Source organism: Ranitomeya variabilis, chromosome 7, assembly GCF_051348905.1.
Source record: "Ranitomeya variabilis isolate aRanVar5 chromosome 7, aRanVar5.hap1, whole genome shotgun sequence".
Lineage (NCBI taxonomy): Eukaryota > Metazoa > Chordata > Amphibia > Anura > Dendrobatidae > Ranitomeya > Ranitomeya variabilis.
In genome coordinates this window covers 200888601-200960689 of record NC_135238.1, presented here as the reverse complement: position 1 = coordinate 200960689, position 72089 = coordinate 200888601, and positions in this window count along the sequence as shown.

Sequence of the window (72089 nt, the reverse complement as noted above, 5' to 3'; positions counted from 1 at the left end):
CATCCAGCCTGTAGTATAATACTGTACCTCACAGTGTCACTTCCAGCCTGTAGTGTCATACTGTACTTCACAGTGTCACATCCAGCCTGTAGTGTTATACTCTACCTCACACTGTCACATCCAGCCTGTAGTATTATACTGTACCTCACAGTGTCACATCCAGCCTGTAGTGTTATACTGTACCTCACAGTGTCACATCCAGCCTGTAGTGTTATACTGTACCTCACAGTGTCACATCCAGCCTGTAGTGTTATACTGCACCTCACAGTGTCACATCCATCCTGCAGTGTCATACTGTACCTCACAGTGTCACATCCAGCCTGTAGTGTCATACTGCACCTCATAGTGTCACATCCAGCCTGTAGTGTCATACTGTACCTCACAGTGTCACATCCAGCCTGTAGTGTAATACTGTACCTCACAGTGTCACATCCAGCCTGTAGTGTTATCCTGTACCTCACAGTGTCACATCCAGCCTGTAGTGTAATACTGTACCTCACAGTGTCACATCCAGCCTGTAGTGTTATCCTGTACCTCACAGTGTCACATCCAGTCTGTAGTGTAATACTGTACCTCACAGTGTCACATCCAGCCTGTAGTGTTATACTGCACCTCACAGTGTCACATGCAGCCTGTAGTGTCATACTGTACCTCACAGTGTCACATCCAGCCTGTAGTGTTATCCTGTACCTCACTGTGTCACATCCAGCCTGTAGTGTTATCCTGTACCTCACAGTGTCACTTCCAGCCTGTAGTGTCATACTGTACCTCACAGTGTCACATCCAGCCTGTAGTGTTATACTGCACCTCACAGTGTCACATCCAGCCTGTAGTGTTATACTGTTCCTCACAGTGTCACATCCAGCCTGTAGTGTTATACTGTACCTCACAGTGTCACATCCAGCCTGTAGTGTAATACTGTACCTCACAGTGTCACATCCAGCCTGTAGTGTCATACTGTACCTCACAGTGTCACATCCAGCCTGTAGTGTTATACTGCACCTCACAGTGTCACATCCATCCTGCAGTGTAATACTGTACCTCACAGTGTCACATCCAGCCTGTAGTGTCATACTGTACCTCACAGTGTCACATCCAGCCTGTAGTGTTATCCTGCACCTCACAGTGTCACATCCAGCCTGTAGTGTCATACTGTACCTCACAGTGTCACATCCAGCCTGTAGTGTTATACTGTACCTCACAGTGTCACATCCAGCCTGTAGTGTTATCCTGCACCTCACAGTGTCACATCCAGCCTGTAGTGTCATACTGTACCTCACAGTGTCACATCCAGCCTGTAGTGTTATCCTGCACCTCACAGTGTCACATCCAGCCTGTAGTGTCATACTGTACCTCACAGTGTCACATCCAGCCTGTAGTGTTATACTGTACCTCACAGTGTCACATCCAGCCTGTAGTGTTATCCTGCACCTCACAGTGTCACATCCAGCCTGTAGTGTTATACTGCACCTCACAGTGTCACATCCAGCCTGTAGTGTTATACTGTACCTCACAGTGTCACATCCAGCCTGTAGTGTCATACTGTACCTCACAGTGTCACATCCAGCCTGTAGTGTTATACTGTACCTCACAGTGTCACATCCAGCCTGTAGTGTTATACTGCACCTCACAGTGTCACATCCAGCCTGTAGTGTTATACTGTACCTCACAGTGTCACATCCAGCCTGTAGTGTTATCCTGCACCTCACAGTGTCACATCCAGCCTGTAGTGTCATACTGCACCTCACAGTGTCACATCCAGCCTGTAGTGTTATCCTGCACCTCACAGTGTCACATCCAGCCTGTAGTGTAATACTGTACCTCACAGTGTCACATCCAGCCTGTAGTGTTATACTGTACCTCACAGTGTCACATCCAGCCTGTAGTGTTATACTGCACCTCACAGTGTCACATGCAGCCTGTAGTGTCATACTGTACCTCAGTGTCACATCCAGCCTGTAGTGTTATCCTGTACCTCACTGTGTCACATCCAGCCTGTAGTGTTATACTGTACCTCACAGTGTCACATCCAGCCTGTAGTGTCATACTGCACCTCACAGTGTCACATCCAGCCTGTAGTGTTATACTGCACCTCACAGTGTCACATCCAGCCTGTAGTGTCATACTGTACCTCACAGTGTCACATCCAGCCTGTAGTGTTATCCTGTACCTCACTGTGTCACATCCAGCCTGTAGTGTTATCCTGTACCTCACAGTGTCACTTCCAGCCTGTAGTGTCATACTGTACCTCACAGTGTCACATCCAGCCTGTAGTGTTATACTGTACCTCACAGTGTCACATCCAGCCTGTAGTGTTATACTGTACCTCACAGTGTCACATCCATCCTGTAGTGTTATCCTGTACCTCACAGTGTCACTTCCAGCCTGTAGTGTCATACTGTACCTCACAGTGTCACATCCAGCCTGTAGTGTTATACTGTACCTCACAGTGTCACATCCAGCCTGTAGTGTTATACTGTACCTCACAGTGTCACATCCAGCCTGTAGTGTTATACTGCACCTCACAGTGTCACATCCAGCGTGTACTGTTATACTGCACCTCACAGTGTCACATCCATCCTGCAGTGTCATACTGTACCTCACAGTGTCACATCCATCCTGCAGTGTCATACTGTACCTCACAGTGTCACATCCAGCCTGTAGTGTAATACTGTACCTCATAGTGTCACATCCAGCCTGTAGTGTTATACTGTACCTCACAGTGTCACATCCAGCCTGTAGTGTAATACTGTACCTCACAGTGTCACATCCAGCCTGTAGTGTGATACTGTACCTCACAGTGTTACATCCATCCTGCAGTGTCATACTGTACCTCACAGTGTCACATCCATCCTGCAGTGTCATACTGTACCTCACAGTGTCACATTCAGCCTGTAGTGTTATACTGTACCTCACAGTGTCACATCCAGCCTGTAGTGTAATACCGTACCGCACAGTGTCACATCCAGCCTGTAGTGTAATACTGTACCTCACAGTGTCACATCCAGCCTGTAGTGTAATACTGTACCTCACAGTGTCACATCCAGCCTGTAGTGTAATACTGTACCTCAGTGTCACATCCAGCCTGTAGTGTCATACTGTACCTCACAGTGTCACATCCAGCCTGTAGTGTCATACTGTACCTCACAGTGTCACATCCAGCCTGTAGTGTTATACTGTACCTCACAGTGTCACATCCAGCCTGTAGTGTTATACTGTACCTCACAGTGTCACATTCAGCCTGTAGTGTTATACTGTACCTCACAGTGTCACATCCAGCCTGTAGTGTTATACTGCACCTCACAGTGTCACATCCAGCGTGTACTGTTATACTGCACCTCACAGTGTCACATCCAGCGTGTACTGTTATACTGCACCTCACAGTGTCACATCCATCCTGCAGTGTCATACTGTACCTCACAGTGTCACATCCAGCCTGTAGTGTTATACTGCACCTCACAGTGTCACATCCAGCCTGTAGTGTTATACTGTTCCTCACAGTGTCACATCCACCCTGTAGTGTTATACTGTACCTCACAGTGTCACATCCAGCCTGTAGTGTAATACTGTACCTCACAGTGTCACATCCAGCCTGTAGTGTCATACTGTACCTCACAGTGTCACATCCAGCCTGTAGTGTTATACTGTACCTCACAGTGTCACATCCATCCTGCAGTGTAATACTGTACCTCACAGTGTCACATCCAGCCTGTAGTGTCATACTGTACCTCACAGTGTCACATCCAGCCTGTAGTGTTATACTGTACCTCACAGTGTCACATCCAGCCTGTAGTGTTATACTGCACCTCACAGTGTCACATCCAGCCTGTAGTATTATACTGCACCTCACAGTGTCACATCCAGCCTGTAGTGTCATACTGTACCTCACAGTGTCACATCCAGTCTGTAGTGTTATACTGTACCTCACAGTGTCACATCTAGCCTGTAGTGTCATACTGCACCTCACAGTGTCACATCCAGCCTGTAGTGTCATACTGTACCTCACAGTGTCACATCCAGCCTGTAGTGTTATACTGCACCTCACAGTGTCACATCCAGCCTGTAGTGTTATACTGTACCTCAGTGTCACATCCAGCCTGTCGTGTCATACTGTACCTCACAGTGTCACATCCAGCCTGTAGTGTTATCCTGCACCTCAGTGTCACATCCAGCCTGTAGTGTTATCCTGCACCTCACAGTGTCACATCCAGCCTGTAGTGTCATACTGTACCTCACAGTGTCACATCCAGCCTGTAGTGTTATACTGTACCTCACAGTGTCACATCCAGCCTGTAGTGTTATACTGCACCTCACAGTGTCACATCCAGCCTGTAGTGTTATACTGTATCTCACAGTGTCACATCCAGCCTGTAGTGTTATCCTGCACCTCACAGTGTCACATCCAGCCTGTAGTGTTATACTGCACCTCACAGTGTCACATCCAGCCTGTAGTGTTATACTGTACCTCACAGTGTCACATCCAGCCTGTAGTGTCATACTGTACCTCACAGTGTCACATCCAGCCTGTAGTGTTATACTGTACCTCACAGTGTCACATCCAGCCTGTAGTGTTATACTGCACCTCACAGTGTCACATCCAGCCTGTAGTGTTATACTGTACCTCACAGTGTCACATCCAGCCTGTAGTGTTATCCTGCACCTCACAGTGTCACATCCAGCCTGTAGTGTCATACTGCACCTCACAGTGTCACATCCAGCCTGTAGTGTTATCCTGCACCTCACAGTGTCACATCCAGCCTGTAGTGTAATACTGTACCTCACAGTGTCACATCCAGCCTGTAGTGTTATACTGTACCTCACAGTGTCACATCCAGCCTGTAGTGTTATACTGCACCTCACAGTGTCACATCCAGCCTGTAGTGTTATACTGTACCTCACAGTGTCACATCCAGCCTGTAGTGTTATACTGCACCTCACAGTGTCACATCCAGCCTGTAGTGTTATCCTACACCTCACAGTGTCACATCCAGCCTGTAGTGTCATACTGTACCTCACAGTGTCACATCCAGCCTGTAGTGTTATACTGCACCTCACAGTGTCACATCCAGCCTGTAGTGTAATACTGTACCTCACAGTGTCACATCCAGTCTGTAGTGTAATACTGTACCTCACAGTGTCACATCCAGCCTGTAGTGTTATCCTGCACCTCACAGTGTCACATCCAGCCTGTAGTGTCATACTGTACCTCACAGTGTCACATCCAGCCTGTAGTGTTATACTGCACCTCACAGTGTCACATCCAGCCTGTAGTGTAATACTGCACCTCACAGTGTCACATCCAGCCTGTAGTATTATACTGCACCTCACAGTGTCACATCCAGCCTGTAGTGTAATACTGTACCTCACAGTGTCACATCCAGCCTGTAGTATTATACTGTACCTCACAGTGTCACATCCAGCCTGTAGTGTTATACTGCACCTCACAGTTTCACATCCAGCCTGTAGTGTCATACTGTACCTCACAGTGTCACATCCAGCCTGTAGTGTTATCCTGCACCTCACAGTGTCACTTCCAGCCTGTAGTGTAATACTGTACCTCACAGTGTCACATCCAGCCTGTAGTATAATACTGTACCTCACAGTGTCACTTCCAGCCTGTAGTGTCATACTGTACTTCACAGTGTCACATCCAGCCTGTAGTGTTATACTCTACCTCACACTGTCACATCCAGCCTGTAGTATTATACTGTACCTCACAGTGTCACATCCAGCCTGTAGTGTTATACTGTACCTCACAGTGTCACATCCAGCCTGTAGTGTTATACTGTACCTCACAGTGTCACATCCAGCCTGTAGTGTTATACTGCACCTCACAGTGTCACATCCATCCTGCAGTGTCATACTGTACCTCACAGTGTCACATCCAGCCTGTAGTGTCATACTGCACCTCATAGTGTCACATCCAGCCTGTAGTGTCATACTGTACCTCACAGTGTCACATCCAGCCTGTAGTGTAATACTGTACCTCACAGTGTCACATCCAGCCTGTAGTGTTATCCTGTACCTCACAGTGTCACATCCAGCCTGTAGTGTAATACTGTACCTCACAGTGTCACATCCAGCCTGTAGTGTTATCCTGTACCTCACAGTGTCAAATCCAGTCTGTAGTGTAATACTGTACCTCACAGTGTCACATCCAGCCTGTAGTGTTATACTGCACCTCACAGTGTCACATGCAGCCTGTAGTGTCATACTGTACCTCACAGTGTCACATCCAGCCTGTAGTGTTATCCTGTACCTCACTGTGTCACATCCAGCCTGTAGTGTTATCCTGTACCTCACAGTGTCACTTCCAGCCTGTAGTGTCATACTGTACCTCACAGTGTCACATCCAGCCTGTAGTGTTATACTGCACCTCACAGTGTCACATCCAGCCTGTAGTGTTATACTGTTCCTCACAGTGTCACATCCAGCCTGTAGTGTTATACTGTACCTCACAGTGTCACATCCAGCCTGTAGTGTAATACTGTACCTCACAGTGTCACATCCAGCCTGTAGTGTCATACTGTACCTCACAGTGTCACATCCAGCCTGTAGTGTTATACTGCACCTCACAGTGTCACATCCATCCTGCAGTGTAATACTGTACCTCACAGTGTCACATCCAGCCTGTAGTGTCATACTGTACCTCACAGTGTCACATCCAGCCTGTAGTGTTATCCTGCACCTCACAGTGTCACATCCAGCCTGTAGTGTCATACTGTACCTCACAGTGTCACATCCAGCCTGTAGTGTTATACTGTACCTCACAGTGTCACATCCAGCCTGTAGTGTTATCCTGCACCTCACAGTGTCACATCCAGCCTGTAGTGTCATACTGTACCTCACAGTGTCACATCCAGCCTGTAGTGTTATCCTGCACCTCACAGTGTCACATCCAGCCTGTAGTGTCATACTGTACCTCACAGTGTCACATCCAGCCTGTAGTGTTATACTGTACCTCACAGTGTCACATCCAGCCTGTAGTGTTATCCTGCACCTCACAGTGTCACATCCAGCCTGTAGTGTTATACTGCACCTCACAGTGTCACATCCAGCCTGTAGTGTTATACTGTACCTCACAGTGTCACATCCAGCCTGTAGTGTCATACTGTACCTCACAGTGTCACATCCAGCCTGTAGTGTTATACTGTACCTCACAGTGTCACATCCAGCCTGTAGTGTTATACTGCACCTCACAGTGTCACATCCAGCCTGTAGTGTTATACTGCACCTCACAGTTTCACATCCAGCCTGTAGTGTCATACTGTACCTCACAGTGTCACATCCAGCCTGTAGTGTTATCCTGCACCTCACAGTGTCACTTCCAGCCTGTAGTGTAATACTGTACCTCACAGTGTCACATCCAGCCTGTAGTATAATACTGTACCTCACAGTGTCACTTCCAGCCTGTAGTGTCATACTGTACTTCACAGTGTCACATCCAGCCTGTAGTGTTATACTCTACCTCACACTGTCACATCCAGCCTGTAGTATTATACTGTACCTCACAGTGTCACATCCAGCCTGTAGTGTTATACTGTACCTCACAGTGTCACATCCAGCCTGTAGTGTTATACTGTACCTCACAGTGTCACATCCATCCTGCAGTGTCATACTGTACCTCACAGTGTCACATCCAGCCTGTAGTGTCATACTGCACCTCATAGTGTCACATCCAGCCTGTAGTGTCATACTGTACCTCACAGTGTCACATCCAGCCTGTAGTGTAATACTGTACCTCACAGTGTCACATCCAGCCTGTAGTGTTATCCTGTACCTCACAGTGTCACATCCAGCCTGTAGTGTAATACTGTACCTCACAGTGTCACATCCAGCCTGTAGTGTTATCCTGTACCTCACAGTGTCACATCCAGTCTGTAGTGTAATACTGTACCTCACAGTGTCACATCCAGCCTGTAGTGTTATACTGCACCTCACAGTGTCACATGCAGCCTGTAGTGTCATACTGTACCTCACAGTGTCACATCCAGCCTGTAGTGTTATCCTGTACCTCACTGTGTCACATCCAGCCTGTAGTGTTATCCTGTACCTCACAGTGTCACTTCCAGCCTGTAGTGTCATACTGTACCTCACAGTGTCACATCCAGCCTGTAGTGTTATACTGCACCTCACAGTGTCACATCCAGCCTGTAGTGTTATACTGTTCCTCACAGTGTCACATCCAGCCTGTAGTGTTATACTGTACCTCACAGTGTCACATCCAGCCTGTAGTGTAATACTGTACCTCACAGTGTCACATCCAGCCTGTAGTGTCATACTGTACCTCACAGTGTCACATCCAGCCTGTAGTGTTATACTGCACCTCACAGTGTCACATCCATCCTGCAGTGTAATACTGTACCTCACAGTGTCACATCCAGCCTGTAGTGTCATACTGTACCTCACAGTGTCACATCCAGCCTGTAGTGTTATCCTGCACCTCACAGTGTCACATCCAGCCTGTAGTGTCATACTGTACCTCACAGTGTCACATCCAGCCTGTAGTGTTATACTGTACCTCACAGTGTCACATCCAGCCTGTAGTGTTATCCTGCACCTCACAGTGTCACATCCAGCCTGTAGTGTCATACTGTACCTCACAGTGTCACATCCAGCCTGTAGTGTTATCCTGCACCTCACAGTGTCACATCCAGCCTGTAGTGTCATACTGTACCTCACAGTGTCACATCCAGCCTGTAGTGTTATACTGTACCTCACAGTGTCACATCCAGCCTGTAGTGTTATCCTGCACCTCACAGTGTCACATCCAGCCTGTAGTGTTATACTGCACCTCACAGTGTCACATCCAGCCTGTAGTGTTATACTGTACCTCACAGTGTCACATCCAGCCTGTAGTGTCATACTGTACCTCACAGTGTCACATCCAGCCTGTAGTGTTATACTGTACCTCACAGTGTCACATCCAGCCTGTAGTGTTATACTGCACCTCACAGTGTCACATCCAGCCTGTAGTGTTATACTGTACCTCACAGTGTCACATCCAGCCTGTAGTGTTATCCTGCACCTCACAGTGTCACATCCAGCCTGTAGTGTCATACTGCACCTCACAGTGTCACATCCAGCCTGTAGTGTTATCCTGCACCTCACAGTGTCACATCCAGCCTGTAGTGTAATACTGTACCTCACAGTGTCACATCCAGCCTGTAGTGTTATACTGTACCTCACAGTGTCACATCCAGCCTGTAGTGTTATACTGCACCTCACAGTGTCACATGCAGCCTGTAGTGTCATACTGTACCTCAGTGTCACATCCAGCCTGTAGTGTTATCCTGTACCTCACTGTGTCACATCCAGCCTGTAGTGTTATACTGTACCTCACAGTGTCACATCCAGCCTGTAGTGTCATACTGCACCTCACAGTGTCACCTCCAGCCTGTAGTGTTATACTGCACCTCACAGTGTCACATCCTGCCTGTAGTGTTATACTGTACCTCACAGTGTCACATCCAGCCTGTAGTGTCATATTGTACCTCAGTGTCACATCCAGCCTGTATTGTTATATTGTACCGTAGTACCTCACAGTGTCACATCCAGCCTGTAGTGTAATACTGTACCTCACAGTGTCACATCCAGCCTGTAGTGTTATACTGTACCTCACAGTGTCACATCCAGCCTGTAGTGTTATACTGTACCTCACAGTGTCACATCCAGCCTGTAGTGTTATACTGTACCTCACAGTGTCACATCCAGCCTGTAGTGTTATACTGCACCTCACAGTGTCACATCCAGCCTGTAGTGTTATTCTGCACTTCACAGTGTCACATCCAGCCTGTAGTGTTATACTGTACCTCACAGTGTCACATCCAGCCTGTAGTGTTATACTGTTCCTCACAGTGTCACATCCAGCCTGTAGTGTTATACTGTACCTCACAGTGTCACATCCAGCCTGTAGTGTCATATTGTACCTCAGTGTCACATCCAGCCTGTATTGTTATATTGTACCGTAGTACCTCACAGTGTCACATCCAGCCTGTAGTGTAATACTGTACCTCACAGTGTCACATCCAGCCTGTAGTGTTATACTGTACCTCACAGTGTCACATCCAGCCTGTAGTGTTATACTGTACCTCACAGTGTCACATCCAGCCTGTAGTGTTATACTGCACCTCACAGTGTCACATCCATCCTGCAGTGTCATACTGTACCTCACAGTGTCACATCCAGCCTGTAGTGTTATACTGTACCTCACAGTGTCACATCCAGCCTGTAGTGTCATACTGCACTTCATAGTGTCACATCCAGCCTGTAGTGTCATACTGTACCTCACAGTGTCACATCCAGCCTGTAGTGTTTTACTGTACCTCACAGTGTCGCATCCAGCCTGTAGTGTTATACTGTACCTCACAGTGTCACATCCAGCCTGTAGTGTTATACTGTACCTCACAGTGTCACATCCAGCCTGTAGTGTTATACTGTACCTCACAGTGTCACATCCAGCCTGTAGTGTTATACTGCACCTCACAGTGTCACATCCAGCCTGTAGTGTCATACTGTACCTCACAGTGTCACATCCAGCCTGTAGTGTTATCCTGCACCTCACAGTGTCACTTCCAGCCTGTAGTGTTATACTGTACCTCACAGTGTCACATCTAGCCTGTAGTGTAATACTGTACCTCACAGTGTCACATCCAGCCTGTAGTATTATACTGTACCTCACAGTGTCACTTCCAGCCTGTAGTGTCATACTGTACTTCACAGTGTCACATCCATCCTGCAGTGTCATACTGTACCTCACAGTGTCACATCCAGCCTGTAGTGTTATACTGTACCTCACAGTGTCACATCCAGCCTGTAGTGTTATACTGCACCTCACAGTGTCACATCCATCCTGCAGTGTCATACTGTACCTCACAGTGTCACATCCAGCCTGTAGTGTTATACTGTACCTCACAGTGTCACATCCAGCCTGTAGTGTCATACTGCACTTCATAGTGTCACATCCAGCCTGTAGTGTCATACTGTACCTCACAGTGTCACATCCAGCCTGTAGTGTTATACTGTACCTCACAGTGTCACATCCAGCCTGTAGTGTTATACTGTACCTCACAGTGTCACATCCAGCCTGTAGTGTTATACTGTACCTCACAGTGTCACATCCAGCCTGTAGTGTTATACTGTACCTCACAGTGTCACATCCAGCCTGTAGTGTTATCCTGTACCTCACAGTGTCACATCCAGCCTGTAGTGTAATACTGTACCTCACAGTGTCACATCCAGCCTGTAGTATTATACTGTACCTCACAGTGTCACATCCAGCCTGTAGTGTTATACTGCACCTCACAGTGTCACATCCAGCCTGTAGTATTATACTGTACCTCACAGTATCACATCCATCCTGTAGTGTTATCCTGTACCTCACAGTGTCACTTCCAGCCTGTAGTGTCATACTGTACCTCACAGTGTCACATCCAGCCTGTAGTGTTATACTGTACCTCACAGTGTCACATCCAGCCTGTAGTGTTATACTGTACCTCACAGTGTCACATCCAGCCTGTAGTGTTATACTGCACCTCACAGTGTCACATCCAGCGTGTACTTTTATACTGCACCTCACAGTGTCACATCCATCCTGCAGTGTCATACTGTACCTCACAGTGTCACATCCATCCTGCAGTGTCATACTGTACCTCACAGTGTCACATCCAGCCTGTAGTGTAATACTGTACCTCATAGTGTCACATCCAGCCTGTAGTGTTATACTGTACCTCACAGTGTCACATCCAGCCTGTAGTGTAATACTGTACCTCACAGTGTCACATCCAGCCTGTAGTGTGATACTGTACCTCACAGTGTTACATCCATCCTGCAGTGTCATACTGTACCTCACAGTGTCACATCCATCCTGCAGTGTCATACTGTACCTCACAGTGTCACATTCAGCCTGTAGTGTTATACTGTACCTCACAGTGTCACATCCAGCCTGTAGTGTAATACCGTACCGCACAGTGTCACATCCAGCCTGTAGTGTAATACTGTACCTCACAGTGTCACATCCAGCCTGTAGTGTAATACTGTACCTCACAGTGTCACATCCAGCCTGTAGTGTAATACTGTACCTCAGTGTCACATCCAGCCTGTAGTGTCATACTGTACCTCACAGTGTCACATCCAGCCTGTAGTGTTATACTGTACCTCACAGTGTCACATCCAGCCTGTAGTGTCATACTGTACCTCACAGTGTCACATCCAGCCTGTAGTGTTATACTGTACCTCACAGTGTCACATCCAGCCTGTAGTGTTATACTGTACCTCACAGTGTCACATTCAGCCTGTAGTGTTATACTGTACCTCACAGTGTCACATCCAGCCTGTAGTGTTATACTGCACCTCACAGTGTCACATCCAGCGTGTACTGTTATACTGCACCTCACAGTGTCACATCCAGCGTGTACTGTTATACTGCACCTCACAGTGTCACATCCATCCTGCAGTGTCATACTGTACCTCACAGTGTCACATCCAGCCTGTAGTGTTATACTGCACCTCACAGTGTCACATCCAGCCTGTAGTGTTATACTGTTCCTCACAGTGTCACATCCACCCTGTAGTGTTATACTGTACCTCACAGTGTCACATCCAGCCTGTAGTGTAATACTGTACCTCACAGTGTCACATCCAGCCTGTAGTGTCATACTGTACCTCACAGTGTCACATCCAGCCTGTAGTGTTATACTGTACCTCACAGTGTCACATCCATCCTGCAGTGTAATACTGTACCTCACAGTGTCACATCCAGCCTGTAGTGTCATACTGTACCTCACAGTGTCACATCCAGCCTGTAGTGTTATACTGTACCTCACAGTGTCACATCCAGCCTGTAGTGTTATACTGCACCTCACAGTGTCACATCCAGCCTGTAGTATTATACTGCACCTCACAGTGTCACATCCAGCCTGTAGTGTCATACTGTACCTCACAGTGTCACATCCAGTCTGTAGTGTTATACTGTACCTCACAGTGTCACATCTAGCCTGTAGTGTCATACTGCACCTCACAGTGTCACATCCAGCCTGTAGTGTCATACTGTACCTCACAGTGTCACATCCAGCCTGTAGTGTTATACTGCACCTCACAGTGTCACATCCAGCCTGTAGTGTTATACTGTACCTCAGTGTCACATCCAGCCTGTCGTGTCATACTGTACCTCACAGTGTCACATCCAGCCTGTAGTGTTATCCTGCACCTCACAGTGTCACATCCAGCCTGTAGTGTTATCCTGCACCTCACAGTGACACATCCAGCCTGTAGTGTCATACTGTACCTCACAGTGTCACATCCAGCCTGTAGTGTTATACTGCACCTCACAGTGTCACATCCAGCCTGTAGTGTTATACTGTTCCTCACAGTGTCACATCCACCCTGTAGTGTTATACTGTACCTCACAGTGTCACATCCAGCCTGTAGTGTAATACTGTACCTCACAGTGTCACATCCAGCCTGTAGTGTTATACTGTACCTCACAGTGTCACATCCAGCCTGTAGTGTTATACTGTACCTCACAGTGTCACATCCAGCCTGTAGTGTTATACTGTACCTCACAGTGTCACATCCAGCCTGTAGTGTTATCCTGTACCTCACAGTGTCACATCCAGCCTGTAGTGTAATACTGTACCTCACAGTGTCACATCCAGCCTGTAGTATTATACTGTACCTCACAGTGTCACATCCAGCCTGTAGTGTTATACTGCACCTCACAGTGTCACATCCAGCCTGTAGTGTCATACTGTACCTCACAGTGTCACATCCAGCCTGTAGTGTTATCCTGTACCTCACTGTGTCACATCCAGCCTGTAGTGTTATCCTGTACCTCACAGTGTCACTTCCAGCCTGTAGTGTCATACTGTACCTCACAGTGTCACATCCAGCCTGTAGTGTTATACTGTACCTCACAGTGTCACATCCAGCCTGTAGTGTTATACTGTACCTCACAGTGTCACATCCATCCTGTAGTGTTATCCTGTACCTCACAGTGTCACTTCCAGCCTGTAGTGTCATACTGTACCTCACAGTGTCACATCCAGCCTGTAGTGTTATACTGTACCTCACAGTGTCACATCCAGCCTGTAGTGTTATACTGTACCTCACAGTGTCACATCCAGCCTGTAGTGTTATACTGCACCTCACAGTGTCACATCCAGCGTGTACTGTTATACTGCACCTCACAGTGTCACATCCATCCTGCAGTGTCATACTGTACCTCACAGTGTCACATCCATCCTGCAGTGTCATACTGTACCTCACAGTGTCACATCCAGCCTGTAGTGTAATACTGTACCTCATAGTGTCACATCCAGCCTGTAGTGTTATACTGTACCTCACAGTGTCACATCCAGCCTGTAGTGTAATACTGTACCTCACAGTGTCACATCCAGCCTGTAGTGTGATACTGTACCTCACAGTGTTACATCCATCCTGCAGTGTCATACTGTACCTCACAGTGTCACATCCATCCTGCAGTGTCATACTGTACCTCACAGTGTCACATTCAGCCTGTAGTGTTATACTGTACCTCACAGTGTCACATCCAGCCTGTAGTGTAATACCGTACCGCACAGTGTCACATCCAGCCTGTAGTGTAATACTGTACCTCACAGTGTCACATCCAGCCTGTAGTGTAATACTGTACCTCACAGTGTCACATCCAGCCTGTAGTGTAATACTGTACCTCAGTGTCACATCCAGCCTGTAGTGTCATACTGTACCTCACAGTGTCACATCCAGCCTGTAGTGTCATACTGTACCTCACAGTGTCACATCCAGCCTGTAGTGTTATACTGTACCTCACAGTGTCACATCCAGCCTGTAGTGTTATACTGTACCTCACAGTGTCACATTCAGCCTGTAGTGTTATACTGTACCTCACAGTGTCACATCCAGCCTGTAGTGTTATACTGCACCTCACAGTGTCACATCCAGCGTGTACTGTTATACTGCACCTCACAGTGTCACATCCAGCGTGTACTGTTATACTGCACCTCACAGTGTCACATCCATCCTGCAGTGTCATACTGTACCTCACAGTGTCACATCCAGCCTGTAGTGTTATACTGCACCTCACAGTGTCACATCCAGCCTGTAGTGTTATACTGTTCCTCACAGTGTCACATCCACCCTGTAGTGTTATACTGTACCTCACAGTGTCACATCCAGCCTGTAGTGTAATACTGTACCTCACAGTGTCACATCCAGCCTGTAGTGTCATACTGTACCTCACAGTGTCACATCCAGCCTGTAGTGTTATACTGTACCTCACAGTGTCACATCCATCCTGCAGTGTAATACTGTACCTCACAGTGTCACATCCAGCCTGTAGTGTCATACTGTACCTCACAGTGTCACATCCAGCCTGTAGTGTTATACTGTACCTCACAGTGTCACATCCAGCCTGTAGTGTTATACTGCACCTCACAGTGTCACATCCAGCCTGTAGTATTATACTGCACCTCACAGTGTCACATCCAGCCTGTAGTGTCATACTGTACCTCACAGTGTCACATCCAGTCTGTAGTGTTATACTGTACCTCACAGTGTCACATCTAGCCTGTAGTGTCATACTGCACCTCACAGTGTCACATCCAGCCTGTAGTGTCATACTGTACCTCACAGTGTCACATCCAGCCTGTAGTGTTATACTGCACCTCACAGTGTCACATCCAGCCTGTAGTGTTATACTGTACCTCAGTGTCACATCCAGCCTGTCGTGTCATACTGTACCTCACAGTGTCACATCCAGCCTGTAGTGTTATCCTGCACCTCACAGTGTCACATCCAGCCTGTAGTGTTATCCTGCACCTCACAGTGTCACATCCAGCCTGTAGTGTCATACTGTACCTCACAGTGTCACATCCAGCCTGTAGTGTTATACTGTACCTCACAGTGTCACATCCAGCCTGTAGTGTTATACTGCACCTCACAGTGTCACATCCAGCCTGTAGTGTTATACTGTATCTCACAGTGTCACATCCAGCCTGTAGTGTTATCCTGCACCTCACAGTGTCACATCCAGCCTGTAGTGTTATACTGCACCTCACAGTGTCACATCCAGCCTGTAGTGTTATACTGTACCTCACAGTGTCACATCCAGCCTGTAGTGTCATACTGTACCTCACAGTGTCACATCCAGCCTGTAGTGTTATACTGTACCTCACAGTGTCACATCCAGCCTGTAGTGTTATACTGCACCTCACAGTGTCACATCCAGCCTGTAGTGTTATACTGTACCTCACAGTGTCACATCCAGCCTGTAGTGTTATCCTGCACCTCACAGTGTCACATCCAGCCTGTAGTGTCATACTGCACCTCACAGTGTCACATCCAGCCTGTAGTGTTATCCTGCACCTCACAGTGTCACATCCAGCCTGTAGTGTAATACTGTACCTCACAGTGTCACATCCAGCCTGTAGTGTTATCCTGCACCTCACAGTGTCACATCCAGCCTGTAGTGTTATACTGCACCTCACAGTGTCACATCCAGCCTGTAGTGTTATCCTACACCTCACAGTGTCACATCCAGCCTGTAGTGTCATACTGTACCTCACAGTGTCACATCCAGCCTGTAGTGTTATACTGCACCTCACAGTGTCACATCCAGCCTGTAGTGTAATACTGTACCTCACAGTGTCACATCCAGTCTGTAGTGTAATACTGTACCTCACAGTGTCACATCCAGCCTGTAGTGTTATCCTGCACCTCACAGTGTCACATCCAGCCTGTAGTGTCATACTGTACCTCACAGTGTCACATCCAGCCTGTAGTGTTATACTGCACCTCACAGTGTGACATCCAGCCTGTAGTGTAATACTGCACCTCACAGTGTCACATCCAGCCTGTAGTATTATACTGCACCTCACAGTGTCACATCCAGCCTGTAGTGTAATACTGTACCTCACAGTGTCACAACCAGCCTGTAGTATTATACTGTACCTCACAGTGTCACATCCAGCCTGTAGTGTTATACTGCACCTCACAGTTTCACATCCAGCCTGTAGTGTCATACTGTACCTCACAGTGTCACATCCAGCCTGTAGTGTTATCCTGCACCTCACAGTGTCACTTCCAGCCTGTAGTGTAATACTGTACCTCACAGTGTCACATCCAGCCTGTAGTATAATACTGTACCTCACAGTGTCACTTCCAGCCTGTAGTGTCATACTGTACTTCACAGTGTCACATCCAGCCTGTAGTGTTATACTCTACCTCACACTGTCACATCCAGCCTGTAGTATTATACTGTACCTCACAGTGTCACATCCAGCCTGTAGTGTTATACTGTACCTCACAGTGTCACATCCAGCCTGTAGTGTTATACTGTACCTCACAGTGTCACATCCAGCCTGTAGTGTTATACTGCACCTCACAGTGTCACATCCATCCTGCAGTGTCATACTGTACCTCACAGTGTCACATCCAGCCTGTAGTGTCATACTGCACCTCATAGTGTCACATCCAGCCTGTAGTGTCATACTGTACCTCACAGTGTCACATCCAGCCTGTAGTGTAATACTGTACCTCACAGTGTCACATCCAGCCTGTAGTGTTATCCTGTACCTCACAGTGTCACATCCAGCCTGTAGTGTAATACTGTACCTCACAGTGTCACATCCAGCCTGTAGTGTTATCCTGTACCTCACAGTGTCACATCCAGTCTGTAGTGTAATACTGTACCTCACAGTGTCACATCCAGCCTGTAGTGTTATACTGCACCTCACAGTGTCACATGCAGCCTGTAGTGTCATACTGTACCTCACAGTGTCACATCCAGCCTGTAGTGTTATCCTGTACCTCACTGTGTCACATCCAGCCTGTAGTGTTATCCTGTACCTCACAGTGTCACTTCCAGCCTGTAGTGTCATACTGTACCTCACAGTGTCACATCCAGCCTGTAGTGTTATACTGCACCTCACAGTGTCACATCCAGCCTGTAGTGTTATACTGTTCCTCACAGTGTCACATCCAGCCTGTAGTGTTATACTGTACCTCACAGTGTCACATCCAGCCTGTAGTGTAATACTGTACCTCACAGTGTCACATCCAGCCTGTAGTGTCATACTGTACCTCACAGTGTCACATCCAGCCTGTAGTGTTATACTGCACCTCACAGTGTCACATCCATCCTGCAGTGTAATACTGTACCTCACAGTGTCACATCCAGCCTGTAGTGTCATACTGTACCTCACAGTGTCACATCCAGCCTGTAGTGTTATCCTGCACCTCACAGTGTCACATCCAGCCTGTAGTGTCATACTGTACCTCACAGTGTCACATCCAGCCTGTAGTGTTATACTGTACCTCACAGTGTCACATCCAGCCTGTAGTGTTATCCTGCACCTCACAGTGTCACATCCAGCCTGTAGTGTCATACTGTACCTCACAGTGTCACATCCAGCCTGTAGTGTTATCCTGCACCTCACAGTGTCACATCCAGCCTGTAGTGTCATACTGTACCTCACAGTGTCACATCCAGCCTGTAGTGTTATCCTGCACCTCACAGTGTCACATCCAGCCTGTAGTGTTATACTGCACCTCACAGTGTCACATCCAGCCTGTAGTGTTATACTGTACCTCACAGTGTCACATCCAGCCTGTAGTGTCATACTGTACCTCACAGTGTCACATCCAGCCTGTAGTGTTATACTGTACCTCACAGTGTCACATCCAGCCTGTAGTGTTATACTGCACCTCACAGTGTCACATCCAGCCTGTAGTGTTATACTGTACCTCACAGTGTCACATCCAGCCTGTAGTGTTATCCTGCACCTCACAGTGTCACATCCAGCCTGTAGTGTCATACTGCACCTCACAGTGTCACATCCAGCCTGTAGTGTTATCCTGCACCTCACAGTGTCACATCCAGCCTGTAGTGTAATACTGTACCTCACAGTGTCACATCCAGCCTGTAGTGTTATACTGTACCTCACAGTGTCACATCCAGCCTGTAGTGTTATACTGCACCTCACAGTGTCACATCCAGCCTGTAGTGTTATACTGCACCTCACAGTGTCACATCCAGCCTGTAGTGTTATCCTGCACCTCACAGTGTCACATCCAGCCTGTAGTGTCATACTGTACCTCACAGTGTCACATCCAGCCTGTAGTGTTATACTGCACCTCACAGTGTCACATCCAGCCTGTAGTGTAATACTGCACCTCACAGTGTCACATCCAGCCTGTAGTATTATACTGCACCTCACAGTGTCACATCCAGCCTGTAGTGTAATACTGTACCTCACAGTGTCACATCCAGCCTGTAGTATTATACTGTACCTCACAGTGTCACATCCAGCCTGTAGTGTTATACTGCACCTCACAGTGTCACATCCAGCCTGTAGTGTCATACTGTACCTCACAGTGTCACATCCAGCCTGTAGTGTTATCCTGCACCTCACAGTGTCACTTCCAGCCTGTAGTGTAATACTGTACCTCACAGTGTCACATCCAGCCTGTAGTATTATACTGTACCTCACAGTGTCACTTCCAGCCTGTAGTGTCATACTGTACTTCACAGTGTCACATCCAGCCTGTAGTGTTATACTCTACCTCACACTGTCACATCCAGCCTGTAGTATTATACTGTACCTCACAGTGTCACATCCATCCTGTAGTGTTATCCTGTACCTCACAGTGTCACTTCCAGCCTGTAGTGTCATGCTCTACCTCACAGTGTCACATCCAGCCTGTAGTGTTATACTGTACCTCACAGTGTCACATCCAGCCTGTAGTGTTATACTGTACCTCACAGTGTCACATCCAGCCTGTAGTGTTATACTGCACCTCACAGTGTCACATCCATCCTGCAGTGTCATACTGTACCTCACAGTGTCACATCCAGCCTGTAGTGTCATACTGCACCTCATAGTGTCACATCCAGCCTGTAGTGTTATACTGCACCTCACAGTGTCACATCCAGCCTGTAGTGTTATACTGTACCTCAGTGTCACATCCAGCCTGTCGTGTCATACTGTACCTCACAGTGTCACATCCAGCCTGTAGTGTTATCCTGCACCTCACAGTGTCACATCCAGCCTGTAGTGTTATCCTGCACCTCACAGTGTCACATCCAGCCTGTAGTGTCATACTGTACCTCACAGTGTCACATCCAGCCTGTAGTGTTATACTGTACCTCACAGTGTCACATCCAGCCTGTAGTGTTATACTGCACCTCACAGTGTCACATCCAGCCTGTAGTGTTATACTGTACCTCACAGTGTCACATCCAGCCTGTAGTGTTATCCTGCACCTCACAGTGTCACATCCAGCCTGTAGTGTCATACTGTACCTCACAGTGTCACATCCAGCCTGTAGTGTTATACTGTACCTCACAGTGTCACATCCAGCCTGTAGTGTTATACTGCACCTCACAGTGTCACATCCAGCCTGTAGTGTTATCCTGCACCTCACAGTGTCACATCCAGCCTGTAGTGTAATACTGTACCTCACAGTGTCACATCCAGCCTGTAGTGTTATACTGTACCTCACAGTGTCACATCCAGCCTGTAGTGTTATACTGTACCTCACAGTGTCACATCCAGCCTGTAGTGTTATACTGCACCTCACAGTGTCACATCCAGCCTGTAGTGTTATACTGTACCTCACAGTGTCACATCCATCCTGTAGTGTTATCCTGCACCTCACAGTGTCACATCCAGCCTGTAGTGTTATCCTGTACCTCACAGTGTCACATTCAGCCTGTAGTGTTATACTGCACCTCACAGTGTCACATCCAGCCTGTAGTGTTATCCTGCACCTCACAGTGTCACATCCAGCCTGTAGTGTCATACTGTACCTCACAGCGTCACATCCAGCCTGTAGTGTTATACTGCACCTCACAGTGTCACATCCAGCTTGTAGTGTTATACTGCACCTCACAGTGTCACATCCAGCCTGTAGTGTCATACTGTACCTCACAGTGTCACATCCAGTCTGTAGTGTTATACTGCACCTCACAGTGTCACATCCAGCCTGTAGTGTTTTCCTGTACCTCACAGTGTCACATCCAGCCTGTAGTGTAATACTGTACCTCACAGTGTCACATCCAGCCTGTAGTGTTATACTGTACCTCACAGTGTCACATCCAGCCTGTAGTGTTATACTGCACCTCACAGTGTCACATCCAGCCTGTAGTGTCATACTGTACCTCACAGTGTCACATCCAGTCTGTAGTGTTATACTGCACCTCACAGTGTCACATCCAGCCTGTAGTGTTATACTGTGCCTCACAGTGTCACATCCAGCCTGTAGTGTAATACTGTACCTCACAGTGTCACATCCAGCCTGTAGTGTTATACTGTACCTCACAGTGTCACATCCAGCCTGTAGTGTTATACTGCACCTCACAGTGTCACATCCAGCCTGTAGTGTTATCCTGCACCTCACAGTGTCACATCCAGCCTGTAGTGTTATACTGCACCTCACAGTGTCACATCCAGCCTGTAGTGTTATACTGCACCTCACAGTGTCACATCCAGCCTGTAGTGTCATACTGTACCTCACAGTGTCACATCCAGCCTGTAGTGTTATACTGTACCTCACAGTGTCACATCCAGCCTGTAGTGTTATACTGCACCTCACAGTGTCACATCCAGCCTGTAGTGTTATCCTGCACCTCACAGTGTCACATCCAGCCTGTAGTGTTATACTGCACCTCACAGTGTCACATCCAGCCTGTAGTGTTATACTGCACCTCACAGTGTCACATCCAGCCTGTAGTGTTATCCTGCACCTCACAGTGTCACATCCAGCCTGTAGTGTTATACTGCACCTCACAGTGTCACATCCAGCCTGTAGTGTCATACTGTACCTCACAGTGTCACATCCAGCCTGTAGTGTTATACTGCACCTCACAGTGTCACATCCAGCCTGTAGTGTTATACTGTACCTCACAGATACCTGTTTTATAATATTATTTTTATTGTGTTAAAGCTGCAAAACATATAAAATTATATAAATGTGGTATCGCTGTAATCGTTCTGACATGTAGAATAAAGTTGACTGATTACTTTTACCACACGGTGAACTGCTTAAAACAAAACCCCAAAACATTTCCTGAATTGTTGGTTTTTGTTTATTCTGCTTCCCAAAAATCAGAATAGAAAGCGATCAAAAAATTTCATGTGCCCGAAAATGGTACCACTAAACACGTCAGCTCGTCACCAGGGCCGTATTTAGAGTTTCTGCTGCCCTAGGCACTTTTAGTGCTGCCTCCCCCTTTGGTGAGTATGACAGTATCGGCAGTGACTTTGGCAAAAATCGCTGATGTGAAAGTCGCCTTTTGCAGCAGATCCGGCAGCTTTTCCGCATCTGCCGCGTAACAGATCACTTACGGCAACACTGCGTTCGGCCTCATTCATTCCCTATGTGACTTGCGGACATGTGCGGCACTTGCAAATGTGGTATTTGCAGCAATGGAAAAAAACGCTGCTAGCAGTGTTTTTTTGTCTCACCGCAAGGGCAAAACCCCAAGTGTCACACATGTCCGTCCAGTAGCCATCACTACCTGTCCCTGCACCTTGCTAGCTCATCCCTAACCATCCCCCTCTGACCTAAAACTACTTTATAAAGCTTTAGAAAAACAATCCAGCACTACAGTGTCAGATTTGCAATTTTCACTTAGCAATATCCAATACTGCTTGTTTCTGGCAAACACCCATAAATTCAAAATTGTAACTACACCTGTAGATAAAGTCCTAGGGGGGTGTATATTCCAAAATGGGGTAACTTGTAGGGAGATTCTGCTCTTCTGGCACTTAGGGGCTTTGTATATGGAGTCTGCCAACTACGCTACGATAATTGTTCTCCAAGAGTCAAATAGCTCCCTTTCCTTCCTCCTCACAGTGCGGCTAAGCAGTACTACTCAGCCACATGTGTGGTATTGCCATATTCAGCAGAAATTGTGGGACAAATTTTGGTGCAATTTTTACCCATTGCACTGTGTGAAAATGTAAAATCTGGGGCTAAAACAAAATTTATGTGTCAAAAATGTAATTTGTTTTTGTTCACTGCCCAATGGTATAAACTTCTGTGACATACGTGTGGTGCCGATATGATCATTGAACCCCTAGATTAATTCATTGAGAGGTGTAGTTTGTAAAATGAGGTCACTTATGGGGGAGGGTTATGCTGTTCTAGCACCACAGGGACTCTGCCAATGTAACTTGGCACCCTCAAACCATTCCAGCAAAATGTGCACCTCAATATGGTATGCCTTCCCTTCTGAGCTTTGCACTGTGCTTCAAAAGTAGTTTTCAACCACATATGGGGTAACGGCATACTCAGGAGAAATTGTGTAACAAATTGTATGGCTCATTTTCTCCTATTATCCTTTCTAAAAATGGAAATCTTGGGAACAAAACAACATTTTAATGGAAAATATTGTAATTTTCCGTTGACTCAGCCCAATGTTGTATAATTCTGTGAATCGCCTGAAGGTTAAAAATTCTCCTTACAATCCCTCAAGGAATTTATGTAGAGGTTTGGTGAGCATCTTTAACCCACAGGAGGTCACAGAATTTTATAACGGTGAGCTGTGAAATACATTGTTACCATAAACGTGTTGCTTTAGCTCCAAACTTTTCATTTTTTACAAGGGTAACAGGAGAAAGTGGACATTACAATTTGTTGTGCAATTTTTCCTGAGTAAGGTAATAACCCATATGATGTGGTGGAAAACTACTGTTTGGTTGCATTTCAGGGCTTGGAAGGGAAGGAGCGCCAATTGAATTCTGGAGCGCTATTTTGCTGCAATAGGTTGCAGATGCCATGTCACATTTGAAGAGCCCCTGACATGCCAAACAGCAGAAAACCCCACAAGTGACCCCATTTTGGAAATTACACCTCTTGAGAAATTTACCTAGGGATCTAGTTTCCAAAATGGGTTCACTTGTGAGGGGTTTCCTCTGTTTAGGCCCATCAGTAGTTCTGCAAACGCGACATGGCATCCGCTATCTATTACAGCTAATTTGCGCTCCAAGAGTCAAATGGTGCTGCTTTCTTTCTGAGCCCTGCCGTTAGCCCAAACAGTAGTTTTCCACCACAAATGAGGTATCGGCGTACTCAGAAAAAATTACACAACAAATTGTATGGTTCATTTTTTCCTGTTACTCTCGTAAAAATGCAAAATTTGGGGCTAAATGAACATTTTTGTGGGAACAATTAAAATGTCCATTTTTTTGTTCCACATTGCTTTAATTCCTGTGAAGCACCTAAAGGGTTAATAAACTTCTTGAATGTGGTTTTCAGCACCTTGATGGGTACAGTATGTAAAATAGTGTCACTTTGGGGTATTTTCTGTCACATAGGCCCCTCAAAGTCACTTGAAATGTGATATAGTCCTAGACAAAAGTATTTTGTAAATTTTGTTAAAAACATGAGATATGTCTCCCGACAGCAAAGTATCACGGCAGCTAAGTATCGTGGAGTGCAGTTATTTCAATGGCAGTTAGTCACGGCAGGAGTCAGGACCCCACTCTATGTATCTGTCTCTTTTGGGTATGTCTGCAGAGTAAGCACTTCTTATTACTTGGATCTAGCTTTTCTATTAACCCATCTTACTCCTTCACCATGTTTACATATGCCCTTACAGTGTTTGCTCCACTAATCCTCACTCTCCTTCACTATCCACAGACCCCAGCACTCTCTAACCAAATAATCATCTCCCCTTCCCTCTTACCTACCCACCTGTCCTCCTCTGCTGACCTGCTCCTCAACCTCAAATCTGTCCTTTTAAAACACAAAACAAGCCGGCCACTCTCCTCCCACCTACTCTCCCTTTCTCTGCTTCTCCTCACTGCTGGTGACATATCTCCCAACCCTGGACCCCACAGCTCACACTTCCCATTACTACTCCCTCCTACCGCTCCCTATCTAATATGAACTACCGCAATCTTTCCAACATAAAACCCATGCCCCTGACGCCCTCCCCCCTGCTCCCTCTCTCTGGAGCACTCTGGAATGCCCGCTCAATCTGCAATACGCTTCATGTGATTCATGACCTTTTTCTCTCTCACAAGCTTGCCTTCCTCTGCCTCACACAAACATGGCTAACACCCTCTGAAACCACCTTCCCTGCTGCGCTGTGTTATGGCAGCCTCCACTTCACCCACACCCCTCGCCCCGGCAGCAAGCATGGTGGAGGAGTGGGTCTTCTCCTTTCTTCAAACTGCACCTTTAACCCAATCCCACCTCTACTCTCCCTTATCCTCCCCTCTTTTGAAGTCCACTCTGTCCGCATCTACTCTCCAACCTCCAAGTGTCCATCATATACCGACCTATGGGCCCGGCCACTGCCATTTTTGACCAATTCTCCACCTGGCTTCTTCACTTTCTCTCTGCTGACATTCCCACCATCATCATGGGTGACTTCAACATCCCCACTGATACCCTTCAGTCAACAGCCTCCAAACTTCTGTCCCTTACTTCATCTTTTTGACTTACTCAGTGGTCCTCCTGTTATGGTGCTGGTGGTTAGGAACACTTGGAATGACCTGATAGGTAAACCAGAAATATAGGACAAGCTCTGGGGACGTGGGAACTTTACTGACCGCAAACCTGATCCTATCACACACACTATAGGCAGCCGTGGAGCGTACCTAACTCTCCCTAGACGCCTCTTCACAGCCTGAGAGCTAGCTACCCCTAGAGAGAAACAAAGCCTCACTTGCCTCAGAGAAATTTCCCCAAAGTAAAGTCAGCCCCCCACAAATAATGATGGTGAGTTGAGAGGAAAACACAAACATAGGAATGAAAACAGGTTTTAGCAAATGAGGCCCACTAATACTGAATAGTAAGAAGATAGCAAGGGAACTGTGCGGTCAGTATAAAATACTACAAAATATCCACGCAGAGAATACAAAAGACCCCCACACCAACTCACGATGTGAGGGAGCAACTCTGCTCCCCAGAGCTTCCAGCTAGCAAGGAAATAGCATATAAGCAAGCTGGACTGAACTTAACATATACTGATAAACATTTTCCAAAAGCAATGAGCAAAAATGAAATAGCATGAACTTAGCTTCTCCTGGAGGAGACAGGTCACAAGAGAAGTCCCAGAGAGATCTGAACCAATACTGAATACAACGACAGCTGGCAACAAGCAAAGATCTAGGTGGAGTTAAATAGGCAGCCAGCATAGCAGAAAATGAGGCAGCTGGAGCCCAGCTAAAGACCAGCCGTATCACTCAAAGCCACCAGAGGGAGCCCACGAACAGAACTCAACAAAGTACCATTCACGACCACAGGAGGGAGCCCGAGAACGGAATTCACAACATCCTCCACAGCCACCCACACAGACGGACATACACTAGACCTGGTCTTCACCCATCTCTGCTCTCTATCTAACTTCACCGCCTCCCCTCTCCCTCTATCCGACCACCATCTGCTCACTTTCTTATCCCTGTCCTCCTCACCGGTCACCCATGTCCAGCAACATGCGCAACCCCGCAGAAACCTTGCGCACCTAGACACCCACAGCCTTTGTCCCACGCACATGGGACTTCTTTGTTCTTGAAAAGTTAAGTTAAATGGCACCAATTATTGATAGAGGGGTGAATCTTACATTTTTGGAATGTGCAGCAGTAGAGCCACCACACAGTGATTTTTCTAGGTTCCTGAAACAGCAGAATCCAAGAAATGGATTTCTACTTAACCGGGTCCCACAGCTACCCCATGTTTAGATTTAAATGTAAGCTAATCTCGTGAGATGACATTTAATCTTTTTGCCGTCCCTCTATGAGGTTCCCACCCCGAGATATGGTTAATAGAAGGTTTTCCATAACTTTCCAAGGGGGTGTATCCAGCCCCTCATTGATGTCACGATCAGAGGGTATAAGAGGTTCAACCTCATTTCAGGAGTTGTCTTTTGCCCAGTAAGTCAGCTAACAGAAGAATTTTGTAATCGTTGTGTACATATTGTATTTGCCTCATTTTTGTAACAATCCTTTTATACTTTTGTAAACACTGCTCAATCTTTTTGGAGTAAAAGTTATAATATTTACTAGTTTCGTTTTCCTTGCTCTAACACGTACCCCCAACATCCTCCAAACTAAATCATCGCTACTGATTGGGTTGGCTCCTGACCTGTTATTAATCATAAGTAATAGCTGGTGGCAGCGAAGTGTCCTGAGCTTTTGGGGAAATTGGCAGCGATGGACGGCGTTTGATAATTGTATTTCCTGCCTGAGGGGGAGTAGTTATATCGACCTCACTGCAGTATGCCCAATAGCCAGTACATAGCAAGGCATCCTTTCTGGTGACTAATTATCATAGGTGCAGTTCCCTGACTGACCTGAGGGTAAGGGGGGCGTCAGTGAGCTGCAAGTTCCAAACCGGAACTGGGATGTGGGAAATAAATAAATCCCTGACGAAGAACTCGGGGCAAACAAACACCTCCGGTTCATGACAGTGATGCTGGACTGAAGGACATTGATTAAACATAAAAAGATGATATGCCTTTGAGAGACTCAGGGACAGAGAGAGACAGCCAGAGATTCTGCCAAGACAGCCATACATACAAACAAGACCAGACACAGGACAGCAGCCAATACATCATTGTTCCATCATGAGGGACACGGATCTATCATTCTACAGGAAACAACCTAGGAGTTCTTGGTCCCGGTTGGTCGAATACAGATCTTCTCCATTGACCATCGTTGAACCATGGATATGTTTGGAGAAAGCCATGATTGGGAGTCACCGGTCGCCTGGCTCCATGGAGATGTCTGGAGAAGCCAGGTTGTGAACCTCAGGTCAACTGGCCTTGTACCTCAATGGACTGTCATCTTCATAAGCTTGTCGTTACCTCTTCTGTGTGTGTGTGCCACAGGGGGGTTAGTCGACCCTGGAAGATGAAGCCAGCTTGTGATCCTTTGGTCAACTGGCCTTGTACCTGAATGGACTGTCATCTTCCTATGCTTGTCATTACCTCCTCTCTGTGTGCGTGCCACTGGTGGGGTAGTTGACCCTAGGTGCTCTGAAGTAACAGCTGGTGAGTCAGCGGAAGGGTGAGACTCTGTAATGTGCACCATCTTGGGGTATTTTGCTGGGACTGTTCTATGTGTTATCTGCCTGTTTTGTGGTTCAGTAAAGCATTGCCATACTGTTTTACCCTCACCCTGTGTTGTCTGAAAAGCGTTATGCCCACGTTAAAGGGAAAGCGGGCGATCGACGGGACAATCCCTGGTCCATGCGGTTCCAGCTAGCAGACCTGAGCGCCTGCCGACCCCGTGTCTCCATTGGAGCCCCTCTTTCTTATAAGGGATTGAGCCATGACAGGGGAACTCCTGCTACGTAGGACATCAGGAATTCCACCTTGGCCCAATTGGAGGAAAACTGCTGACCGAAAACATCATAGTGTCGCATGCAATGCTCCAGGAACCCATGGCACTGCTTCGGATCCTCATAGTGCTGAGGCGGATCAGACAGGATGGGTTTCACTCCAGAGGCATAAGATTCGGTTGCTTAAGCACAACCGCATGTACTGCAACTTGGTCTGGCACAACTGATGTCAGGGCTTCCAATCCGTCATCTACTGTCTGCAGTTATTTTTATTATTATTATTATTATTATTATTATACATTTTTATAGCGCCATTTATTCCATGGTGCTTTACATGTGAATACGGGGCAAATATAGACAAATACATTAAACATGAGCAAAAAACAGGGCACACAGGTACATAAGGAGGGAGGACCCTGCCCGCGGGGGCTCACAGTCTGCAGGGGATGGGTGAGGATACACTAGGAGAGGGTAGAGCAGGTTGTGCGGCGGTTCAGTAGGTTGAGGATCACTGCAGGCTGTAGGCTTTTCGGAAGAGGTGAGTCTTCAGGTTCTTTTTGAAGGTTTCTATGGTAGGTGACAGTCTGATGTGTTGGGGTAGAGAGTTCCAGAGTATAGGGGAAGCATGGGAGAAGTCTTGGATGCGGTTGTGGGAAGAAGAGATGAGAGGGGAGTAGAGAAGGAGGTCTTGAGAGGATCGGAGGTTGTGTGTAGGTAGGTACCGGGAAACCATGTCACAGATGTATGGAGGAGATAGGTTGTGGATGGCTTTGTATGTCATTGTAAGGGTTTTGAACTGGAGTCTCTGGGCCATAGGAAGCCAGTGAAGGACTTGGCATAGGGGAGAGGCTGGGGAATAGCGGGGAGACAGGTAGATTAGCCGGGCAGCAGAGTGTAGGATGGATTGGAGTGGTGCCAGAGTGCCAGAGTGCTAGAGGGGAGTCCAGAGAGTAGGAGGATGCAGTAGTCAAGGCGGGAGATGATATGGGCATGCACTAGTGTTTTTGTGGTGTCACGGTAAAGGAATGCGTGGATCCGGGAAATATTATTGAGTTTGACATGGCAAGAGGAGGCAAGGGTTTGGATATGTGGCTTGAAAGAGAGGGCAGAGTCGAGGATCACCCCAAGGCACCGGGCGTGTGGGACTGGGGAAAGTGAGCAGCCATTGACATTGATGGATAGGTCTGGTGGAGGGGTAGAGTGAGATGGGGAAAGATGATGAATTCTGTTTTGTCCATGTTCAGTTGTACATAGCGAGCAGAAAAGAAGGCTGAAATAGCAGACAGACAGTGCGGGATTTTGGTAAGGAGGTGAGGTCAGGTCCGGATAGTAACAAACAAGAAAACGCACATAGTTAGAGAGATGCCTCATATTGATTATGGATAGCTAAATATATATAAATAAATAAGAGGCATCCATAACCAAGTAATAGGACTGTCAGGACCCACGAAAATCGCTACAAACAACCACAGAAAAAATAGTGGAAGAATGTCCACACAAATAAACAATTTAGAAACAACCTTTATTATTAAAATGTGTATACAAAGGAAAAGACATGGGCAGGACTGGAACAAGTGGGAAAACACATTACAGCGTCAATAGTGAAAGGCCACACATGGTAGAGACCGGTCACAAGCGCAAGTGCGCAGCATATGTTGAAAAAACAATCATCATAATCACATCATGATAGCGTTACCTACCAAATGGTATGCGACCAAGACACATGTGGGCTCCCACCCTCCCCAAGAGGGTCTTTCCTGGGGCTGTGGGAGAGGGACCTCTTCCTGTCTAATGAACAGGGGTTAATGGACCGTGTCCCTTTCTGGACATGGTACATTGACGATATCTTCTTCATTTGGCAGGGCACCCCCATCGTCCTTGAGCAATTGATCCATACCCTGAACAGTAATGACCTCAATGTACATTTGACGTTTTCTTTTGATTGTAAGTCAGTGGATTTTTTGGATGTCACCATCAGGCGGGATATATCTGGTTGTTTACATACAAAAATATTTAGAATTGAGAGTCCTCAGTGGTTGATACCTTTTAATGGCTAACTGAAAAGATGGTAACAAATTGCAAGCTTTCGAGACTACATACGTCTCTTCATCAGGCAAAGACTAAAACAAATTCTGAAGAATCACATATCACATATTTATGCACATTACTATGTTGTGCATAAATATGTGATTCTTCAGAATTTGTTTTAGTCTTTGCCTGATGAAGAGACGTATGTAGTCTCGAAAGCTTGCAATTTGTTACCATCTTTTCAGTTAGCCATTAAAAGGTATCAACCACTGAGGACTCTCAATTCTAAATATTTTTCTATCTACTGGCTAACACGGTACCAAGATATATTTCTTTCCTGTTTACATACAGACATTTTTAGAAAGAAGACGGCTACTAATGCACTACTTCTTGCCTCCTCGGGTCATCCTAGGCACATGATTCGCTCTGTGCCAGTGGGGCAATTTCTCCGTCTTCGCAGAATATGCTCGTCTGATGGTGACTTCGAGTATAGGGCTGAGGAGCTTAAACAGCGCTTCTATGCACGTGGATATAGTCGCAGGATGGTTAAGGTGGCATATCATCGAGCGAAACATGCCTCTCGCCATAACCTACTATATAGTAGTGGGCCTAGGCGGAAGGTGGATGACACTATAAGATTTGTGACGACATTCAGCACAATTGTGACGGTACTCTCCTGAAGGTGCGTGGGATTGAGTCCTTGAGGATAAATATTCGCGGTGGTGGATTGTCAAAACGTCTGTCTCAACTTGAGACTAGATGGATTTGGGCTCTGAATACTGTTCATCCCAATGGTTTGAATGAGTGTCTCTCATTCGCTCCCTTCTTGGGGCCCTCTTGCTGATGTGTAATAGTGGTGATACATATTCAGTTTAATTGTTTTTATATTTTTATTAATTTTTGTTATTTTCTTTTAGTGATTGTCCCTTTACCTTCTGATGTTCTTTGGTGTCTAGGGGAGGGTGGGAGCCAACATGTGTCTTGGTCGCATACCATTTGGTAGGTAACGCTATCATGATGTGATTATGATGATTGTTTTTTCAACATATGCTGCGCACTTGCGCTTGTGACCGGTCTCTACCATGTGTGGCCTTTCACTATTGACGCTGTAATGTGTTTTCCCACTTGTTCCAGTCCTGCCCATGTCTTTTCCTTTGTATACACATTTTAATAATAAAGGTTGTTTCTAAATTGTTTATTTGTGTGGACATTCTTCCACTATTTTTTCTGTGGTTGTTTTCAGGTCCGGATAGGTAGATCTACCATCGGCGTAGAGATGGTACTGCATACCGTGGGATTCTATGAGCTGTCTAAGGCCAAAGGTGTAGATGGAGAAGAGTAGGGGTCCTAGAACAGAGCCTTGAGGAACACTGACTGACAAGGGGCGAAGTGAGGAGGTGGGTGTGGGGGAGGCAGACACTGAATGTTCGGTCTGTCAGATATGACAAGATCCAGGATAGGGCCAAGTCTGTGATGCCAAGAGATGAGAGGATCTGTAGCAGAAGGGAGTGTACAGTTGGTACAAAGTTTTCTCCTGGCTCTCTCGCTGGTTGCTAAGCTGCCGACACAGCTTCGAGCGCATGGAGGACTGGTGATCAGTGGGTCCCATGGCCAAAGCAAACAGCTACACTCAACTGTGGCGCAAGTGGATTTGTGGAACCACTGTGCCACAAGAGCGGGCCTGCCTAGGAAGGGGCATAGCTAAGCAGCTACCTGGTGTTCACTGGAGCTCCTGATGGTAGAGACAGTGTGGGCTGCAGGTAGCCACCAGGTACCACTCCTAGGCAGATCCCGGTACTGCAGCTCAGGTTCGCTGACACTGATTAGGGACTAGGTCTCCGTTCAGACTAGTAAGTTCTGGCACCTCTACAGAACGGTTACTGACATGGATTCGGGCTACGTTTAAATGGTATGCACTGAATATCCCCAGCTCTCCCTGGATCCTGAATTTCTTTGTATATTGCAATGATTTTCTGTGTGTCAGCAAGCACCCTGAATGGTATGCACTGAATATCCCCAGCTCTCCCTGGATCCTGAATGTCTTTGTATATTGCAATGATTTTCTGTGTGTCAGCAAGCACCCTGAATGGTAGGCACTGAATATCCCCAGCTCTCCCTGGATCCTGAATGTCTTTGTATATTGCAGTGTTTTTCTGTGTGTCAGCAAGCACCCTGAATGGTATGCACTGAATATCCCCAGCTCTCCCTGGATCCTGAATGTCTTTGTATATTGCAATGTTTTTCTGTGTGTCAGCAAGCACCCTGAATGGTAATTTCATGTCATTCAACTCCTTTGCTAGAATTCATCATCATTTTCATGGTCTTCAGTACTCACTGTTGTAGCTCCAGGGGGGGGGGGGTCTCTGTAGATCAGTGTTCCCCAACTCCGGTCCTCAAGAGCCACCAACAGGTCATGTTTTCAGGATTTCCTTAGTATTGCACAGGTGATAATTGAATCACCTGTGCAATACTAAGGAAATCCTGAAAACATGACCTGTTGGTGGCTCTTGAGGACCGGAGTTGGGGAACATTGCTGTAGATGTTTGTCACAGGAGAGGTGTTTAGTATAGAGATGTAATCAGGACTGCATATTTGATCATCTATCCACACCAGGATGTGTTGAGCATCTGTCCCTAATTTATAACTAACCAGCTCCCATAATCCCGCTGTCCTCTCCCTGCACTGGGAGCCTATAAATTTAGATTCATTCTTAGGGGTGCACTCATGTGTGGGGTCGCACGCATTTAGCAAAGCATCGCATTAGACAAGCATCAAGGTAACGGGCAGTTATTCCATGGCAGTTAGTCAGGGCAGGAGTCAGGTATCCCACACTCTGCTCTCCCTTCTATCCATGTGCTATATTCCTATCCTCCTATGTTCCCTTGCCTTCCACATTCACCGTACTATCCTCTGTTATGATCCCAGTGGCTGAGGATCACAGGAAATACTAGCTAAGTTACTAAACATAGAACAAGCTCTAGGGAGGTGGTAACTGGACTGACCGCAAACCTGATCCTATCCAAACACACTAAAGGTAGCCGGTGAACGTGCCTAAAATCCTGGACGTCTCGACGCAGCCTGAGAAACTGACTACCCCTAAAGAGAAAGCAAGACCTCACTTGCCTCAAGAGAAATAACCCCAAAGATATAGGAAGCCCCCAACAAATAATAACGGTGAGGTAAGGAGAAAAGACACACGTAGGAATGAAAACAGATTCAGCAAATGAGGCCCGCTAATACTAGATAGCAGAAGACAGATAGCGAACTGTGCGGTCAGTGGAAAACCCTACCAAAATATCCACGCTGAGAATTCAAGAACCCCCACACCAACTAACGGTGTGGGGGGAGAAACTCAGCCCCCTAGAGCTACCAGCAAGCTGGGAAATCACATATAAGCAAGCTGGACAAGAAACAAATTGAACACTGATGATCAAAAAATGAACAAAACGGAAACTTAGCTTCTCTTGAAGAGACTGGTAGCAAGGTAGTCAGAAGGACTCAGAATAGCACTGAATACATTGACAGCAGGCATAGACTGAGAGTCCAAGTGAGCTTAAATAGAAACCCAGCCCACAGATAACGAGACAGCTGATGCCAGTCACAAACCTGCAGAAAGACAACTCACACAGTACCACTTGTGACCACAAGAGGGAGCCCAGAAATAGAGTTCACAACAATCCCCCCTCCATCACAACTCATATACATCAGCTCCTCTCTCCATCCCTCTCCCATGTACAGCTCCCATGCACTTCCCACCTTCCTGAAAAACCTCAGCCCGTCTTGCCCAAACACAATGCACAAAAAACTTCTTACAATTCCAAAAACTTCTTGCTTTTTATCTTCCTACTCCTACTGATTTTGGGAGACATCTCCCCCAACCCTGGTCCACCATCCCACAACCTCAACTGCTACCCTACCTCACATCAAAACCATTCTAACCTTGTTAATATTACTTGCACTCCCTCATCTCCTTCTTTTAATTGTGCCCTTTGGAATCCACGGTCTGTATGTAACAAGCTTCCTTTCCTGCACAACTACTTTCTGAACAACTCTCTAAATTAATTGGCCCTCACTGAAACCTGGATCCAGGATTCTGAAACTGTCTCCCCTGCTGCCATTTCCCATGGTGGCCTACAATTCTCCCATTTCCCGAGACCCACAAGCAGACCTGATGGTGGAGTCGGCATACTCCTCTCACCACAATGCACCTTCCAGGTCATCCCCCCAGCTCCATCACTCTCATTCCCTTCTTTTGAGGTCCACACCATCAGGCTCTTCCGTCCCCTCTCTGTTGTGAAATTGGATTTTGGGCTCCCCCGGTGGCCACTGGTGGAATTGAACTTGTGTGCATCATCCCCTCTGTTCACCTGTTCCCATCAGGATGTGGGAGTCGCTATTTAACCTTGCTCCTCTGTCACTTCCATGCCGGTCAACATTGTAATCAGAAGCCTTTCTGTGCATGTTCCTGCTTCTAGACAACTCCCAGCTAAGTCGGACTTTTGTCCTTGTTTGTTTTTTGCATTTTGTTCCAGTTCACAGCTGCAGTTTCGTTTCTGTGTCTGGAAAGCTCTTGTGATCTGAAATTGCCACTCTGATGTTATGAGTTAATACTAGAGTCTTAAAGTAATTTCAGGATGGTATTTTGATAGGGTTTTCAGCTGACCATGAAAGTGCCCTTTCTGTCTTCCTGCTATCTAGTAAGCGGACCTCGATTTTGCTAAACCTTTTTTCATACTACGTTTGTCATTTTCATCTAAAATCACCGCCAATATATGTGGGGGCCTCTGTCTGCCTTTCGGGGAAATTTCTCTAGAGGTGAGCCAGGACTGTATTTTCCTCTGCCAGGATTAGTTAGTCCTCCGGCTGGCGCTGAGCGTCTAGGGATAAAACGTAGGCACGCTACCCGGCTACTGTTAGTTGTGCGGCAGGTTTAGTTCATGGTCAGTTTAAGTTTCCATCCTTCCAAGAGCTAGTTCATATTTATGCTGGGCTATGTTCTCTTGCCATTGAGAACCATAACAGTTTGACCGGCCTACAAAGGGTTAAATTAATTGGCAGAGAAAGGAGAGAAAAAAGAAGTCTGCTGAAAATTTTTTTTTTTTTTTTTTTTCCTTCAGTTCTGAGTGTGCTTTCAATTGAATCACTTGCAAGTCTGCCTATATTGCAGCCTTCCTCTCTCTCTCTCCTTCTAATCCTGGAATGGCTCTGTGTTCACCTGTTTAAAATGGATATTCAGAGTTTAGCTGCAGGTTTGAATAATCTCACCACGAAAGTTCAAAATTTACAAGATTTTGTTGTTCATGTTCCTATGTCTGAACCTAGAATTCCTTTGCCTGAATTTTTCTCGGGGAATAGATCTTGCTTTCAAAATTTCAAAAATAATTGCAAGTTGTTTTTGTCCCTGAAATCTCGCTCTGCTGGAGATCCTGCACAGCAGGTCAGGATTGTGATTTCCTTGCTCCGGGGCGACCCTCAAGATTGGGCTTTTGCATTGGCTCCAGGGGATCCTGCGTTGCTCAATGTGGATGCGTTTTTTCTGGCCTTGGGGTTGCTTTATGAGGAACCTCATTTAGAGCTTCAGGCGGAAAAAGCCTTGATGTCCCTATCTCAGGGGCAAGATGAAGTTGAAATATACTGCCAAAAATTCCGTAAATGGTCTGTGCTTACTCAGTGGAATGAGTGCGCCCTGGCGGCGAATTTCAGAGAGGGTCGTTTATTTAATCTGTCTGTGCCTGAACATGCTGCTATGCGAGAATATATAAAGGAGTCCTTGGAAAAGGGACATATTCGTCCTTCGTCATCTCCCTTAGGAGCCGGTTTTTTCTTTGTGTCTAAGAAAGATGGCTCTTTGAGGCCGTGTATTGATTATCGGCTTTTGAATAAAATCACGGTTAAATATCAATATCCGTTGCCACTGCTGACTGATTTGTTTGCTCGCATAAAGGGGGCCAAGTGGTTCTCTAAGATAGATCTCCGTGGGGCGTATAATTTGGTGCGAATTAAGCAGGGGGATGAGTGGAAAACCGCATTTAATACGCCCGAGGGCCACTTTGAGTATTTGGTGATGCCTTTTGGCCTTTCAAATGCCCCTTCAGTCTTTCAGTCCTTTATGCATGACATTTTCCGTGATTATTTGGATAAATTTATGATTGTGTATCTGGATGATATTCTGATTTTTTCGGATGACTGGGACTCTCATGTCCAGCAGGTCAGGAGGGTTTTTCAGGTTTTGCGGTCTAATTCCTTGTGTGTGAAGGGTTCTAAGTGCGTTTTTGGGGTTCAAAAGATTTCCTTCTTGGGATACATTTTTTCCCCCTCTTCCATCGAGATGGATCCTGTCAAGGTTCAGGCTATTTGTGATTGGACGCAACCCTCTTCTCTTAAGAGTCTTCAGAAATTTTTGGGCTTTGCTAACTTTTATCGTCGATTTATTGCTGGTTTTTCTGATGTTGTTAAACCATTGACTGATTTGACTAAGAAGGGTGCTGATGTTGCTGATTGGTCCCCTGCTGCTGTGGAGGCCTTTCGGGAGCTTAAGCGCCGCTTTTCTTCCGCCCCTGTGTTGCGTCAGCCTGATGTTGCTCTTCCTTTTCAGGTTGAGGTCGACGCTTCTGAAATCGGAGCTGGGGCGGTTTTGTCGCAGAGAAGTTCCGACTGCTCCGTGATGAAACCTTGTGCTTTTTTTTCTCGTAAATTTTCGCCCGCCGAGCGGAATTATGATATTGGGAATCGGGAGCTTTTGGCCATGAAGTGGGCTTTTGAGGAGTGGCGTCATTGGCTTGAGGGGGCTAGACATCAGGTGGTGGTATTGACCGACCACAAAAATTTAATTTATCTTGAGTCCGCCAGACGCCTGAATCCTAGACAGGCGCGCTGGTCGTTGTTTTTCTCTCGGTTTAATTTTGTGGTGTCATACCTACCGGGTTCTAAGAATGTTAAGGCGGATGCCCTTTCTAGGAGTTTTGAGCCTGACTCCCCTGGTAATTCTGAACCTACAGGTATCCTTAAGGATGGAGTGATATTGTCTGCCGTTTCTCCAGACCTGCGGCGGGCCTTGCAGGAGTTTCAGGCGGATAGACCTGATCGTTGCCCACCTGGTAGACTGTTTGTTCCTGATGATTGGACCAGTAAAGTCATTTCTGAGGTTCATTCTTCTGCGTTGGCAGGTCATCCTGGAATCTTTGGTACCAGGGATTTGGTGGCAAGGTCCTTCTGGTGGCCTTCCCTGTCACGAGATGTACGAGGCTTTGTGCAGTCTTGTGACGTTTGTGCTCGGGCCAAGCCTTGTTGTTCTCGGGCTAGTGGATTGTTGTTGCCCTTGCCTATCCCGAAGAGGCCTTGGACGCACATCTCGATGGATTTTATTTCGGATCTTCCTGTTTCTCAGAAGATGTCTGTCATCTGGGTGGTGTGTGACCGTTTCTCTAAGATGGTCCATTTGGTTCCCCTGCCTAAGTTGCCTTCTTCTTCCGAGTTGGTTCCTCTGTTTTTTCAAAATGTGGTTCGTTTGCATGGTATTCCGGAGAATATCGTTTCTGACAGAGGAACCCAATTCGTGTCTAGATTTTGGCGGGCATTCTGTGCTAGGATGGGCATAGATTTGTCTTTCTCGTCTGCTTTCCATCCTCAGACTAATGGCCAGACCGAGCGGACGAATCAGACTTTGGAGACATATTTGAGGTGTTTTGTGTCTGCAGATCAGGATGATTGGGTTGCTTTTTTGCCTTTAGCGGAGTTTGCCCTCAATAATCGGGCCAGCTCTGCCACCTTGGTGTCTCCTTTTTTCTGTAATTCGGGGTTTCATCCTCGATTTTCCTCCGGTCAGGTGGAATCTTCGGATTGTCCTGGAGTGGATGCTGTGGTGGAGAGGTTGCATCAGATTTGGGGGCAGGTAGTGGACAATTTGAAGTTGTCCCAGGAGAAGACTCAGCTTTTTGCCAACCGCCGGCGTCGGGTTGGTCCTCGGCTTTGTGTCGGGGACTTGGTGTGGTTGTCTTCTCGTTTTGTCCCTATGAGGGTTTCTTCTCCTAAGTTTAAGCCTCGGTTCATTGGCCCGTACAAGATATTGGAGATTCTTAACCCTGTGTCCTTCCGTTTGGACCTCCCTGCATCTTTTTCTATTCATAATGTTTTTCATCGGTCATTATTGCGCAGGTATGAGGTACCGGTTGTGCCTTCCGTTGAGCCTCCTGCTCCGGTGTTGGTTGAGGGCGAGTTGGAGTACGTTGTGGAAAAAATCTTGGACTCTCGTGTTTCCAGACGGAAACTCCAGTATCTGGTCAAATGGAAGGGATACGGTCAGGAGGATAATTCTTGGGTGACTGCCTCTGATGTTCATGCCTCCGATCTGGTCCGTGCCTTTCATAGGGCTCATCCTGATCGCCCTGGTGGTTCTGGTGAGGGTTCGGTGCCCCCTCCTTGAGGGGGGGGTACTGTTGTGAAATTGGATTTTGGGCTCCCCCGGTGGCCACTGGTGGAATTGAACTTGTGTGCATCATCCCCTCTGTTCACCTGTTCCCATCAGGATGTGGGAGTCGCTATTTAACCTTGCTCCTCTGTCACTTCCATGCCGGTCAACATTGTAATCAGAAGCCTTTCTGTGCATGTTCCTGCTTCTAGACAACTCCCAGCTAAGTCGGACTTTTGTCCTTGTTTGTTTTTTGCATTTTGTTCCAGTTCACAGCTGCAGTTTCGTTTCTGTGTCTGGAAAGCTCTTGTGATCTGAAATTGCCACTCTGATGTTATGAGTTAATACTAGAGTCTTAAAGTAATTTCAGGATGGTATTTTGATAGGGTTTTCAGCTGACCATGAAAGTGCCCTTTCTGTCTTCCTGCTATCTAGTAAGCGGACCTCGATTTTGCTAAACCTTTTTTCATACTACGTTTGTCATTTTCATCTAAAATCACCGCCAATATATGTGGGGGCCTCTGTCTGCCTTTCGGGGAAATTTCTCTAGAGGTGAGCCAGGACTGTATTTTCCTCTGCCAGGATTAGTTAGTCCTCCGGCTGGCGCTGAGCGTCTAGGGATAAAACGTAGGCACGCTACCCGGCTACTGTTAGTTGTGCGGCAGGTTTAGTTCATGGTCAGTTTAAGTTTCCATCCTTCCAAGAGCTAGTTCATATTTATGCTGGGCTATGTTCTCTTGCCATTGAGAACCATAACACCTCTCCCTCAGAGTAGCGGTCATATACCGGCCCCAAGGGCACACCCACCCACTTCCTGGACCATTTCTCTGCCTGGCTGCCGCACTTCATGTCCTCAGAACTCCCAACCCTAATTCTGGAAGACTTCAACATCCCTATAAACAGCCCCACTTCTACATCTGCATCCCAGCCTCTATCACGAACCACTTCGCTCGGCCTCTCACAGCTCTCAACCTCTGAGACACACAAGGACAGTAACACCCTTGACCTGGTCTTTGTCTGGCTGTTTTCAATCTCCTACCTAAATAACTCACTGCTTCCCCTCTCTGACCACAACATTCTCTCCTTCATGCTCACAAATCCTCGCTCACCCCCAGGGCCATATTTGCCACTAGGCACGTGAGGACATGTGCCTAGGGCGCCAGGATGCGGGGGGCGGCACCTGAGCAAGGTTTTTTTATTTTAAGGCTGGGGTCCGCCCTCCCGCCCCGTCAACCCTCTCCCCTCCCCACCCACCACCTCCCCACCTCCTTGAAGACAATATACTCACCCTCCTCCAGCGGTGCCTGGTCTCAGCGCCGGCGGCAAGTCCTGTGCTCACAGCGGTCACGTGGTACCGCTCATTAAGGTGATGAACATGAATGCATATTCATGACCTTAATGAGCGGTACCATGTGAACAGCTCACACAGGAAGAAGCTTCGGCGCCGGGAGTCAAGACAGAGGTGCAGGAGGAAGAGTCCGTTCAGCGCGCTGTGAGGAGGGTGAGTATCACGAGCGGGGGAGGAGGAGGACAGGGGAGCCATGTATACAAGATGGGGGGTAACAGAGCCACGCATACAAGGATGGGAGGAGGGGGGAACAGAGCCACGCATACAAGGATGGGAGGGGGGGAACGGAGCCAGGCATACAAGGATGGGAGGAGGGGGGGAACGGAGCCACGCTGTTATGACCCCAATGGCGAGGGTCTCAGAGGAACGTGGAAGTCTGCAGAATACAAAAATCCAGCTCATAGGGCAGTGGTAACTGGGTTGACCATATATCTACTCCTAACGCCAACACTAGAAGTAGCCGGGGATCATTCCTACGTTGATTCTAGATGACACGCGCCAGCCGGAGAATCTAGCTACCCCTAGTAGAGGAAAACAAAGACCTTTCTTGCCTCCAGAGAAGGGAACCCCAAAGCTGGATAGAAGCCCCCCACAAATAATGACGGTGAGGTAAGAGGAAATGACAAACACAGAAATGAACCAGGTTTAGCACAGAGAGGCCCGCTTACTGATAGCAGAATAAAGAAAGGTAACTTATATGGTCAACAAAAACCCTATCAAAATCCACACTGGAAATTCAAGAACCCCCGAACCGTCTAACGGTCCGGGGGGAGAACACCAGCCCCCTAGAGCTTCCAGCAAAGGTCAGGATATAGATTTGGAACAAGCTGGACAAAAATACAAAACCAAAACAAATAGCAAAAAGCAAAAGGCAGACTTAGCTGATATAACTGGAACCAGGATCAGTAGACAAGAGCACAGCAGACTAGCTCTGATAACTACGTTGCCAGGCATTGAACTGAAGGTCCAGGGAGCTTATATAGCAACACCCCTAACTAACGACCCAGGTGCGGATAAAAGGAATGACAGAAAAACCAGAGTCAAAAAACTAGTAACCACTAGAGGGAGCAAAAAGCAAATTCACAACACCACGCATACAAGGATGGGAAGAGGGGGGAACGGAACCACACATACAAGGATGGGAGGGGGGGGAACAGAGCCACGCATACAAGGATGGGAGGAGGGGGGACGGAGCCACGCATACAAGGATGGGAGGAGGAGGGGGAATGGAGCCACGCATACAAGGATGGGAGGAGGGGGGTAACGGAGCCACGCAAACAAAGATGGGAAGATTGGGGGAATGGAGCCATGCATACAAGAATGGGAGGAGGGGGGGAACGGAGCCACGCATACAAGGATGGAGGAGGGGGGAAAGGAGCCACGCATACAAGGAGGGAGGAGAGGGGAACGGAGCCACGCATACAAGGAGGGGAGGGGGGGGGAACGGAGCTCCGCATACAAAGATGGAAGGGGGGAGCAGAGCCACGCATGCAAAGATGGGAGGGGGGAGCAGAGCCACGCATACAAAGATGGGAGGAAGGGAGCAGAGCCATGCATGCAAAGATGGGAGGAGGGGGAGCAGAGCCAAGCATACAAAGATGGGAGGAGGGGGAGCAGAGCCACGCATACAAAGATGGGAGGGGGAGCCATGCATACAAAGATGGGAGGAGGGGGAGCAGAGCCACGCATGCAAAGATGGGAGGAGGGGGAGCAGAGCCACGCATACAAAGATGGGAGGAGGGGGAGCAGAGCCACGCATACAAAGATGGGAGGAGGGGGAGCAGAGCCACTCATGCAAAGATGGGAGGAGGGGGAGCAGAGCCACGTATACAAAGATGGGAGAAGGGGGAGCAGAGCCACGCATACAAAGATGGGAGGAGGGGGAGCAGAGCCACGCATGCAAAGATGGGAGGAGGGGGAGCAGAGCCACACATACAAAGATGGGAGGAGGGGGGAGCAGAGCCACGCATACAAAGATGGGAGGGGGGAGCCATGCATACAAGGATGGGAGGAGGGGGAGCAGAGCCACGCATACAAAGATGGGAGGGAGGAGCCATGCATACAAGGATGGGAGGAGGGGGAGCAGAGCCACGCATACAAGGATGGGAGGGAGGAGCCATGCATACAAAGATGGGAGGAGCGGGAGCAGAGCCATGCATACAGGATGGGAGGGGGGAGCCATGCATACAAGATGGGACAGGGGAGCCATGCATACAACAGGGGGAGCCACACAGAGCAGAACAGGACAGGTGGAACCACACATACCGGCATAGGAATGAGGGGACAATGCATACCCGGCCTATACTCGAGTCAATAAGCTTATCTAGTGGAGCTGAAGACACCGAAGATTAAGTGCACGGGGATGGGGGGATTTATTATGTGTGGAGAATTTGAGTGGGGATGGGGGTTTTTAATGTGTGGGGTGAGATTTGAGGACACAAAATGAATAGCAAAGGGGGAGATGGGGAAACAGTACAGGGGAATGGGGGGCATGTATGATGAAACAGTACTGGGGAATGGGGGCATGTATGAGGAAACAGTATGGGGGATGGGTGTAGACATTATGGGGAGCGCCAGGGGAATGTATGTGGACACAGTCTGAGTAGTAATGTGAAAAATGTATGTGGACGGAGTACGGGGAGTGAGGGTGATGGGATGTGTGCAGACACAGTATGGGGTGTCAGGTGAGCAGGCAGTATAGAAAGTGAGGAGGTAAATATATGAGGAGACAGTATGGTGAACAGGGGGATGTGAGAGGAGACAGAATGAGGAGGGAGGGGAATAGTGTGAGGAGACAGTATGGAGATAGAAAAGTGAGTGGGCACAGAATAGGGTCTAAGGGGTAACATTTCTCCTTATGGAGAGTGACATACCAGCTGGCTTGTCAAGGTAAGGAGGCTTATTCGCCGTGCAATGCTCCTCTGGGAAATTAAATATGCAAAGAGTTTACGTCCTCTTTTTCTCAGAAGAGGCAATGGGCACAGAATAGAAACTGAGTAGTGGGGGCGTAGCATGGAGGGACAGTGTAAGGGCACAGCCAGGAGGGGACAGTATACCAAGGAGGGGGAGTGTGATGAGAGAGTACAGTATAAATACTGCGCCCTATAGGGGGGACACATTGTGAGAGGTCAGTGTGTAGAGCATGTACCATAAGAGGGACAGTGTGGGGGTCATAATTTGTGCAGACAATATAGTGAGGGGCAATTTTTTATTCAGGAGCATTATAATGACACTTGTATCTTTAAGGGCGTCATGTGGAGATTTTCTGCAAAAGAGCGAAGAAGATGGAAGTCTGCAGAGACGGCTGTGGATGAGAAAACTCATCATGGGATCTGGACAAGATGAAGAAAAGAAGGAGAACGACTCCAGAGACGACGTCATCTATAAGGTACATGGATATAAATGTTATTTGTGATACTGATTAATTCTCATGTTTTTATTTATGTTAGGAGCATTAAAGGGGATGTCCAGATTTGTAATGAGTCTGCAGTCATTTTATGTAACTGCAGACTTCTTAATTCTCACAGTGAGCACTGCACGCTGTCAGGATTCTCTCGTGCTGTGATCTACATACATGCGGTCACATGCTGACTAGACATGTGTGGCCTCACTCAATGAAAATGAACTGAGCGAGGCCGGGCACGTGTAGTTGGAATGTGGTCAGAAGTATACAGATAACATGCTTGTGCTGATATGACTGTCCACCGGCAAGGGAGAATCCTAAAAGTGTGCATTGCATTAGTTGTGAGAATTCAGTAGCTTGCAATGTCAATATTCAGCTCTGCAGGTTCCAGTAGTCGTCACATGGACATTTCACTCATATGTGACTTTCATACTTGTGGTCCTGTGACAACGAGCTTCTCTTCAGCTTCTCTGTTTTTCACTGATCATTGAGAGCATTAGGGAGAGGAGCTCGTGAGTACATGACTAAGTGTGAAAATCACATATGTCTTTGGTGAATTCTTGCCCCGGGTGCCAGAAACCCTAGGTACACCTCTGCCGGTATGCTACTGCGAGCGGCGATTACTGAGTCCGGTGGAGGGATGTCCGTGCACAGTGCAGCACAGGCAGTGAGGCAGGGACTGAGGGTGTCCACAGAGAGAGAATGGAGACCCGGAGACTGCCCGTCCCAGTCTACGCTGTAGCCTGGAGCCTCATTATCGTAGAAATGTCAGTTAATTGTTTTTCTAAAGCTTTATAGAGTAGTTTTAGGTCAGAGGGGGATGGTTAGGGATGAGCTAGCAAGGTGCAGGGACAGGTAGTGATGGCTACTTGCAGACATGTGCAACACTTGCGGTTTTGCCCTTGCGGTGAGACAAAAAACACTGCTAGCAGCGTTTTTTTCCATTGCTGCAAATACCACATTTGCCGGATTGCTGCAAAACCCCAAGTGCCGCACATGTCCGCAAGTCCCATAGGGAATGAATGAGGCCCAACGCAGTGTTGCCGTAAGTGATCCGTTACGCAGGAGATGCGGAAAAACTGCCAGATCTGCTGCAAAAGGCTCCTTTTACATCAGCGATTTTTGCCAAAGTCACTGCTGATAGTGTCATACTCACCAAAGGGGAAGGCAGCACTAAAAGTGCCTAGGGCAGCATAAACTCTAAATATGGCCCTGCTCACCCCAGCACCCTCCTACCTACCATTCAGTCAGAAATCTACAAGCCATTAACCCTCATACACTTTCACACTCCTTACACTCATCACTGTCCCCAATCTGCTCTTTTTCCTGTCCTCATCTGGCGGTACATCACTACAATGACACTCTTAGAAGCACCCTGGACCAAGTAGCTCCCCTCACCATCAGAACCTCCAAACACAGAGTAAAACAGCCCTGGCTCACATCGCAAACCCGATTTCTCCAGCGATGCTCTAGGAGTGCTGAACGCTTATGAAGGAAAACTCGCACACCAGAAGACTTCACACACTTCAAATTTATGTTAAAAACCTATAACTCTGCCCTTCACCTCACCAAACAGACCTACTATACCACCCTGATCTCCTCACTATCCAACAACCCCAAGAAACGTTTTGACACCTTTCACTCCCTCCTCAGGCCAAAAGCACAAGCCCCTATCACAGACATTTGTGCTGATGACCTGGCCTCCCACTTTATAGAGAAAATAGACAATATCCATCAGGAAATCCGCTCACAATCACCAAGTTCAGTGACTCCCATCCCTCCCTGCATCTCTCCTTGCTCACTCTCCACATTTGATCCCATCACAGAAGAAGAAGTCTCCAGGCTCCTCTCTTCTTCTCGTCCGACTACATGCACTACCGACCCCATTCCCTCCCATCTTCTCCAGTCTCTCCAGTCGTCACTACTCACCTAACTACAATCTTTAATCTCTCACTCTTCTCAGGCATTTTCCCATCCTCCTTCAAACACTCTATCTATTACTCCATTACTACAGAAACCCGCCCTCGACCCATCCTGCACAAACAACTACAGACCGGTCTCCAATCTCCCCTTCATCTCTAAACTCTTGGAGCGCCTAGTCTACTCCCGCCTTACCCGTTACCTCTCCATTCACTCCCTCCTAGACCCTTCACTGTCCAGCTTCCGCCCCCCTACACTCGACAGAAACTGCACTCATCAAAGTTACCAACGACCTTCTGACAGCAAAATGTAATGATGACCACTCTCTGCTCGTTCTTCTCGATCTTTCTGCAGCTTTCGACACTGTTGACCACCCTCTCCTACTCTCTAGGCTCCAGTCACTAGGCATCAAGGACACTGCTCTCTCCTGGTTCTCCTCCTATCTTTCTGACCGCTCCTTCAGTGTTCTGTTCTCTGGCTCCACTTCGTCTCTTCTTCCTCTCACTGTCGGGGTACCTCAGGGCTCAGTCCTTGGCCCCCTTCTCTCTCTCTACACGGCCCCAATTGGACAGACCATCAGCAGATTTGGCTTTCAGTACCATCCTTATGCTGATGACACACAACTATACACGTCATCCCCTGACCTTACTCCCGCTGTACTACAGAACACCAGTGACTGTCTGTCTGCAGTCTCTAACATCATGTCCGCTCTCTATCTGAAACTCAACCTCTCCAAAACTGAACTTCTTCTGCTCCCGCCATCTACTAACCTCCCTAAACCTGACGTTTCCCTCTCCGTGGGTGGCACCATAATAACACCCCGGCAGCAGGCACGCTGTCTGGGTGTTACGTTTGACTCCGATCTCTCCTTCAGATCCCATATACAATCTCTTGCCCGCTCGTGTCGCTTACACCTAAAGAACATCTCTAGAATCCGCCCTTTTCTCACTTTGGAAACAACAAAAACCCTCACTGTCGCCCTGATCTACTCCCGCCTGGACTACTGCAATGCTCTATTAATTGGCCTCCCCCTTACTCGACATTCTCCTCTCCAGTCTATCCTTAATGCAGCAGCCAGGGTCATCCATCTGGCTAATCGTTACTCAGACGCGTCTGCTCATATTGTGTGTGGGTGCCATGAAAGAGATACCCTACTGCATATGAAAACTTATTGGCTTCACTAGTAATATTTCTGTGTGGGCACATATAAAGGGTTGGGCGCGGTGGGAAGAACAGTAACGTAAGATAGAAATTGCCGCTGTGTTCAATATGTGTACCTCTTTCCTGCTTTATCAAAGTTTGGAGGTTTGCTTAAAATATTGTGCATCATTACATTTATTTTATGGAATGGAGACAGACTATTTCTGTACATACAATACATGATAAATTCATGAGAAATTACTGACTGCAAAATGCTCACATTGAAAAGGTCTGCGAAGGTTTTTCAGGCACCTTTGTAACACCTGTGAAAGGGCAAGCACATACCATAAATTTAACAACAGCTTGGCCTACATATTGTGGAGTTATGGATCAGTTGGCTGATTGCAAAAAAGCGTTCAATTACCATGATCTTTGACTTTTAGAAACAGTGTATATTTATCAATGTTTAGAGAAATAGTCCTTTCATGCAGTCTCCATGTTTACCACTAGAGGGAGTCATAAGGTTCTTTTATGCATAACTCAAGAAATGCTCACTACCGATAGATCTCTAGAAATCCTCATTATATTTTCTGCACTTTTCAATTCCCAGAAAAAAAAACATAATGCAGTGAATAAATCACAGAAACAAATCAGAGATCACAAAAAGGTTGGGGCTTTTAATCGTGTTAGTGTACAGTTAGCTAAGCAATGCTCAGTTGTGGTTTCTGATTCCCATTGTATAGCAGTTAATTAGGTTTGAGTAGAATCATATTCAATTTATGCAAACCTGCAGAAGATGGGCAGTTATAGAGTCACTTGGGGAACATACGTTAAGTAATGCAAATTGCAAATATCCACATACAGAAAAAAAAAACAATTTTCAATCATAAATATTTAGTCCCAGCAGAAAAAAATATTTCTAATAAAATAATTAGACACTAATTAATTGGTATAAATTAAATATAATGAATGTGCTTGTTTAAAGGGAATGTCCAAGTTAATTAAAAGGCTGCCTGCAGGCACTAATACCGCTAAAAAGTAAATAAGATAAACTCACCCTAATAACCCCCCTTAGTCTTCTGCTTATGTCAACTGCAGAGGTAACAGCTCATATACCGTACGTGACCTCTGCAGCAATCACTGAACTTGGCAGTCTTGCACCATGTACTGCTGAGACTAGTGATCGGCTGCAGTGGTGACCTGCGGTATATGAGCTGTTACATCTGAAGCCAATGAAAATAGGGGACTAGGGGCAGAATCATGGGTGCAGTACTGGAACAAAGGGGGTATAAGGGTGAATATGTAAGTGGCGGAGTCAGCGACTTTGTGCTTCATCAAACTCTTAGGCCTCTGTCACACTTCTATTTTAATAGATAAACATGTGCACAGCTTGTGGAGTGTGGTGCCCAGGTAGGTTCCAACACCTTAGTAATATGAAATGAAACCTGGCACTCAACTTGTACGTGAAAGCGGTTTGTTTTCCCTGTTATGAGAAGAGACCGGATATGTGACCGGTAACCGCTGGCTTGTGACGTGACGCGGTGTCCACATAGCCCTTCGCTCACAGGAGCGTATACTCACTATAGACAACACTATCTATACGTAACTGGTGAAGGTCAGATTAACCACCGAAACGTTTTTGTTGCTGGTAAATAAAACCGCTTTCACGTACAAGTTGAGTGCCAGGTTTCATTTCATATCTGTCACACTTCTGTTGGCAGTGTCCCGTCCTAATGCGTTGGGAAGACGTACCGACGGATGTTCAGAAAATAGTGCTAACGCATCCAATGTTATGACGGATGCGCTGCCGAGAGAGAGAGATTTTTTTTTTCCCCTGACTACAAAATCCTTCCGGGCATGCTCAGAATGAAAAAAACGGGATCCGTTGCTGGATTCCTGCGTACGACAGTCAGCGACGGATCCTGCTTCCATTGTAGCTGACGACGGACAGCGCAGGACCCATCGCTGACCGATTTTCCTACGTGCAGAAAAAACGTTCCTCTGAACGTTTTCTCTACATAACGGACCGCTATGTTACGACGGATCCAGTGCACGACGGACGAAACGTGTGGCCATCCGTCACAATCCGTTGCTAATACAAGTCTATGGGAAAAAACAGGATCCTGCAAATTTTTTTACAGGATTCTGTTTTCTCAAAAAACGACGTATCTCGATGGGAGCACAAAGACAGAAGTGTGAAAGAGGCCTTAACAGTATGGATATCTTGAGAATACCGATTCTGTGAACAACGTAGCAGACAGGGCAGCCCACAATCAGACAGGCCCTTCTGGCATTTGCCAGAATTGCCAGATGGCCAGTCCGGCCCTGAATATGTCTTATTAATTTTTTTAACAGTATTGCAGTTTGTGTGCTGCTTTTAGCAAACTTGGACTTCCTATTTAAAGTCTTGATCTGCAGCAATATATAAATAATTAAAAGGTTCGCTCACATTATCATTAGATATAGTTTGTTGGATTCATTAAAGACCAGATATGCGTTTTATTAGGCAGGAGAGCGCATTAAATTAGCAATATCATTATCTAAATCATGCCTGATCCTCTACAACTAATCAACTGACTCAAAAAAGGTCTGTAGCCTGGAGATCATAGAAAATCTTGAATTGAGTATAGATGTGGATAGAGCTTTAGGTTGCGGCTACACAGCGACTTTAGCTATAACCCAGGTTGTGGGGCTAAATATCGCTCTGTGCGTCTGCTACTTCACACTGTAATGCATGTGAATGGGGTCACACTGCAAGTCATAGGGTACCATGACAAGCAAATCGCAAAAAATCCAACTGGTTCCAACTTTTTGTGGCTTGCTTTTCGCAGTCACCCGCATTATGCTGCCATATAGCAACTGTGTACAGTGATCTCTGACTGCACAACTGTCTCAGCCAAAGTCGCTTTGTACCCGCAGACTTTATTGCACACAACGGCCCCAGAGCAAAAACCATTTACCCTTTGGAAGACATCACACCTGACGTGTGATAAATCTTCATTCCATCGCTGGGGAGTGGTGCACTCTTGTACCTTCTTGTCTGCTGACAACATGTATTAATATGAATTAGCAGTGAATCTAGATGGCATATCCATAAGAATATGAAGAATGGCATTATCTGCTCTCTGTCTGCAGGACCACTTTATACATTGGTATTTGAAGGTTTGTGAACCCTTCAGAATTTGCCATATTTTTGCATAAGCGAGTAATGTCTTCAGAGAGGAAGAGTGTTATGCAAGTGGTTGTGAAACCACTGTGCCACAGTCCGGGGAGAACCTGGAGGGGCGTAACTAAGTGACCACCTGGTTTTTCACTAGATCCCTTGGTGGTGTGGATAGACTTGAACCCAGATGGATGCCAGGTGCTACTTTGGGAAAGACCCCAGAGTCACAGCAGCTAACTCCAAAATGGGCAGGGAAACAGGACCTACTTGGAATTGGTTAACTAAAAGACGTGCAGCTGGTTAGATTAAACAGGTTTAGAATAGTATTGCACAGGTACTAGATCAGGACCAGACAGGATAGGTTCAGGAACACAGTGGGGACTCAGGTACAGGATCTCAGCTGCTGGTTCAGACTGGACAGGTGAGGGTAGTGGTAAAGGTGCAGACAAGATGGATCAGGCTCACGACTTGGTAGAGGCAGGACAGGAACAGGTTATAGCAGGACGGACAGGATCAAGTTCAGACAGGATGGGCAGGATCAGGTGCAGACAAGATCAGGTGCAGGGAGCGCAGGCACAGGGACCTTACAAATAGGTAGCAGAAATACACTCTGATAGCTAATGTTGCTAATGCACCTCCCAACATGGAAGGGTGCCTTAAATAACAGGTGTCTCCCAGCTATTAGCTGAGGACGTTTTCTGAAACACATGCGCTGCCCTTTTAAGAGGCAGGGAGTGTGCGTGTACACAATGCACACTCCCAGGAGACCTGCGCACCATGCACAAGTCTTAGGAGGAAGCAGACGCTGTGAGGACCAGAGCAGCAAGGGAGGTTAAATGAACATGCCGGCTTCCCTGCTGTGAGCAGGAAGGGGACTTGTACAGGTGTACCAGAGCTGTTCTCACAAAGAGGAATGAAACTGTAGAGCAGCCTATAAGTGACAATCCAAAAAGTCGATATCGACCCTCTAAAGGGTCATGTACATGACTTAGGATAAAAAGCCAAACCAGAGACTCCATTTGCAGACACTTGTTTCAGGGTGTTTGCCCCTCATCAGAACAAAGGAGGAAAACTGGTTTGCCTGGGTTAGAGACTTAAGACAGTGGAGAGGCACAATTTAGCAAAAGGAAACTTATGTCATGTAATGATCCTCTGGGAAATTGAATATACAAGTAGCTTCTTGAGAGAGGAAGAGGACAAAGACTTAAGTGCCAGCTATATTTCTACATAAATTTGATGGATTGCACACAAGTCCTAAAAGTAAATAAAGAGAACTAAATCAAAGGAATTAGTCAAAAATATTAGACTTTGTAAAAAAATGTATTGAGGAAAATTATCACATAACCATGAGTGGCATACTTTCACTATGTTTGCTGCAATATCTGCATCTAAACAATGCCTGTAATTGTTGATTAGAGTAACCATGGATACCTAAGGTCCTGCAATGCCTGCGCATCCGGAAAGAGACATAGCGAATCAGAAACACTATACTTCATTTCTAATTGGAGGTATTTGCTAATATTATTATTGCACCTACTACATATTGGGATAGGATCTTCGAGATGGGAATACCCCTTTAACTTTATTCTTCTTTAGCCGTTCTTTTGTAGAACGACTTGTGTTCTTTGGGTTGCTGTCTTGCTTCTTCATCATTCACATTTTCTTGAGTTTAAGCTCATGGACACATGCCCTGACATTTTCCTTTAGACTTTGCAGTTAAAATTCTGAATTAAATGGTTCATTATTGATGGCAGCCATCATGACCCAAATGCAGCAAAGCGGACCCAATCTACAATTCAGCCACCGTCATGTTTCACAGATGGTATTAGGTTTTTATGCTGTGATGCAGTTTTTTCCAAACTAAAGCTTCTAATTTAAACCAAAAAGATCTATTTTGTTCTCATCTTTCTACAAAACATTATTCCAATAGCATTCTGACTTGTCTGGGTAATTATTAGCAAACTGCAGATGAGCAGCAATGATACTTATAGAGAGCAGTGTTTTTTCCTTGCAGTCCCTCTATGCACATCATTATTGCTCAGTGTACTCCTGATGGTGAGCTCATGAACTTTAACATTAGTTAATTTGAGAGAGGCCTTTAGTTGCTTAGAGGTTTCCTTTGGTTCTTTTCTGACTTTGTGGACTATTATATACTTTGCACATGGAGTGATATTCGCTGGACACTCACTGCTAAGGAAAGTAATACTGATCCTGAATTTTCTTCATTTGTACACAATCTCTGTGGATTAAGTGTAGTCGAAACTTTTTAGCAATAGTTTTGTAACCTTTCTCAGCCTGACGAGCATCATCTACTCATCTTCTAAGGTCCTCAGAAATCCCCTTTGTTTGTGCCATAATACACTTCCACAAACATATTGTGGAGATCAGGCTTTGATAGATCCCTATTCTTTAAATAAAACAGGTCATCCCTCGGACTGAAAACACCTGACTAATTTTACCTTGAAATTATCTGCTAATCCTTAATGTTCACAACTTTTTCCACTCACAGATATGTGATTTTGAGTCATTTGCTCAATGGTAAAATGAGGGGTCCCGTGATGGAAATTCAACTATCTCCATTATAGGTAATTGGGTCAGTCAGATGCCACAGGTGTCCAAAATGTCAAGAATTTAATTTTGTTATACTCTATCTATAATAGAGCATAACAACTAAATTAAAGGATAAATATCAACATAGTAAGTCATCCGCTATTCATCTTATTGAACTTACAGATCGTTGGGACGCTCAGTGATCCTGAGAATGTGGCTCTGAAACCCAGGAACCAAGCTCTGCAAAGCCTGATCTTGAATGGAGTGGAAGTGTGCATGATCATCTTCTGCTCAATACATTGCATTTGAGAAGCTTTTGATGCAAAATTGACTGATACTCGGAGCTGTTCATCATTCCCTCCATCTTGACTAAAGCCCCAGTTCCAGCTGCCAAAAAAACAGCACAAAACATAAGCGCGCTCGAATAATATGTTCCAGTCCTTGTGCCTTCATGTCTTGCGGTTGTTCGACAGCCACTACACATGAAGGGGTTGGCTAACACATAGGCAATTGCTGCATGTGTTGCGGTTGTGGAACAGCCGCAAAGCATGCAGATGTGGGGGCTCGAACATATTTTTCGAGCATGCCGAAGATATTCAGTTAGCACACGAGCATGCTTGGATAACACCTTATCCGAGCATGTTTGCTCATCACTAGCTGCCTCCACTATGCTTCACTGTGGTATGGTGTTCTTTTGGGGATACAAACTTACAAATACTAGCATTTCATCAGCTCATCCAACCAGACGTATTAGAGTCCAATTGTCAATAGACATGTGCAGAGCACGGATCACCACCAAATTCCTGCTGGCTGACTCCCAGGTGAAAATACAAATCACTTGTCCAGCTCATGCAAATATTGAATGGAGGAGATGAAAATAGAATAAATATCTTGTCCTTTATTAGCGCATCATAAAAACAAACTGACACATTTCAGGCAGTACTGCCCTTAGTCATAGCATAATTAAAACACATTACAACACAATATATAAAGGCACATAACAAAAGGCTACAACCAATCACAATACATGTCAATTAATAATATATCAAACACCAAACCCCCTATTATAAGAGGGTGTTCACGCTGATGTAACCACATTATTTTAGCTTTGTTATTTTTATTTTCCTCCTCAAAATAATTTTAGTTTCATTCTCAATGGATGAATACAGATTATGGTTGAGATTAAAGGTGGAAAAAGCTTTGAAATGATTCCTCTTGCTATGATTTTTTATGTGAAAAACCCTGGCATTTTAACAAGGATGTGTAGACTTTCTATATCTTTTGTATGTGTAACATAAAGCCAGATTAAGGAGACACATGCAGTGGGATTAAAGGACTGCACTAATTTAATCTGCATTTTATTGCATATTGCAAATTGATATACTTTTTAACGATTCTAAATACTTCACTTATTGTAAATAGTAGACTCTTTTGCGTTTTCTTCATGTTATTCAAGGTCATTTAGATTTATGATTCCGTTACTTATAGTCCTTTAATAGGACATTTTTTGATGCTGATTAAAAAAAAAATCAGCATAGATTTATTAATGAAATGTGTTTGACCTTTCCGCATATGTAGCCGCGCCGTACCGTTCCCTCATTGCTGTCATGATACAAGCTGCGAGAATTTGCATATTTCGTCTGGAGCAAGTCTTACGTCTTGGTTCCTGAGCTTTCTTTAATTTCTTCACAGCGTGTTGGTTATCTTTTCTTTTGGGGAGTGTAAAAGAGGGGGGCGCACTTGAGAGTTTTAATTGGTTAACCTACATCCTAATTTGGGCTGCTAATAAACCTCAGCCTTTGTTGTAGGTCCAACGACTGCGTTATGTCACTGGCAACTAAAAACATTTGTAAAGTTCCGGAATGCGGCAAGACGTTTTATGGGTGCCGCCATAAAAGAAGCAAATTGAATTCACAAAATAATGCTTTTCTGGGTGATTAAAAAAACATACAGTGTTAATTAAAAGCTTAAAAGCGCTGTCTAGGTGTTGCCATACAGTTAGTGGTGATGCTGCCAACTCCTGTAGACGAGCAAGAAATTCATCCATCTGTAGAAAAAGAAAAAAATTAGCCGCTAATAATATTCAAATCCTATTTTTTATTAATTAACTTTTAATGATGAAGTCTGTTATTGGTTGCGACACTTTATCAGAAGTTATATGTTCCATTTGTTTACTAAGGAGCACCAATTCCCTGTTCCCTCAAGAAATCTTGGTGGCCTGGCCTCAGTCGCCACTAGGCGTGATTTATGGCTTCTCTTGACCTCAAAGCCGAATTCGAGCAAGATGTCAGGCAGAGGTCACCAAAACACAATAGAAGCCAAAGCTTATGTTGCACAAGCCATAAATGAATAGAGGATTGGTCCCGCAGATATGTTTGGCCTAGATCAGATATAATGTTTATAGGATTAATGATGGCTGGGTGCAATGGGTAAGTTTTGATACATGAGGACTATTGTATTTGGATAGATGAAGATACTAATTAATTTTAATTGCTTATATAACACCATTAACTTCCACAATGTTATACAGACATTATAATCACTGTCCCCATTAGGGTTCACAATCTACATTCCCTATCAGTATGTCTTGGAGTGTCGGAGAAAACCAGGGAACCCGGAGGAAATACGCAAACACGGGGAGAAGATACAAACTCTTTGCAGTCGTTGTTCTTTGGAGGGATTAGAACTCATGATACCAGCGCTCCAAGGCAGCAATGCTAACGACTAAGCCACCGTGCCACAGATAACATTTCATTATATTTGTGATTAAATTATGTAAAAGGCAGGTCATAATCCTATTAGAAGGGAGAGTTATAATATACTGCAAATCTCCTCGTGGGGCTTCTCGTAGGAAAGCAAAGTTTGTCTCCCTGTTGCACTGCCAGATCCAACAGTAAAAACATCAGGATCTTTGGGTTCAACTTTGATCATGTTCCTAGTAGACCTGAAAAAAAACTAATATAAAGTAACAATTCTGGAGCATGTATGTTTTTAGAAGTCTAGTTTGTGACATTCCTCTGTTATTTCTTATAGAAATGTTTGAAAAAAATGACAACTGGGTTTTACCATTCACCTTGTAGTAAGAGTGCGTCCCTGCAAAGTCTAAGGCTAATTTCATACAATCCGTGTTTGCAGACCGTGCTTGGATCAGAATCCGTGGCAAAATCACCTAGTCTCCTGCCCTGGGCTAACTGCCACATATATACCTACAAGATGGGGCTATGAAATCCGATCCAAGCGCGGTCCATGTCTCAGGGAAGTGCGATACTGATACTGTTAGTGCTGATTGGGCAGAGTCAGACTGTGTAGGAAGACCCCCAAATGGTTAACACCAACTTATCAATTTATTCATGAATTCTGGGAGGAGTAACAGAGGAATGGCACAACAGAGTGCCAATAAATGCCAATAAAAAAATCTCCAAAATAGGTAATTATCAATAATAAAACGTCTAATTATTAAAGGGTATTTCAGGTTTTGGGATATATCCATTTCCCCCAACTCTAGTTTAAAACCAAAAAAAAACAAAACTCCTGGGCTTTACTCCCTTACCCAGAGTCCAGTGCTGAGCACACTTTTTAATTCAACTTTGTGAAATAAATGTTGTTTTGCTTTAATGTGGGTGAATAGCAGTCATTTGCAATTGTTTACATCTTGCATTGGGTCTAGAAATCTTGAAAATCAAAATAAAAAATATTTCATCAATTCACTAGGCAGGGGAAAAATATTAGATTGTGATGTGTGAACCATCCACACATTTTCTGTTCCGCATTGTTCTGTTAGGCTACGTTCACATTTGCGTTGGTGGGCGCAGCGTCGGTGACGCAACGCAAAACGCATGCACAACGCAGTGTTTTGTGACGCATGCGTCCAACGTTACATGAAATTGACACTTCACTTTTTTTTTTTATCAAAAGACGCATGCGTCGAACAACGCAGGACGACGCAGGCACTTGCGCCCTATGCGTTTTCTATAGACACTAATGGGTTTTTTGGCGCATTTACGACGCAAGTGCGACGCATGCGTTTTTAAAAAAAAATTATGACGCAGGAAAACTGCAACATGTAGCTTCCCCTGCGCCCTGTCTTGTGCGTCTATATGACGCATGGGTCGTAAAACGCAAGGAAACGCATACCGACGCATGTCCATGCACCCCCAATGTTAAAGATAGGGACGCATGACGCATGCCCAACAACGCAAATGTGAACGTAGCCTTAGAGAATAGAAACTTCATCCAAACATCCAGTGCTCAAACCCGAACTGCACTAAGATTTAGCACATATGCAGTGGACGGGTAGTAATAGTTCCAGACAAGAATATCCTTTAAGAGCTTGTAGACAAAATGCTAAATATTTAACAGGTCCCCAACTATCACAAGTTCACAACATATATTACATTGATCCCTTAAAGGGAATCTGTCATCGGGTTTTTGCCACCTAATTTAAAGCAGCATAATGTAGATACAGAGGCCCTGATTCCAGCAATGTATCACTTACCGGGCTATTTTCTGTTGTTTTTATAAGATCACTGTTTTATCAGCAGGACATTATCTATGGAGGACAGTGCGCTCTGTTGCCGGCTCGTCACTTCTAATCAGAGCCAGCAAGAGAGCGCATTGTCACTGTGCACTGAGAAAAACAGTGCACAGTGACAACATGTTACTGAACACTGACAATCGACACATGCTCAATAGAGCAGGGACTGGCCCAGCCCATGAACTGGAGGTCACTGATGACGCTTCATTTCAGGGAGGGGGCAGAGGCTGTGCCAGTGACCGCAGCCTCTTCCACCCCGATGATGACTCATTTGAATATCCTGACATAGTTTGGATTCTCAAACGAAATATCAACGAGGGAGTAATAGAGAAAAGATAAAGCAGTTAGAGTAGTGAGGGAAGGATAGGGAATTTTTAATTAAAGTGTATTAGAAATGAAATATTACATATAACACTAAATAGATAGAGATTTAGAAGTAAAATGGAATTTAGTTTCGGACCACCCCATTAATAGTATACAAGTAAGCAAAAGTTTAGGTGCAAGTGCCATGACATAGGACTAGCCAAAAGTTTTTTTATGCCTTAAGCTGGATTTTTTAGCAATGGCAACTTCGGAGTGTATTAGTGGCGTTTACTTATGGATATGACATCTAATTTTTGTTTTATGGACATCAAATAAGTGAATTATTTTGTGCTACGGACAATTGAAAGCGATTCTTAAATTGTGGTTATTTCTAGGTAACCTACACATGAAGAACAAAATCTCTCGCCCTCCTCTGGGAAGGATTTGTAGTGTCCTTTGTTCTATGAACATTTGTTTTCCTCTTTTATTTTACTGTTGAAAAGTTGTTGACATGGGTTTAATATAGATTCTCATCATGTAGTGGGGAGTGATATAAGTCAGAAGCGTTCAGCAAGTAGTGGCACTCAGGACATTTCCCATAAAGCAGAGAGCATTATAACCCTCTAATACTTGCAGAGCCAGACATTTCACCACTGAGGACCAGGGGGAATCTGGTTTTGATAATTCTTTTGACAAGGAGGCTGCAGCGCCAGCAGGCCAGCTCCCTGGAGTTGCGATAAAGAAATGAAGCGCTGATTTTTCAACCTTTGACACCTACATGTGGGACACTTAAAGGGATCTTTGGCAGGGGAACCAGTCCTTTTGGCTATCATTTCTTAATAAGAAGATGAAAAGTAAAGACTACAATTCCCAGGATGCCTCTGTAAAACAAATAACAAAACACTTTTACTGGATAAACTTCCTTTAGTTTTTATTGTATAGACAGAAATAAAAATGGTGAAAATAAGAAAAAAAAAAGAAAAATTGTTATAGATAGAGTATTGCATTTCTCGTTTTCAGTAAAATACAAATGTACGTGGTCACAGTTTCCATGCCTATAACTGTAAAGATGTTTGTATAGAAAGTGGTCAAATAAATTCTACATGAAGAGCATCATGATGACTTTTAGTTAAGAAATGAACATACGCCGCAGGATTATGGATAATCCTAATTTTTTCAAACGCAAAGTGGAAATGAACAAACCAGATTCATTTTAAGTTAGCTTTACTTGTTTTGTCTGTTTTTCGGCCCGAAGAACAAGTTTTCGTTTAGCCATAGTCTAATTCATCATTTGCAACTTTTTTTTTTAAATATTGAACAATGTGGGGGCAATTTTGCTTTATCCTACTGTACTCCAAAATCTGTGTATTTTTTTTAAAAAATGTTTGTGCATTTGAAGAGTAAAATGCTACATCTTTAAGCTTAAAGAAAAGATTTTGCAACTTTCTACTCCAAAAAGGCACAAAAGAGCCAAAAATGTAAGCATTAGTGATGAGCGAATATACTCGGTACTTGAGTTTTCAGCGCCACAGCTGAATGATTTACAGCTATTAGCCAGCATAAGTATATGTGGGGATTGCCTGGTTGCTAGGGAATCCCCACATGTAATCAAGCTGTCTAACAGATGTAAATCATTCAGCTGCGGCGCTGAAAACTAAATCTCCGAGTACTTACAAATACTCGGAGGACCTCCGAGCATGCTCGGGAAATCTCGAGTACCGAGTATATTCGCTCATCACTAGTAAGCATCTTTGAATTTTCACTAATTTATCAAACATTGTGGGTCCATTAAGATAAATTGATAGGTGATAACTTACAGATCGACAGATGTCCGAGAGCTGGGACGCACCCCCTACCAATTGCCATATTTTTATCCCTTTTGCAAAATGAAGGTCGGTTTCCAGAATGCCACTTCATTTATTCTCCATGGGGCTGCCGGAAAAGGCTGAGTGTAGCGTTCAGCAGCCCCATAAGGAATGAATGTAGTGGTAGGTCGAGCATTATTCTGACTCCATAGCTAGGCTGGGAATGTGGGGTGCTTAAGATGCCATTTCTTGGCAGTCTCTATATACCAGTACTCATACTAAGAGATTTCATCAGATAGCTTGACTCGACTATAGAGGCACGTATAAAGATTCCAGAAGTTCCAAGTTGTGTGACATTCTAACCGGGATAAAAGGTTCCAATTCTCCCCCAGCGGTTGAACTCCCACCAATCAGAAAGTTATCTTCTGTCCTCTAGATATGAGATTAGATTATTGGTTTTCAACGGGAAATCCCTTTAACCTTTACATACCTGAAACCAGAGCCACTGTGCTCCATAAGTAAAAAAGAATCTAGGCCCTCTCCACCACGGGTGAACTTTGAATTCGACGGTAGCATCACTTAGTTTTTTTTTTGGTCCTCTGGAAGAGTCATTGGCCCATGACCAATTCTTCGGAGATTCAGTGATATATGGCATCAAATAGCTCCGGTGCCTATGTAATGCTGGAATTAGCTATCTAATAAATACTGTAGACTGAATTCTTTTTTTCTGGTGCCTCCTATCTAAGCTATGGGACCCATATCGGCTTCATTTACCTCCCTATGTCTGGTGATACATATAATCATGTTACATAAGCCTTAAGTCATACTTTTTGGCCGGCTCTGTGTTTGTTAAGTTGCAGCCATGACTAGATTACACAATCAGGGAGCAGTTCTAGGTCAAAAGGCTAATAGAGCAAAGCTCGTTTTTATATGTCATCGGGGCCGGTTGAGTGCAGTGAACAGCTGTATTTCTTGGTGCTGCTATCAGTACCTAAGCCTAAATGGCTTGTCTCTTGTTGCCTTTAGTTAATAATGTTTCACCGCTTGGTTTCAGATCAAAACATTGTCATACTGTCCGGTAATTTATGACTTTGCTGTATTGTGGAGCCAGATAGCTGTGGAATTGAACAGCACTGGCAGGAGAAGTTAAAAGGCTTATTCGTAAAAATGCTCAAATTAAAATTGACAGACAAATCTTTTTTGTTTTATGAGCTGCTTGCAAGGGCAGCAGAAAAAAGCAACAGTTTGGTCTCTTTTGACCCATATTCTTCCTCTGAGTCTTTTTAAACGGGTTATTCCAGCACGACGTCTCTTATTGGAAAGATGTTTTGCCTGTTACAGACTTGGCTCTGCTGCTTTGTATAAAACAGCTCTCTAAAGTCTGCTCGAAACAGACTGTTTCTGCTCTTAAAGAACTAGTAAGTCTCACATTTTCCGATAGAAAGCAGTGAACTGGATCCCAGCGTTATATTATACGGGATTGTTTTTTTTTTTAGATATTGTTTTTATATTAAACTAAGCTTGATCCGTTCACTTTTAAAGTCCCATAAACCAAAACTGTACTGTAACATGCAGGGGCTAAAGTTGTCAGCCCCAGACCATAAAAGTGCCATTCATGTTCTACCCGGCGTCCTCCTTCAACCCGCCAAAATAAAACACGGCTAATAAATACTCTGGTTTAACCGTAGCAGACAGTAAAGTACATTATACCATATATGCACTATATGGACAAAAGTATTGGGCCTCACCTCGTAGTCAATTCAGATTTTTCCTTTAGTCCCATTACCCTCAATGAATAACATCCGGCCTCTCGCCATGCGGTCTGCCTTTACTAACATACATGACGGAATATGCTTGTTGTAAAGCGCTCACTGATAACAGCATTATTGAAAAGTGTAAGTATTTAGGAAGTGCACCAATTCAGCCACGAAGTGGAGACCTCATAAAGTTACAGAGCGGGGTCCCCAAGGGCATAAAAGTCCCCAACACTCTGTTGACTCCATAATTGCAGAGTCCAAATCTCCTCTGGCATTAAGTTCAGCATGAAAACTGGACCCCGCCGGGAGCTTCATGGCCGAGCAGCTGCATACAAGCCTTACATCACCTAGCACAATGCCGAGCGTCGGATGGAGTGGAGTAAAGCTACCACAATTGGACTCTGGAGCAGTGGAAACATGTTCTGCGGAGTGACAGATCACACTTCTTTATCTGGCATCTCATGATTGTTTTTACAATTCAAGTGAAGGGAAATCTTAATAATTCAGCCTTCCAAGACTTTTTGGACAATTGTGGCTTCCAACTTTGTGGGAACCTTTTGGGGAAGACGCTTTTCGGTTTCAGCATGACTGTGCTCCAATTCACAAAGTGAGGTCCATAAAGTCACGGCTGGGGGAGTTTGGTGTAAAACAACTTGAGCGGCCGCACCTCAACCCCATAGATCACCTTTGGAATGAACTAGACCGGAGACTGTGAGCCCGGCCTCTCCTCCAACATCAGAGTCTGACCTCACAAATGTTCTTATTGATAAATGGGCAAAAATTCTCACAGACACCTTAGAAATCTTATAGAGAACCTTCCTACAGAGGAGGCTTCAGATCTACACCCGCATTTGGATATAAACTCAAATGCTGATTTCTCAGTAATGGAGGAACGGACTGGTCATGTAAAGATATTGATGGACTTTGGGGGTGAAATCCTATGCAGCCTATCAGGATTAGAGAAGTGCAGCTCTCTCATTCATTTCTGTGTCGCCCCTTGACTTCTGACCGTGAGTGATAAGTCCTCATTGTCTGAATAAGCGTGGCTTCCAACGATGGGACTCAAATGTATAACACATTTATGGCATAAATGTCCTAAATGGGAACACCCCTTTAAAATTAGCGAATTCACACAATATATATTTAATATTTGCTGGACAAGGTATTGAAAAGAAATCATTGCTCATGTTAGGTATTTTGTACGTTTACCACATTGATGATTGTAATTAATATTAATATCAGTAAATAAAATCCCAGTAAATGCACAAACATCTGTTTCTCAAAAAATCCCTAGATGTGGGAATTATTTGGAAAATTGCTCATATTTCTTTGTGAAGCACAGATGCCTCCTTTTTCTAAATCAAGCTTTGTTGAAAGGACAAAACAATTAAAAAGCGCATAATAATGAAAAATAACAAGGCATCTGTGTAGACAATATATAGTGTACCTGTGTGTATAAAGGAAGATATCAGGACAAGTAGATGAGAATATTGAGAGAATCGGCCAGGGGCTGACACACGAAATTAAGGGACCCAATACCAGCACAGAATAAGGTCCTCCGATATCTGATTATAGACTGTTATGGATCCCTGCGTGCTGTCACTAATTTGTCACATACTCTCTCTGAGCATGCGACTTGGGGTTGCACCTGCAAGGGTTAATCTATCTCCTCTCCCTCAGTCCAGCATTCAACCTCTGTCCTATGCTGTAATGGGAGCATAAATCACACACTACCCAGGCCACACACCCACTCATACGTGCTGCCACCACTCACCGAACTCACGGGCGATGAGTCCCGGAAATATTACTACTACTGTCTACCACTCATAAGGATGAAACAGCTTAAGGCTATGGATTCTTTAGAACATACAAGGTTCAACTTATTAAAGTTTTATGCTTTAATACTAAAAGGTACAGTGCTTACAGTAAGAAAAAAGGTATAAAAATATCGTAATATAAAGACATATAGATATGCAAAACAGTATAAAATAAACAGGAGAAAACTTACAGAAATAGCTAACTTGTAGTCTGCTTCTGCTCCCTGAGGGGGGGTGAATATGGACTGGATCACATCAGCTAGGCTGTCCCTCAATCTGTGAACAATTTTGTATATATACAAGCCTAATTTATAGAGCTACTCTGGAGGTCAGATTTCTAGACCAGCCCCTCATGTTGATATTATAATTGCTTGTCTCTGATTGGACCATGGCCACTCCACCAATGAATATATTATTTTCTTCTGGGATTCCCTGTGTAAAAGTTCCTCACAGATAGTGTCAGGCTGTAATTGATGCCTCACTTCAAAAGAGCCGAAAGTGTAAAGCGCTTCCTCTCCTTCCTGGTCCTTAGCTAGGCCCCCTGGTGAGATTGGAGACAGAAGGCTGCTTTCTCAGGATAATACATATTAACACCTTGGTGAGACCTGCAGCCTTCAGGGAAAATGCTAAACCACTGCAAGTCACACAATCATACCTATACATATTTCACTACATAGACCATGTTTTTCACGGTTAGAACTCGTACCCATTTTTGTCTATGGGTCTGTTCTAGGGATGAGCGAGCACAAAAATGCTCAGGTGCTCGTTGCTCGAACCAAGCAATCCCTGATGCTCGGATGCTCATTTCGAGTAACGAGTATATTGAGAGTCAGTGTGAAATCCGATCTTTTTTCGGGCAGGCTCTACAAAGAGGTCTGGAGGGCAGTTAAAATGTTCAAATGGATGGGAAAAGTGCTAGAAGGAGAAAAGGATGGGGAAGACCCTTGGAAGCATCTCTGACTCCCAGATCGCTGCTGACATCAATGGTGTCACACTCTTACTCCACTTTAAGGGGTGACAATAAAACATTCCAAACAGACAAGAAATTGCATTTTACAGGAAAAAAATGTTAACAAACAATTTTTCCTGTATAATGACTTGTTTATAAGGTAAAATTGAAAAAGGATAAAAAAAATATATAATTTAAGTAAAACAAAATAGATTTTTTAAATTAAAAAATAGAACATTTCAGTATAATTTATGAAGGAAGCAAGAACTACCAAAAATACAGGACTCAGATACACCGTGTATTAGACATAAAGGAGGCTTCATACACACTCACATTGTCATGTATTGGTTTCCTAGATTCATAAAGGCTATGCACTTTTGAGGGTTATATACCAAGGAAATGTACTGTGGAATAGTCTGTATAAGTAATATAATACCGATAAGAGTATGTGCACATGTTGGGTAAAATTTCTATACAATTTTGTCAGGAAAAATGCAGCTGCAAAAACGCACGCTTTTGGTGCGTTTTAGCCTGCGTTTTTTTATTGATTTGAGAGAAGTAAATGTTGAAAAACGCAGGGCAAATACGTACAGAGAATTGACATGCTGCAGATTATTTTCTGCATCAAATCTTCAAGTCAAAAATGCTCAACATGTGCATGACACTTCAGGTTTCTCATTCACTTTGCTGGCATCATGTTTTGCTGCATGTTTTGTCTCAAATCTGCACAGAAAAAAACGCAACAAAAAGCAATCAAATCTGCAGTGTCTGCACAAAGCCTACATTTTTTAACCGATAAATGTGGAACAAGTTTTTGGAGCTTTTTTTCAATTTTAGAGATCACAGAAATGTTCACAGAACATGTAACACTGAATGTCTGAGAAATAAAAGCCTACAATATTTTTAAAAGCTTTTTAGCAGTTTTAGAGATTACAGAAATGTTAACATACCACGTAAAACTGTATGTCAGAGAAAAGGAGTCCTACAAAATTTTTAAACGCCTCTTCTTAGTTTTAGAGATCACAGAAATGTACTCCACACTGCGGAATAGTGTACCCGTATGGCTGAGAAATGAAGCCCCGAAAAATGTTTCAACGATTTTAGAGTGTGTTATATAACACAAAGAAGGACCTCAGAGACCTAATACTTGATGGATCAAAATATATTCAATTTTTTTAGCCCCCACTATAAAAAAACTGCAGCTATATAATTGCCAATACACTGCACAGGCCTAATCCCTGTCTACAGACTGGATTCTGTCACTCTCCCTACTCCTGTGACTCTCTCTTCCTCCCTAGGCTAAATGCAGATTGCATGTGATACAAACGATTAACTGTTAGAAGGGCTGTTAGTATGATGGCTCAGCTTCAGCACCAGTATTCAACTCTACAGGTCTCTGATTCGTTATATTGTGCCTTGACAAGCACTCTCTCCCTCCAATACAAAGTGTCACAGAGCTGTGGAATGACGTCAGTGTGCCAAGCCCGGGCGGTACTTGTCCTTTTATAATCCTTGATGATGTCAGACGGACAGCCAATCACAGTAATGCCACAACCAAGATGGCTACGAGTCTACGACATTACAGTGGCTCACAGGCAATCTCCGCATGCTTATTAGTTGCGTAACAGGTGGCAAAGATGCGGGGCGGGGATTAATGTTTTACATTGAGCACCACCCAATACTCACCGAGTAATGAGCACATCTGAGCACCGTGATACTCGAATGATAACCAAGTATCACCGAGCATGTTCGCTCATCTCTAGTCTGTTCACATCTCCATTATGTTTTTTAGTGGACCAAATGTCAACAAAAGTAAAAACAGAGGCGCGACCTTTTCGATCTGAGCCATGAATCAAAATCACACATCTGATGCAAGTCAATGGATCAGTGAAAAACTTGGGCAGCACACTGATTGCATCCATGAGCTGTTGATTTTTCGCTGACCGATAGGAGATGCCTGAGAAACCTCCATCAATTTTTCTTTTTTTAACAAATGAGAAAAACTGATGAAACTCTGATGGTAAAAACTGACACAGGATCCAAATACTGTTGAAACTCAGATCCAAAACACTGAAATAAGCCGGTCCATGTTTTTGGGTTTTTTTAACATAAAAAAAGATTAAAGTAGCGCATGCTATAATTTTTTACACGCAGACCATCAGTGAAGGGTTTAACGTATCTAGCGACTATTACCACATTTACCATTCCGCATGTGCCATTTTTGCCAGCTCCTTATCTTCTGTATTTTACATCATTATTGTTGCATCTCCCCTAGAGTCTTTTGGAGCACTGATTTTTGTCATAAGATGACGTGTTGCCACATTTTGATACAGCTGATTAATTCCTCACTATTGGTTCTATAACCCAATAAAGATTATCCAAGATCTTTGTTCTCAGTTGGGCTCAATCATTTTGTTCATGTCTAGTTAATGAGAGGTACAAGTACTAATAACCTTTTAGAATGCAATAAACCCAAGTGTCCTCCGAGCTGGGAAACAATGAGGACATAAATCATGCTCTTTGTGTATGTGGGTGGTAGGTCTGAGTTTTGAAGGCTTAATTAAAGAGGTGAATTGCAGATAGATCCCAAATTTTCACCTGTTTTAAACTTCCTGTACAGCAAAGTCTTATTGGAATTACTGCAAGCTGTTCTACAAGGTGGTGAAAGGAGATTTCTTTTTGGTGTAGGGTGTGATGGCCTCACTGGTGTTACCGAGAAGTAAACCAGTAGTGACCTATCGATGACACAAGTGCAAAACTGGAAACAATTAACCTCTTCTTTCTTCATTACTTTACAAGGTATTAAACCACATGGCAGGGTTTCCGTCAGGAGAAATTGTAGTTTCAGCACAGGGACTTAAATCCTTGAGTTATTCTCTTCTGTCAAGCTCTTGAAAGTTTATCCAGCCATTTATTGGTGTTTCTGCGAAAGCCAGGCAGATTTCATACAATGCTCAACCTAGTAATTCAGGAGTAGTATGTATATTACCATTCCGGAATCTAAGAGAAAAAAAAACATTTCAAAAATTGCCTTAAAGAGAACACGTTGGCTATTCTGACATTTGTCTCCTACCAGCGTTTCCCTTAGCGAACGGTACTTCGACGTGCCCATATTTTTGGTTTGATCGATGTCCGTAAAAAAAAAACTGACCGCACACGGACAGAACTAGGACCATTGTTATTCAAAAGGGCTGTTCAGTTTTTTTCACGTGTCCAAGTGAAAAAAAAATAGCAGCTTGCTCTAGTTTCTTCCGTATTTTGGATGAGACTCACCAATTCGAGTCTTTGTGTGCACAAAACAAATCAGATCCCATATGGATAAACTGTATAGGATTTGATTTCCAGGGATACATTGCAATTTTTTAATAAAGGAAAATTAATTTGGTCTTGTAAATTTTATTAGTTGCCGATATATAAAAACAAATGGCATACCGATGAGAGTATTAGTGAAATCCAGAAACAATAGACAATGTATAAAAACAGATGCCATAAAGATTGCATACCCAGGACAATATGGATGAAAAATTGTCTTTTTTTTTAAGAATGAAAATCGGACAATTTTTCTTATACGCCCATGTGAACGCAACTTAAAAGGGCTCTTACAGAAGAGTGTATTATAAGACGTGTGCTGTCGGCCGCACAGGAAAAGCATACGCGCTCATTAAAGCCAATGTGCCAGTGTACATGGCCGATTTTCCACATGGACCAACAGTTTGCATGGAAAAAAAATGCTTCATTCACTACTGTGGTGCGATTTAGGCCGGCTGCAGATGGACGTACACAAAATTGTCCGAGTTTCATACAGAAATCTCAATCACCCGCTATTTCCCATTAAAAAAATTAATAATATAACATGATTCATCTGACATAGTGAACATTGTAAAAGAAAAGAAGGCAACCTCCAGTCACCTGGCCTCCCAATGAAATAAAACACAACCAAAAAGTTGTATAAAGCACAACATAGTCCTAGTAAATGCTACACTTATGCCATGAGAAATGAAGCCCTTATTTTTGCTTGTTTTTTTTTAAAGGGAATCTGTCACCAGGTATTTACCACCTAATCTGAGAGAAACATGATTCCAGTGATGTGTTACTTACTGGGCTGCTTGCTGTAGTATTGATAAAGTCCATGTTTTATCAGCAGGAGATAATCACTAGATGACTAGTAAATCTGCTGCCATATAGTCCTCCATATTATTCCTGTATAACCCCACCCCCATCACTGATTGGCAGCTTTCTGACTGTGCACAGTGTTCACAGAAATCCGCCAATCAGTGGCGTGGGCGGGGTTATACAGAGCTCAACATTCAGAGAACTGCTAGACGTGCCGCAGAGAAAACAGGGATTTTATCAAAACTGCAGCAAGTAACCCAGTAAGTGATACTTTGCTGGAATCAGGGTCTTTGCCCCTACATCATGCTGCTCATGGATGGGTTAACAAAAACCTGATGAAGTTTTCACTTTAAGTAGTAAAAGAAAACAACTATATAAAGGTGGTATTACCATAATCATACCGATCCACAGAATAAAGTTGTGAACACCAAAAAACAAATCCAGATCAACAATGGCACTACTGATTTTTTTTCCATTCCGGTTCAGTTAATAATTTTTTTTATGTGCTTTAGAACATTATGTACTAAAAAGGTGGCATTCAAAACTTGAACTCGGGCTGCATAAAGCTAACCCTTGTACGGCTAAGTCGACGGAAGAATAGAAAAAAAGCTATGGAAAAATTAAAAATTAAAAAAGAAAAATGAAAAAAAAAAGAAAAAAGAAAAGTGTCCATAGCGGGATGGGGGTTGAAAGTTTCTTCATTGGTTCAGTTTGTCAATTCCGAGCTGCATTCCATCATAGCTCAATGATCCTCCGTCCCTTTTCCAACATTAAGTTTGTGAAGCCTGAAGAACAGATGATACCCTGTGCCGTTCTGCGCAGCCAGAGACACATTCAGTCAAACAGCTCATTACATTTATTGTTATGAAATAATTGAGCAATGTATTTACACACTTATCTGTTTAGTAAGGTATATTCCACAGTATGTTCATCCAAACCTAAGAAAATTCCCAGCGGTGCATCTGCCAATTCACCTAATTAAACATTAAGATTTGTTATTATTTTCTACGTACGAAGGAAAGAAAATGTATCATTATGAATAAGTGGATTCATGAGAAGCAATGCAACAAATATTGTACAATAAAGTGTTAGTGAATAACAACAGCTGCAGACTTATAACTTTGGAGGAACTGTGTTCAGCAGACATTAGGTGATGCCGGTTTCATCCTTAGAGTTTATTCATTTGTGTAGTTCCTAGACTGTATTGTATGACTTCTCAGTGGTTTGTCTATGTCAGTCCTTCCTCGTATCCTCAATGACGTGTGGATGAAGATAATGTTTCCTGTGTGTTCCAAGTGACACCATTCATTCTCCCATAATGCTGAAAGCTGAAATCTGCAACATGAAGCAAATATGTAACATGGGCACCATGATTTACAGAATGTTGTGTGCTGAATTGAAGTTCTTAATGCATCGTATTGAAATAAATCTAAATAAAAAAGTTTTGCTTTTTTAGCATTTCAGCTAGCATTCTAAGATCCCTGCTTACTATCAGTAAATCAGTATTTTCATCAAAAGCTGAAACTCTGACATCAGAAGTCACATGACATATTATTGGAAACTCATCAGCAATTTATGTGTATGACAGCCTTCTGACTCCTCTAAGGCCGGGATCACACATACACGTGATACGGCCGAGTCTCGCAGGTGAAATCCCTCCTCTGGCGCTGTCACTCGGGAGCGGAGCGTGCAGCTCCATGTGTTGCTGTGTGGCTGCACACTCCGCTCCCGAGTGCCGGCGCCAGAGGAGGGATTTCACCTGCGAGACTCGGCCGTATCATGCGTATGTGTGATCCCGGCCTAAAGGTTACGGTCAGACGTAGATTCTCTCATCTGAGAGAATCAGGCCAATTATGCAAATGAAACTCTGATCAAACTCTGATCAGAGTTTTATCCGAGAGTCATCATAATGTAATCCGATTCACTCTGATGAGCAAACAGTAGCACAGGGGAGTAGAAGATGGAGGACAAAATTTCTCCATCTTCATTTTGTGAGTCCATAGAAATCAGACTGCACTCAGATGTCCTCTGAGTGCAGTCTGATGATTTCCAGGCATCCATAGACTTGAATGGGTGAGTGGAATCCAATTTCAAAGTGAAGATGCATCATGCTGCAATTATTGTTCACAGACAGATTCTGTCAGTGAAAAAATCTGCACTGCCACATTGAATAACACTCGTCCCAGTGCTATCCAATAAAAAATCGTACAGCACTTGTCCGATGTATACACTCTTGTGAGTGAGCCCAAAATATATCAGTGGAAAGAAGGATGAAGAAATCCAACACCAATAATGCTTATTGATTGCCTATTTAACATTTAATAACGTCCCCTGAGTCCCCATATGTACAGCTCCTCTATACACCGTATGAGGAGCTTACAGATCCCTTGTACATAATATGGTGGGCCTACAGCTCCTGTATACACAGTATAGTGGGCCCACAGCACCCCTATACATAGCATAATGGACCTACAGCTCCCTATACACTGTATGATCTGCCCACTGCTCCCTTTATACACAGTATAATGAGCCCGGCGGTAGTTCTCACACTGTATAATATCCCCCGCAATGTATAACGGCCCCCACACTGTTTAATGGTCTCCACAGTAGTCCCCAAACTATATTTTTTCCTTGCATTAGCTATAGTGGTCTGCAGAGTAGTCTCCACACTGTATGATAGGCCCCAAATGTTATAATGGCCTCCACATTAGCTCCACAATAAATAATGGCCCCACACTTTATGGAGGCACCCCCACAGTAGTCCCTAACCCCACAATAACCACCACACTGTATGAGGAGTCCATGCTGTATTAGGGCTGCCACCATAGCCCCACACTGTATTAGGGCCCCCACACTATATGAGGGCCCTACACAGTAGTCCCCACATGGATGGCAACCACAGTAGCTCCCAAATTTTATAATAGCCCCCACATTAGCTCCACATTATATAATGGCCCCCACACTTTATGGAAGCCCCACATTAGTCCCTACAATGTATGAGGGGACCCCCACAGTATTCCCCACACTACATGAGGTCCCCCCACAGTAGCCCCCACACTGTATGAGGTCACCATACTGTATGAGGTCCGCTACACTGTATGACGTTCCTCCACACTGTATGAGCGCCCCTCACAGTAGCCCCCACACTGTAGGAGGTCCCCCCACAGTAGCCCTCACACTGTATGAGGTCCGCTACGCTGTATGAAGTTCCTCCACACTGTATGAGCGCCCCTCACAGTAGCCCCCACACTTTAGGAGGGCACCCCACAGTAGTATATGCAATTTGTAATGGGCCGCCTATACTTTATGATACCCCTGCAAGTTTTAGTTAAAATAAAAAACATCACACACTCACTTTATCCAGGATCCAGATGAATCCTCCTGCAAAGCGCAGGCGCGCACATCGGACATCAAAGTCTGATGTAATGGGCGAACGCCGGTGCTTCTGTGCCTGCATCACTCTGACATTCTGTAGACGACAAGCATAAAGCGCCCTGTGGTTTACAGAAAGGAGAGCGGTAGTGTAGAGAGATCACCGCTCTTCTCTATCACACAACTTTACTATTTCGATGTGCTGCACACGCCAATACAGTTAAGGGTAGCTGTAGCGCCAGGTGGGCCCCTCTAAGCGCAATGCCCGGGGCAACCGCCCTCCTCTTCCCCCCAGTAACTATTCTATTGGCTCAACATGTCGTTTCTGATTCAGCTTGGAAATGTGATGGTGGGGGCCGGTGTACACACAGGCTCAAAGACAAAAAGGGCAGCTCTGCTGGTCAATTTCTAGATGTTCCACCAAAATCAGTGTATATGGTTTGATGTGGAACTGGCACAATACTAGATTGGTGGGAGATACAAAAATAATAGACAACCAGTCGTTTTTGCAAATATCCAGCAGCCATCCACAAGAGGATTATGAGAAGTCTTAAGAAATTGGTGCATTATTATCCCATCAGGCTCATGACAGCAGAACATCTTCACAAGTACTGAAATTGTTTCACCTTTCACAAAGTATCAGATATGCAAGAGAAAAAGGAAGGGAATAAACAGAAGTGTGTGGGTATTGTAATTGGCTGCTGGATATTATCGTAGACGACTAGATGGCCATTTAGGCGTTGCGATGCATTATGTCAGATGAATGTAGTTCCATAATCTAACTGGGTGTCTAAATTCAAAGAATAGACAGTCCCACACAGAAAATTCAAACACGCCTAGTCATGATCCAAATATTGGCACGACTATGGGTACATCAATTGTTAAGTCAGTTTTGCTTGAGGACAATGTGCCATGTAAATAGACGGGGTGGGCCCCTTTGGAGCCAATGTTTTTCTTCCTAAATGCACGTATTTTTGAATGTAAAATATTTTTGTAATTGGGTTTCATAAAAAATTTGCATCATTTGCCTTATGTGGCTTCTGTGTTGCATTATCTATTGCTGGCTGCAGAATGGGTTATGTAAGAGACAGTCAGTGAGCTCATTCTGAGGGTCCATTGATAGAGTTTTTAACTATTTTATCTGTCTTTTTTTGTTTTATGACCACAGACCGCATCAAAGTTGAATGTAC